General features: G+C 37.7%; 1 protein-coding gene and 2 long non-coding RNA genes across 4 annotated transcripts; 2 read left to right on the forward strand and 1 right to left on the reverse strand.

Moving 5' to 3' along the window:
• Window positions 1–3,673: 3,673 nt before the first annotated feature.
• LOC132522331 (uncharacterized) lies at window positions 3,674–10,716 on the reverse strand. Its single transcript, XR_009541169.1, has 3 exons — window positions 10,589–10,716; window positions 6,432–6,767; window positions 3,674–3,921 (listed from the first exon to the last, which is right to left on the reverse strand). It is a non-coding gene; the product is annotated as an uncharacterized LOC132522331 (long non-coding RNA).
• Window positions 10,153–55,630, forward strand: GALNT3 (polypeptide N-acetylgalactosaminyltransferase 3). 2 transcript variants are annotated; one of them, XM_060151467.1, is made up of 11 exons: window positions 10,153–10,475; window positions 33,983–34,606; window positions 38,813–38,985; window positions 42,488–42,637; window positions 44,638–44,872; window positions 45,491–45,608; window positions 47,040–47,240; window positions 49,251–49,382; window positions 49,587–49,688; window positions 53,689–53,841; window positions 54,716–55,630. In XM_060151467.1, the coding sequence occupies exons 2-11, from the start codon at window positions 34,092–34,094 to the stop codon at window positions 54,836–54,838; spliced, it is 1,902 nt and encodes a 633-aa protein (XP_060007450.1). In that variant the 5' UTR covers window positions 10,153–10,475; window positions 33,983–34,091; the 3' UTR covers window positions 54,839–55,630. The 2 variants fall into 2 exon arrangements, with proteins under 2 accessions (XP_060007450.1, XP_060007451.1); XM_060151468.1 differs by lacking the exon at window positions 42,488–42,637 and having other exon boundaries at window positions 10,155–10,475.
• LOC132521793 (uncharacterized) lies at window positions 24,419–25,305 on the forward strand. The gene is made up of 2 exons (XR_009540961.1): window positions 24,419–24,556; window positions 25,035–25,305. It is a non-coding gene; the product is annotated as an uncharacterized LOC132521793 (long non-coding RNA).
• Window positions 55,631–58,566: the final 2,936 nt, after the last annotated feature.

Below are 58,566 nucleotides of genomic sequence, written 5' to 3' on the forward strand. Positions count from 1 at the left end.
AATTATTTTCAGAAAAGAAGTAATACATATATAAAAAGAGTTATTTATATATATATAATTATATGCGTATGTATAGTTCAGTAAAGGAGCATGCCATCAAAACCATGGGGATGTATTATATAACCACTTTGAGAAACAACTGGGCACTATATGGTAAATTTTCTATAACCCAGATATTTTACTCCTGGGTGTTTATCCAAGAGCAGATCTTTCACATGTACCAGAAGGCAAGTGTAAGAATGTTTTTAGCAGCACTGTTTGTGATCTCTTTCTCTCTCACACATGTACCTAGAAATTTTTCCAGTGTTCATCAAGAGCAGAATGGATAAACCTGATACAGTGTGAAAATAAATTATTTACAGCTACATGCAAAAATACGTATGAATATTGTCTACACAGCAAAAAAGTCAAGTAGCAGAATATTACACATAAATTTCCGTAATATATAAAGTTCAAAAATGTACAAAATTAGCCATTATTTTGTTTAGGCATACAAACATATGTGGCAAAACTAAAGAAAAGCAGGACAATAATTAGCACAAAATTCAAAGTTGAGAAGGATTAGGACCTGATAGGGTCCCACGGGGAATATCAGAGTAATATTCTTTCCCTTTAAGTAGGTGGTGGGTAGAGAGCTGTTCATTTCATTGTGATTCTTTATATTTTGCACATATTTAATAAATGTTCTTTTGAAACTGCTCAATATTTGGTAAAAACAATAAAAAGCAAAAGGTGCTACACAATTACTGCCATTATTATACCTAAGCAAAATATCTTAAAAGTCATATAATTTTCAGTCCTTTATAATTCATCTACTTGTGTGTGGTCTGGGACATTATTTCCTGATTTCTATGAGACTATGGAAGTGTTTAAATGCTATTAAGAAAAAAAATGGCAAAACTAGTCAGTCTAGTTCATTATGTTCTGTGATGCTACAAAAGGTCAAATTCCATAAAACCAATTGACAGGCTGTCCCAAGACTTTTTGCTTTGGACAATCTTTAAAAATGAAAAGTTATTTTGAAAATGCACTGAGATTTTATAAAATACATTTTGCTTGAGGATTTTTATTTCATTCTACCTTTTCACTGAATAGTTTTATATTATACTCTTCTAGAATGATTCCTTAAACACAGTCCATCACTGCAATTCCATCTATCTAGTGTGTTTGTATGGGCTCCGATACAATTAAGTTACAAAACTCACAATTTCATTTTTTATATTAATGAACTTTATTGTACTTCTCACTTTATGTTTTTGCTTTGTCAAGAGATAGATTTGGACCAACGGGTCCAAAAGTCTTTATAAGTATTTCACTTTCAACTAAAGTATAGGTATCACTTAAAAGTAAGAGACGCTTATTTTTAATGTCAAAATATCAATTTGGAGGTATTTTATTTCTATTTTTCTAGTAATAATTAAATGGATAAAACTATACTATTAAATATGATGAAGCATTACTTTGGAGAATTTTGTTTATGTTTTAAAATATGTTACCAGTTTACGGTTTACAATCACACCAAAATGTTAACAATTCATTTTTGGGAAATCCTTGTTGTACTTAAAGTACTAAATGAACAACCCATATGCCTATTGTTAAATGGAGCACTGTACTGAGTTAGTTTTTTACCTTCTTTTATCCTCCTGAGTTATCTAGAGGATCCTGCAATCCTCAATGTTTTGATTGTAGAAATCAGTGTGTTTGCTTTTTGGTATGACATTGTTTCATAGCATCTTTTTATTTATTTTAAGCAGATATTCATTTTTATTTATTTATTTATTTATTTATTTTTGGCTGTGTTGGGTCTTCGTTTCTGTGCGAGGGCTTTTTCCAGTTGCGGCAAGTGGGGGCCACTCTTCATTGCGGAGCGCCGGCCTCTCACTATCGTGGCCTCTTGTTGTGGAGCACAGGCTTCAGACGCGCAGGCTCAGCAGTTGTGGCTCACGGGCCCAGTTGCTCCGCAGCATGTGGGATCTTCCCAGACCAGGGCTCGAACCCGTGTCCCCTGCATCGGCAGGCAGACTGTCAACCACTGCACCACCAGGGAAGCCCCAGAATCTTATATTTAAAGAAAGATTCATATGAAACAAAATTAACAATTTTGGTTTTATTATATTTGAAGATATTTTAAGATTTATATGTGAAAAAAAGTCTTACTGCTTAATTTTTCCACATGTTATCATTACATGAATGGAATAGAAACTGTGAAAATAGAAATTGTCAACAAATGCTTAAAGACAAGCTGAAGATGCCAAATTATTCACCCTTGGATTCAAGGCAAAATGATTTTACAACTTCTCTGACATAATGTATTTTATAGAACACAGGTATTTGGGTCTGACAGACCTGCTTTTACATTCCAGCTCTATCAGCTGTGCATCTTTGAGCTATTTACTGAGATCTCCTCACCTGAAAGATGACAGGGATTTTTATGGAGACTAAATTAGATAATGCAGGAATAATTCCTGGTACAAAGATATTACTCAGTAAATGTTCTCCCTGCCCCACATCACAGGTCAAAGTAGGAAGTAAAATCCTTATCATCCAAAGCACTTACCAGTGTTTTTTTGTGACATAAACCACAGACTTCTGGATTCCTGCCCTACTGTCTCCTCCCACTAACGTCATACATGTTTTCCTATCCATCATTCTTTTTCATTTGAGGGGTTTGGGATAAGGGAGAGAAATGGTGTCTCAGGGAATGGAAAAACTTACCGTGGAGGGAAGGGATGGAACTAAAAAGGAATGTGTATTATCATTACCATCTTCATTGAAGAAAGCTTACAGAAGACATGAGTTGTGAATAACATACTTTCTATATGAAATGGCAATGACAGAATGAGCTTTTGTAAGATAAGAGACCAAAGAAAATCCCATGGAGGCTGAACATTCAATATAGATTTCTTTTGCATCATTTTGTGCTTATTACTATGGAAGGCCTTGCAGTGGGTGCTAGCTCTGAAGACAGAATCAGATATACAACAAACTTAATGTAAAATTATTTCTCCATATCTATACCTAAGGGTAATTTCTTTCTCACATCTATTCTTACTTATATTGAAAAACATTTTGGGGCCTCCCTGAGTCTTCCTGGGGCCCAAGAGGGCTTTGGGGCTGTACCAGGCCCGTCTGCCTCAAGATGCCTTTTAGAAGTGTTTCTGTTCTTACTGAACATTAGGCAAGGAATAAACTTGGGGGTCTTTCTGTTCTCCGGGTTAGGGTCTATGAAGCCAGCTTCTTTTCTGCTCTCAGAGTCGCCTCACCAGTCTGGCTTTTAGCGTCAAGTTTGCATTTCTGCACATCTTATTCTGCACACCATTCTGTGAATGGTGCAATATGGCATTTCTGTTCAGCCAGGTTACAGGGCTTCTTCTCAGGCATTTTCCCAATGCCCTCACCCCCAGCCCACCTCGCCTATCTTCTCTTTCCTCATTCTGCACACATTTTACTAAGATTTGGGTTGGGAAGAGAAAACTAGCTCCAACTGAGCACATATTCTTCAAAATATAAGGTTTATGGCATATGTTTTGTGCATTCAAGGTTTAGACTTCAAAATTCCAATAAATCCAAACCTTTGCATTTCAAAAGTTTTCTCTGTATGAACTGGGAGAGTACAAAGGGAGCAGAAGTATAAAAGGTGCTTGTTCCTGTTGAGAGATCAAATTTAGATGAAACTGTTAAATAACTTAAAAAACTCCCCCAAACGTAGTGGCTTAAAACAACAACAAATTAATACTTCTCATGATTTACTGGGTTGGCCAGATGGTTCTTCTGCTGTTATCTGCCTGGGCTCAGTCACAAAGTTGCATTCAACGGGTGGTCGGCTGGGGTCTGAGCTCAGCTGAGCATCTGGGACAGCTGGGCCTCTCTCCATGGTCTTTCACCCTGGGCTTCTTCATGGCATAGCAACATTCCAAGAGGCTAAACACAAAAGGTAAAAAGTCTCTTAAGGCCTGGCCTTGGAAGTCACATAACATTACCTCCACCATATTCTATTGGTCAACACAGGTGGCAGAACACTCCATATGCAAAGGGTGAGGAAACAGGCTTTACCTGGTGGACACAAGGTTGTGTGTGCTGTGCCCTGCCTGCATAAAGGTATCCTGTCAAAGGACAAGTAGGGCTGAAATGCATTCTGGGCTCCATTCAGCCAGCTGGATGACTTGGAGAGAATTTATATCTACTGGGAGGATGGGGTCATCCCCTTGCCAAGCCATGAGCCCATGAACTCCCTCTGCCTATTAGTGACATTTTCTAATTCACACAAAACACTGTTTAGGCTAGTAGAGGCCCAGCTGAATATCATCTTAGTGTGAATCAAATATGCACTGGATCTTGATGAAGGCTAAGGTCTTTCCCACAGGATTTAGGTAGTTATTACAAAGCTGCATAGAGTTTGCAGTGGGGGGAGAAGGGAAGAGGGAAAGAAATTGGATGTCGTTCCTAGTTTACCTCCTTTGCTCCCTATTCAATCCCAGGAGTGAAGCCACATTACCAGGCCTTGGAAGGGATGTGTTCCCAAGACTGCTCTTAAGCCTTCAGAGGATGTCCCACATGAATGAGTCCTTTGTGCTCTACTCTTCTCCTTCTTTATCATTTCTAAGCCCTTTAACCCCTTTTTGCAATATCTCCTTCTCCCCTCCCCTTTTCTCTGTGGTCCATCAACTCTTCTAACAGAAATAAGCACATTTCCTTCCCTAGCAGTGATTTTGTGTGTGTGGCTGCAAATGTCAGCTGCTTGTCAGGGACGCCTATTCTTGAAGCTTTGCAGAGGGGAGGAGTGGGCTGTGGTCTGTCTGCTGACTCCCTTGGGAATAGAGAACAGGTGCATTCTTATTCTGTGATTAGATGTTGGGAAGGAGCAAATGACTTTTCTGTTAATCAATTAAAAACAAAGCCACTGAAAAATATAATTTCCTTCAAAGTTTTCCTTCTAGTATGCATGAAAAAATCAATATTTCTCTCTTTAACTTAACTACAATGATGTTATTTCTTTTGGTATAATACCTTAGACCTATTATGCTAAAAGAGCATCCCTGTCTTCTATGATTTAAGTTATTTAACAAATTTCATAACCTATTTGGCAATAAATGATACCACGCCCAGGTAGTGTCTCTCCACAATTCTCTCTTCATGATACTGGAGTAAGGCGAGGGTAGGGACCAAGGGAGGAGGGTAGTTTATTTTATGCCATTGCACTGGAATTTAAAAGTATCAAGGTGATTTGGGCTGATCTTGGAGTCTCTGTAGGAGACTAGGGTCTTCAGCTGGGCTAAAGAGGTTTTGGAGAAGTGAAGAGAGGGAAGAATATTGTATCAAAAGATATATGGATTTTCAGAGGTGGGAAGCTGAGTGTGGCATGATCAGAAGATGGTAAAAGATCTGACTTTTCTAAAATAAGGGGGCACTCTACTTCCATATTTCTGAAGTAATAAGGTTTTAATCATAATGAACATCCTTTACATAAAAGTTTGGTAACTAAGATTCTTACAAATAGAAAATGCTAAATTGTTTATTTTTTTACTGTTTATCTTTGTGATATGATTCTTCTAGTGATATCATCATTGTTTAGGATCTTGAATGATTGATACAAAGTGGCTTAATAAAAGTCAGAAGGAAATCATTACAAATGGTTCAACAGATGAAGAGCTTGATCATCACAGGATGGTTTGCAATAGCAAAATTTGGAGACAATCTTTATTATCCATAATAAATGACTGATTAAACACATCTATACAAAAAGAAACCATGCAGTAATTTAAAAATAATCTGTAAAAAAGTGAATTTATTGATGTGGAAATATATGTTAAGTAGAAAACTTTGGATACAAAACAAGACCCCCAAATGATATACTTTTTATTTTAAAAACATGTCTCTGTCTCCCTTCATATCTCACATTCCTCTCCCCCCAACTTTTTCCAATAAAAAAAGATATCTGGAAAGATATATAACAGAAAAGGGTCTGGTAGTTAGTACTGATTTATCCTTATGGGAGAAATTTTGTATGTTTCAAAATTCGCCTGCATTTTTTTTTAATTAATTAATTTATTTATTTTTGGCTGTGTTGGGTCTTCGTTTCTGTGCGAGGGCTTTCTCTAGTTGTGGCAAGCGGGGGCCAGTCTTCATCGCGGTGCGCGGGCCTCTGACTACCGCGGCCTCTCCTGTTGCGGAGCACAGGCTCCAGACGCGCAGGCTCAGTAGTTGTGGCTCACGGGCCTACTTGCTCCGTGGCATGTGGGATCTTCCCAGACCAGGGCTCGAACCCATGTCCCCAGCATTAGCAGGCAGACTCTCAACCACTGCGCCACCAGGGAAGCCCCCGCCTGCATTTTTTGATTTTTCTATAATGAACATGAATTGCTTTACAGTTTAACCAATCATTTTACAGACAATAGAGAGATAAGTTGAGGAAAAAAGTGAGTCAGGGATACCTGGAGTACTTCTCTGAGGTCAACATCATGCATGACTGTCCCCATCTTTTCCCACAGAATATCCTTTGGTGCCACTGTCAGAATTTAGAGCTGGCTAGATTGAATATAGCCTGACTCAGCATAGTATTTTTTTTTCTCTTATGCTAATGCTTAAAAGCTTGAAACTCTGCACTCTACTTAATCCATTTCATCAAATATTTATTGAGCACCTACTATGTGCCAAGCATTAAGGATACAAGATTAACAAGACATAATTCTGTTGCAGTTTAAGGCAATAGTGCCGTCATAGAAATTTGTACATCTTGGAAAGTCCCAGATGGTTGTGCTGATGATAGCCTACAGGGGAAAAAAATCATAAGTAAACTTCATACAAGACAATGTCCAAGAGAGTCCATACTAAAAATAATCTATCTATGTTTTCACTCATAATATTTTAAGCACAATGTAGAATTATGCTGAATCATTATTTAAAAAAAAATACCCACATATTTGTGGCTCTTCATCATGATACCAGCATCATTCTCCTTTTAAATCAATAGCCTTTCAATTCTTTTAGTAGAAATTATTTCAATCTGTTTAGTCTTTGAGCCAAAACTCTCAATTTGACTTTGAGATCCTGAACTGGAGACTCCAGTTCCCACATAAGGCAAAATTGTTTTTAAAAGTTAAATCAAGGCAGTATATTTCAAACTAAAGTTGCTAAACCCCGGGTGACCATAAATTAAACAATTAACAAATCCAAAACATTTAAAGTTGGACTTAGTGAATCTGAACAATTTCACTAGTTACATTATATATTATAATTTTTTGAATTAAAATTTCAATCTCAAGTAATTTACATACCTTCATATTTGTTTTCCATTACTATTCCTTTACCTAGAGGTTTTTTTTTTTCCCCTGACAATTATCATGGCATTTACATGAATCAGTGTGTAAAGGAATTGGCAATCACATTATACCATTATCTTATTTTGTGGAAGAGAAAATGTAAGCCCAGAAGTAACTCATAGGAGTGTAAGTTTCTTTGCATAGCGCCTTTTGAAACATAAGTATATGATAACTGGTAACTACTGTTATTAGAAGCTTGGCCCTCAGATTCCTAGTCCATTACTCTTACTTGCCCAGATTATTTCTCCATACTGTTTAAGTCATTAGACTTGTACTCTGCTCAAGACACCCTGCATATTGTTTTTTTCATGGTATTTAATGGATCTATTTATTCATTTAACAAATATTTATTGAGTACCTACTAAGTGTCAGATACTGGTCTTGGCATTAATTTACATGTTAACAGAAATGATTAAACAGTGAGTATTATTTTAAATCCATATAAACGAGCATTTGTGGTTAGTCCTGTGTGTGTGTGTGTGTGTGTGTGTGTGTGTGTGTGTGTTTTCCTGCGGGGGGCCGGGGGGAGAGAGAATGTCTGTCTTCCTTCCTGTATAAAATCTGTTTGGTTTTCTATCTTAACTGCCATTTTATGCCAAGCATGTAGTATTAAAATAAGCTTGTTTCTGAGAAGCATGTCTACACTGAGTCTCCTGGATTCTATTTTATGATGAAATACTAATTTCCCCTTTATAAAACAAATTCTCTATTCCATAATTTTGAATAGGATGATACTTTCAACTGATTGCATTTAGGACATTAAACATTTTAGCATGACAATATTTTTCTCTGGGCCTGCAGCATTTTAATTTTATTATTAAGTAAGTAACTTTCATTAATTTTAAGACTTTGCTTTCAGACATAATGCTAATAGGTATGCCAGACACAGAAATATTGTTTTCCTTATTTAAATTATCTGTCTTCATCATAAAACTGACTGTCAATTTTTAGTAATTTCTGATTTTTATATTTTTTCCTGTTCTTTTTTCACTCATGCAGCATTTTGGTCCTATTTGCTTGTTCTCTCTTTTTATAGGTCTCCCCTAGCTTCTCTTTTCAGTTATTATTTGGCTTTACTAGTCTTGCTGTCAATGCATTTCAGTCCTTGGATTCCAGATTGCTATTCTATATTCACCTGCTCTGTTCTGCTCTGTCAGTGAAAATTCTGGCTCTTTGCTTGGTGGGACATCAAAAATCTGATAGGCTTTGGCTCCTGCTTCATTTAGGGATGAGTAGTACAAAACAAGAGATACAGATACTCCTTGGTTATACATTTAAGATTTCTCTCAAATTTCCCAAAGACTAACACTCTAATCTCCATTTAAAAGCAAACAACAAAAAAAGTGGCAGAATATTTTTAAGGAGGGGGAGGGTGGTGTAGAATTTAGGTAGTGTTTAGCTACGGCTCTAAGGACAAATATTATCTAGTTGGTATGGTAATGCACATAAGTAGCTCCTGAACTTTTGGGGGGAAGAGGGGGAGAGCTTAAAAATTGCAGGTAAGTACTGATATTAAAGTGTCATAAACATATTGATGCTTGCAATATGATGCTTCCTTGATGCTTGCAAAGTAACCATAATATACAAAACAAACAACTAACTAAAGTTTTAAATCCAATTCATGAGTATAATATAAAATAGTACTGTGGATGCTAAAACCAATGTCAGACTAGCTGAGTCCTAAAGCTACACCTGTTGATACTGTACTAACCAGTATTTCCAAACCTTAACTTTAGGTCACACATAACACTAATATACCAATAAATGGGAACCATAAGAGTATGTGTCAAAATACAGGAGGAAGGCCACAGGCAAACTTTATGGACAATCTGCCAACATGTAATTAAGCATGCCACTAAAGCATCTGCAGCTCTTTTCGTATTTATATTCCTGTGAACATTGAAGATAGAGCCAAATAAATGAATAAGTTCATAGGAAAGTAGAAAGGTCATTTTAAGTCCTGGTTTCGAGTGTGTCAATGTTTGTTCAGAACAGCAGAAGGAAGACAAACAGAAAGGAATTAAATTTTTTTTTGTCTTAGAAACAAGGGCAAACCCCACCATCTCCCTAGAGTCTGCGTTCTCACCTTGCCAATAGATGTTGGGTTTAAGCACACCACCAGGAGAAGTAAGCCCTCTCTAGGAAACCACAGTGTCTTTTCAAACAAGGACAGCGGGTTTTTCTCTATTGTCGCTGCTTTCCCTCTCATCTGGGAATTGGTTTGCCTTTCGATAGCAACTCAGGAAGGGGTGGTGCGCCCCAAATTCGCGAGGCTCTGCCAAATACCAGAGGCTCTTCTTTGGAAGAGGGAGGCTCCTCCTTTGGACGTGAGGCGCCCCTACCAGAGCGCGCGCTTGCAGAAACGGAAACCACTAGCTGCGCTGAAGTGAGTCAAGTGATGAAATCAAGACTGCATGGGAAGGAGGCTCACCCAATAGCTCACGAACCTAAGTGGTGACAGACGCTGCTGAACCCTGCTCGTGGAAACCCTACGAGCCAACCACTGCTGCCGTCATGAGGTGGTCCTCGGAGGCACGGGGCCCCCGGATCTCCGGGCAGCGCACCCCTTCATTTTGGCAAAACGCAGAGGAAGGGAAGTGTATGTGAGGGAAATCTAGACTCTCTGGTTCCCTAAGGACGTAGACCGTGTTCTGGTTACAAGGTGACCCCTACCACCAGGTCAGAGCAGGACTCCCCAGGGCAGACGGGCTGAGACTCGCCTCGCGCCGAGAACCAGCCTCGCCTCCCGCGGAGAGAGGAGCCGCGCAGCGGCCGCGCCCGGCCTGGGACGGCGCCCTTGCCCCGCGCGCAGTCCTCGGTCCTCACCTGGAGCGCTCAGGTAGGGCTTGGGCGGGGCGGGAGGCTGGCGCGCACGCGCGGGACGGGGGCCTCGCCCCTGCCGACGTCGCAGGCTGGAGCTCACCTGGGAGACTCCGAGAGGAAGCCGAGCCTCGGTTCGGCCTCTCCCTGGCAACGCCGGAGGCCCCGCGGGAAGGCAGGAGGCGGCGGCGGAGGAGGAGCTGGACTAATCGGCAACTGTAGCTACAGCCACCGGAGCCGCCACCGCCGCCGCCGCCACCTGCACCTGGCGCCCGGCCCACGTCCAGCGCCCGCCCGGCCGCCGCTTCCCGCCGCCTTGCCCTGCCCACCCGCCAGGTAACTCGGCGGGCCGGCGCTCGGGTCGGGGCGGGGGACCCGTTGCCCCTGGGCAGCGTCGGAGGTGTGTGTGTGGGGGGCGGGGGAGGGGTCGGACAGACGCGGGGGCTCACTTGGCGGAGAGACGAGGAAGGTCCCGGTGGCCGGTTGGAGATGGTCTCGAGAGCGATGTTTCAGTTGGCCCTCGGGAGAGGCCGAAAGGGACTCCCGAGACCGGGGAGGAGGTGGCGCTCCGGGGGTTGCCCTGTCCTGCCTGTCACTCGCAGTGCCCCCTGTCGGTCTCTGTAAGGAGGCTTCAGAGGAGCCGGACCCGGGCCGAAGTCCTGGGGGCCCCGAGCTGGTCCCTGCGAGGGTGGCCTAGTGGGGGGTGGGAGGGGCAGGGCCGGGCGCGAGGCTGCGGGCTCCTCTCGGGCTCACAGGTTGCTGGTCTCCTGCCGCCCCGGTGCGGGGGCCGGAGGGGCGAACCCGCGACGAGAAGGGCACGGCTTGGCCCGGCAACTTTCCCAGCCGGACCCCAGACCGTCCTAGGCTGGAAACCGCGGCCGCCCGAGCCGTTCAAATGGTTTCCGAGTGGTTTGGAAGGCGCTCTGCGGTCGGGACGCGGACATCCTTCTCTCTCTCTCTCTCTCTTTTCTTTTTTTCTGGTCTCTGTACTTTTCCGGGTGCGCTCCCTAAGCCAGAGCTGCGCCCACTTTCCGGTTTGATCGAGAAGTTATTTTCTTCGTGGCAGGAGGAAATCTAACTGCCACTCACCAACCGCACACCATCGCGTTGAAGGACCTGTTGACTAAACGACCTGCCTATCGCGGCTTTGGTCTGCCTGTGGCATATGAGTCAAAGGTTCAAAAAAACTTTGTTTCAGGAACCTGCCACGTCTGAACCTGGGTGTGCCAGGCCCAAATTCCTTTCCCTGCCTAATTAGGCTTTTCTGAAGCCTAAGAATTGAGGGTGAAACTGGTGCTTACCTTAGACTTTATTTCCTTTTCTTTCAAAGCCCATCAAAGCACTTCCTTCTCTTTCAAATATTCACCCAAACACCTCACTTCAAATTTATCAAATAACTATTTCTGTTTTTAGAACTCCAAGGAGTTACCAATTTCTCTGGCTTTCAGAAAACCTTATTAAGTGAACATAACTTGCTGTAAAAGTTATACTACATAATGAAGACATTTAAATTCAAATTGTATTGTTAAAAATTCATTTATTTGAGAATTTCTGGTTGTGGGAAAATCTGTTGCTTCTTTTACTGTGTAAATTTTTCTTTGAGTTTTTGTCTAAAATACATGAGGTTAAAGTCATACCCTACAAATAGACTTCTTTAAATTTAACTTTTAATATCTGAAGTCTAGCATACATATTAGTTAAAACATTCTGAAGAGTTTGTACCAAGCATCTTTCTTTTTGCAATGCTTTAACTAACATTTTTACATAGAAATTTTAATAATAAATGGCAATCTCACTGCCTATATTTGTTTAGTTCTATCTTTGCTAATTTTAAAAAATATATTTTAAATTGCACACTTAACATAAAATGCTGTAGGAAACACATAGAGTTGTTTTTTTTAAAGGTGCAAAGTTAAAAAGTCAACCGCAGCACAATAGGACATAATTATTTATGATACCTTTAACCAGTGCTTTCTGTTTTTCTTAAAAGAGCCTCACCTGTCCTCTTAATCTTGTCTCCATATGGAGAGATATATGTGCTAAATACTATTTAAAAATTAGATGTAGGTATTGCTCTCTGAGTGTAGGGTATTAATTTAATCTTCACTGATTATTGGGCCAGATGTTATTAGATTATCTTTACCCTTAATTTTAGGGAGAAATGTAACATATTTGCATTAGCTAGAGTAACAGGGTGTCTCAGTTAAACTATCTGTAAAATAGGAAAAATAATACTCCCCTAGATTAAGATAATGAGGACTTAAATCAGGAATCTCTTCTAGCCCTAGCATTCTTAGGATCCCCTTCTCACTTTGGATGTCTGGTCAACCCATCCAGTTTGTGATAAACTGGAGCTGAGAGAGATATTCTAACTTCAGTTCACCCAGCAAGTTAGTGGTAGACATGGCATTATTATTTGAGTGGCTTGACTCATGACTCATGTTATCTGTACTTTTCACCACCTACATTCTCATTTATCATAAGATTTTTACCTTGTTGTGTCTCATATAGTTTGTAAGGCCTTTGTAATTACAGAATAGTCAATTGTTCTTTGTCCAGCTCTGATTTACCCTAACTTCTACTTGTCCAGATGATGCCTGACTCCAGGGAGATTGAGGCCATAATTCTTCACCTGTCATTGTGGATCACATGTGTATTGAAGATGCCATGTGGACTGAGATTTTTAATCCTTTCTTGGTATTTCAGAGCCACAGTTAATTTTTTGAGTCAACTCGGACAACATAATTTAGTCTTCTGATCTTTTATTATATTGGCTTAAAATATATTTTATGAGGCAGCAACCCAGGGTCATCCTTCCATTTGCAACACTCTAGATTTTTGGTTGGCAAGCACTCTTCCTTAACATCAGTGTTTTTTAAACTGTTTTTTGTTTTGGACTGCAATCCTTAGAAATGCATTCTATTCCTCAACACAATACACTGAAGTATGTGTGCATATAAATGAAACAAGGTTTACAAAACAATACTTAATCCTACAGCATGGATGTTCTCTATTATTTACTTTTAAAAAACGTTGGTCTTAAAACACTACATTGATTTTCATCGATTTTCTGACCACAATGGGCTGGAACCTACAATAAAAATAGCGGTATCCTATTGAATTTACATTTTTTTTAAGGCTGATTTTTCTACCAGTTTACTGTGTCTTACACACACACACATACACACACACACACACACACACACACACACACATGCATTCACAGAATAGAAAATCAAACTGTACTTTTAAAAATATATAAAATTATACTATAATCCTTATTAAACATTTATTGGAGGGCTTGAGACTCTAGGATCTGGTGCTAGACTAAAACTCTCAAACATTAAGAACTGTGTGAAATCTTATTGTACATTATTGTATCTTAAATGGCTTCTCAGCATACTGTAGTATTTTGGGGATAGAAAAAACTGAAAAGGTTTTTCTGAAGGGATTTTGATGGTAACTATTGAAGTTACCAAGTATAATCTTGATAATACCAAATATTATCAAGTGAAAGTTTGAGAGAGAAAAAGAATTCTGTCCAGCTCTATTATAAGTTCTAAATTTTATGGGTGAGTTATAATGCTGGGTGGAGTCTGAAAAAAATCATTAAACAGGCAAGTTTATTACTTGGTTTGTAGTCTGTTAATATATATTTTTCTTTCACAATGAGACAAATATGAGACATATTGTGGGAATCATACCACTCACTCCCCAAAAAAGATTGAGAAATTAAGAAATTAGATCCCTAGGACCTGTAGGGATGTAGGCTTGGAAGCTCTGATTGGATGATTACGCCTTCCATAGAAGCTTTTAATTTTAACATGCCTTCAGATTCCTGGTAAAAGGAATTTTTCTCCAAAAGAAAATATTGATGTATTTAATATTTTGGAAATGATCAATGCCCAAATCATCTTCAGACATATTCAATTTTCTGGTCCATAAAGTGTAAAAATACATTTGGTATGCCAGATCTTTTATGATTATAAAATTGAGAAGGAAGTATTTTCAATCACCTATCTAATTATGCATCTAGTTAGTATCAGAATAATTAGTTTTATATGATTTGGGTAATCTTAACACAATTAATATACTGCCAATAGCAACAATGAATTCAAATCAATGCCAGCAAAGGCAAAAGACCAAAGTGCATTAACTTATGGCAAAGCAGAGACAAGTAGGGCTCTGAATTCTAGGTCATTAGTGACTACTGGCAATTAGATGAAGTCTCCTTCAGTCATTCTCTAGGTTGGGCTCATATTTTTTGGCACTAAATAGAGATTATTTTCCCAGCTACACTTTTTTCCCTATAATTGTTTCAAACTGCCCAAACTAGTTTGCTCATCTCATCTATCCTGTTGCCTGCTGGACATCTTTAAGATGTCATAATTACCTGAGATTTTACATTTGTAAACCAGAAACTCTATCGCATCAAAACAGCAACAACCACAACAAAAAACAATGTTTTACTTCCTGTATTTTATTTATGAGTATTAGTACATTTACCGTTTCTTATCCACAATTCCAAAACCAAAAAATCTCTGATAGCAAAAATTTTTTTGGTTAACTCAGTTTTCAGCAAAACTTGAATGCATTTGCTGTAAAACCTGCGAGAACTGTCAGGAAGCTATTTATCATCTACTCTGCTTGGAGGATGTGTCTTACTGCAGAAATAGTTCTGTGTTTGATTACATGGTACCGTCCCAGGCCCTGCTGGGGGGTACACTGTTATATTGGGCATGTAAACGATATCTCCTTTCTAACATCCAAAATATTCTGAATTTTGAAACACATTAGGCTCCTGGGATGTTGGAGAATGGGTAATGGATCTGTACTACCATCCAGGTATCATGCCAGAAATCCAGAGGTCATTTTTTACTCTTTTCTTAACTTCTACAACTATCAGATCACCGGATCTGCTCAAGGTTTTCCACCTATTTTCACAAATTCCTCTCCTACTTCTACTGCCCTAGTTCAGGGTTTCATCAACTTTTGACTTTGGTACCACGGTCACCTGCTACCTGATATCTCAGTGGATAGTATTAAGCTTGAATCCATCCTCAGCAGAACCCCTGAGGTGATGGATCTCTTTAAAAATGTAAACCTGAACTTCTCTCTCCTCTACTTCAAGTCATGTAGTGACTTTTCATAGCTCACAGAATAGAGAACCTATGGCCCTTAAAATGGTCCCACAGTATATGACCCTTGTTGAACTACGGATTTATACTCCGTAAACCAAAATTTTTTATTCCGGCAACAGATTTCATTGTTTTTTTCTATTGTTGTTACTCTCCACCACTGAGAGCTCCTTTCCTCTTATCTTTATTTCTATAACTTTTTCCGGTTCTTAAGAGTCAACTGAGGTCTCACCTCATTGAGGACACTGAACAACCCAACCAACATTCCTCCACATACACCTGAGCTGGGTGAGGTATCCTTTTATCATGTGACTTACATATGTGATATAATACAGTCTGCTTTTTCACCTGTGTACACACACACAACTTGTAGATTATTTGCGGAGCATGTAAAATTTCTCTTTCCTCTAAGACTATTGTAGAGTAAAAATATTAGAGTAAAAGTGGCACAGGAAGGGGAGAGGCATTGGGCAGCAGTATATTTGCCTTTTTTATGGACAGCAACTGCAGAAACTGGGAAGTAGGAAACTTGTTTCACTGTACTTAATTAATTAGGCTATTTAATTTAGGTTGCTGTTATTTCCATCTCATTCCTTTGTGATGTTATTTCTGCGCCTCTGTTCCAAGATCTGGATTTTACCATTTAGAAGTGAAAAGTTAACTTTGTGATTGAAATGTCTTACAGCTTTTATTTGCAAATATTCTACAATTGAGTACATTAGTATTGGTGAGAAGTTTAGGAGGTCAGCTTTTACCTGAAGAATATAATTTAATTAGACTAGACCAAAAAAAAAGGCAAAAGGTTCCTTCTTAGGAGTCTCCCTTCTCCAAGTTCTGTCAATTTTACCTCTTAATTAATATTTCTCAAATCCATTTACTTTTTTCTATTCCTAGCACTACCATCATCTTTTGCCTGGACTTTCGCAAGGTCCTCCCTGTTGCCTATATGAATCTTTCTAATTGATTCTTCACACTGCACCCAGAGGGATCTTCTCAAAATATTTGGTCTTGTTACCCCCTGCTTAACAGGATAAGTCAAACTCCTTAACGTGGCCTAAAGGCCTGGCATGATTTAGTTCCTGCCCAGAGCACACCTCTCGCATCATCACTCTCTGTTCTAGTTGTATTAGCCATTTTTTTAATTGCCAAGTTCCTCCTGCCTCTAGGTCTCTGTAAGCGTCATTCTCCCTGCCTGGAGCTCTCTTTCCTCCCGTTTTGGCCAATCTAACTAAAATTTATCTTCAGATTCCAATTTAAGCTCTTACTATGACTGGAATTTTTCATGGGTCTTCTCCCCCTTCCAACTATGGATTAAAGTGAAGATTGTAACCTAAAGAAATAAAGTCCTACTTAGTACCTGGGAGTATTAACTTAAAAAAAAAAAGTTTCCTCACAAAAGGAGCAGAATTTAATATGTGGCTCATATGTTTAAAAAATAGATTTTAGTTATTAACACCTTTATATTTTTATCAAGTAACAGTAGTTAATATTTATTGTCTTAATAAGTATTAGTCCCTAGTTACTGTTTTACTACTGAGCAGTTATGTGCCAGGCATATTTTAAGCAACTTACATGAATTAATCATTTAATTTTCAAAGCTGCTCTATGAGGTGCATATTATTTTTCCTCTACTTTAGAGATAGGAAAATTGAAAAAGTAATTTGCCTCTATCTACAAGGCTAGTGAAATGTCAGAGCCAAGATTCAAATCTAAGCAGTCTCATTCCAAATCCTGTACTTCCCCCTGACTTATATGTAAATAAAATTAAGTAAGACTATTAAACATTTTACAACAGCAACAGAAATCCACTCAACCCTCATCTCCCCCAGTCCTGCTGTGTAAAGGCAACCACTTTCACCTCTTTTAGATGTTTCTCTCCATATTTACCTTTTGAAATAATATGTTTATACTGCTATTTCTTAATGTATCAATATTTGACATTACCTACTGACTGACCATTATGGTAGATAAATATTAAGCTTTTTCACACACATACCCTTTGCCCTCCCTTTCTTGACTTCCCAATAGATGTCACAGTATAATTCTCACATTTCGTTTGCATTTTAGTATGTATTTATTATTGTGTAAATCTTGTTCACTGCTGAGCCAAGCACGTGTATTATGAACATGGTTCCTTACTTGTAGAATTTTTTAAAATCGTGGAGTTAATAATAAACTCACTTAAGAAAAGAGAATGTGCCTAGTTTTTCCATGTATGAATTTCTATTTCTATATAATCCAACCCTTTCTCAGTAAGATTTTTCCACATAATCAGACCTATCAGATTTACGGGTCCCTTCCTGGAACTCTCTGTCCTCTTGTTTCTATTTGGACTATTGCTTTCTAGTCCTGTTCCACAGCAATTGTTTGGGATTTTTCTTTGCTGACATTTCTGACGGAGTTCGTATTTCTTAGATACATTGACTTCTGGAGTTTATTTACTCCCTAATATGTATGGAACCCCCCACCCCCACCCCCCCACCCCCAGCCCCAGTAGCCCTTTTCCTTTCCTTGCTGCCCTCTGATTCACTGTTTTCCTCTCTGGAGGCAACCAATGCTTTTTTTTTTTTTTTTTTAAACAAAAACAATATATATTTTCTCTGTTTTTGAAATGCAAATAAATCTTGCTTTTTTTTTCATTTAATTATTGTGGAGTTAACACCATATCAGCATATAAAGTTGCTTCTTTGTTTTTAACTTGGCATACTGTTCCATCATAGGACTCTATCATAATTTATTTATCTAGTTCCCTTTTGGTAGAGTTGTAGGCTGTTTCAACCTTTTGATATTAACAAAAAATGCTTTAATGTGCAAGCTTACACGTTGTCATTTCACTTGAGTACCAGCATATCAGTGGGATAAATTTCTAGAAGTTATTCTCATACCTGATTGATACCTTGACGGAGACTGGAGTAGTGTGAGACCTTGCATGTTTGATAATTCTGCATCAAATGGGATAAGAGTAAAGGGTAAAAGCACACCTGGTAGTAAGTGGGCCCTTCTGGAGGACAATTAATAGTGCAGAGAGGGTTTCTAATGCAAATTGTTGTCTTTGAGCTTTTGACCATGACCTTTGTTTTTTCAGAAATGACTCATCTTTTTGAACTTTGTCATCACCTCCTTTAGTGTTCATGTTCATGGCTTCTTGCTCCATTATTTTAGCTCCAGGTCTACCTCTGCAGATAATCCAGAGTAGAGAGCATGTCATTAGCTGGTCCTTTTCAACAAGTCAAGAACCCATATTTAACACACTTTATAATTTAACAGCATCCTCAGCCTCCACACTGATTTATTTGTTGAGTTCAGCTAACTCTACCTTCCAAATCATATCCCAAGCCTCCACACCCCTTCTACTCCTCTCTCACCTAGATTGCTCTTAATAGCTTCCTAATCGCCTCTAGCCTCCTCTCTGGTCTCCCCACCCCCCTCCCCTGAGGAAAAAAATTCCATATTCAGCACAGCTTCAAGAACAGTCATTCTAAATTTCAGTTCTGATTAGGTCATCACCCTGCTTAAAATCCATTAAGGCCTCTCCCCTTTGCCTAAAGAATTAAGTACAAATCCCACAGAATTAGGTACCTCTCCCTTCCCTATGTGGAGCTTGGCATTCAGCATGTGTCTCATAGGCCTCAGTGTGTGGTAATTGTCTAGGTATGGTCCTGATGAAAATTATCCTACTTGAGGCCAGCTGTTGAAAGAAAAATTAAAGTTTAGCCTGACATTGGTTTATTTCCAACTGAAACATATATTAAAAGGGTCTTTTCATACTTTAACCATGAGGAGTGGGTAATGCAGAAATTTCAGATGGTAACTGGGTCAGTGGCAGGATATTGTGTGCTTCAAATTAGGCACATGTCTACCCTAATCTTAAAGGCAGACATTGCTTTTGTGCATAAATAAAAAAATAATGTTATGGATTTGTGGAGAATATATTTTGTTCTTTTATATCTGGGGATGTGGCAGCTAATGGAGAAGGGATAAGTAAGGGAAATATATAAATGTTGAGATGGGAGTCTTTTTGAATTTCTAGACTGGGGGATTGGCAACTACAGCCCTTGGGCCAAATTCAGTCTACTACCTGTTTTTGTAAACAAAATTTTATTAGAACCAGCTATGCCTTTTCATTTATGTATTGTCTATAGCTGCTTTTGCACCACAAAAATAGAGTTGAGCAGTTGCAATAGAGACCATATGGCCCACAGAGCAAAAAATATTTACTATTTGGCTCTTTACAGAAAGTTTGCTGACACTTTCTAGAGGGGAATGCAAGTTGAGAGGTGGAGAATGAGCATTTACTCAATGAGCTGTGCATAAACCTATAGAAAGGTGAATGCAAAGTGATAGCAATTTGAGCAAGCAATCTTACTCCCCTGCTCCCGTATCCCTTAATGCTATGAGGCCTCAAAAGGAGAATGAGTGGACAGACATTGTCTACTACTTGTGAGTTTTGGGACTCCTTCAAAAAAGGAATGTTTGACTAGATTTATTGTATGCAACTTGTACACCCATCTTCTACCTATATTCCATGACAAGGCCCAGTACACACTTCCGTCATTAAAGTATTGAGAAAAAACAATGAGGGAACCCCTGCACTGGTGAAAAAATTCTGTAGCTGCTCTCCTTGGTAGCCCATTGAAAATTGGCTCCCTGATTTCAGCGAAGGTGGTGGGATCCCATAGTAGCAGAAACCAAGTGGCAGCACTTAACCAGCACAGATGAAGTAGGTTACCTGTACAATAATGGAAAGCAGGGACATAGGTGTAATCAGAAGGCGTTGGCCCACAGATGGTTCTGTGGGTAAAGTCTAAGGTAAATTCATCAGCAGACTTCTCGTGGCAGGTAATGAATGAAATGAAATAGATGGCAGTCTCCAGTGTCACTTCGTGTATATAACAGGAAAAAGTCTAGATCTGGTAGCAAAAAAGTTGACTTTAGTTGCCACAGTTGAGAGTCATGACCTTTCATCCAGTTTCCAAACCCAAGTCAGTTCACAGATCCAGAGTCATTTGATTGAAGTGGAGGCCTGTTCCCCTTGAGCAAGAGCACTGCATCACTGCCTCAAGCATACACCATAAACCCTCCTTTAAGCCTTCCCCAAAGGGACCTGTAGCCATTTGTTAGATTGCACTTTGGGGAAAAGGAAATAATCAGAACTTTCATACTTTATTCCTGAGGCCCCAAAGTATCCTTGTGGTCCACTAGTCAAAATGGGGATTTAGAGTGGCCAAGGAATAGATGGAGTCTTAGCTCAAGCCTGACTCACAGTGTGCCCAGGTGGTCAGAAGATCCACTCTGTGCTTATTTCCCCAGTTTCTTAAAGTATAATTGGAATAGACATACAAGATAATTGGCAGAATCCCTATATTTGCTCTCTAAACTATGGATCTAGGACCACTGTGGAAGGAGAGCTAAGAGGAAGACCTTAGAACTTCTCCCTTCTAAGACAGTAGATCAGAAGTAATGCCGTATCCTGGAGGGAATTGATGAGATTAATGCCACCATCAAAGATTTGAAATAAGACTTGTGATGTTTGTCATGTCTCCATTTACCTCACTTATTTGGTCTGTATAGAAGTTGGATGGATCTTAGAGAATGACTGGACTATCATAAACCTAATCATTGGCCGATTCCAAATACTATACAGCTAACCTTTGAACAATGTGGGGATTAGGGGCACCAACCCTCCGAGCAGTTGAAAATCTGAATATAATTTATAGTCGGCCTTCCAACTATGTAGTTTCTCTGTATTGGCAGCTCTGCATTTGCAAATTCAGCCAAACTCAGATCACATAATACTGTAGTATTTACTATTGAAAAAATACACGTGTAAGTGGGCTCACGTAGTTCAAAGCTGTGTTGTCCAAGGATCAACTGTAGTTGCTGACCCAGATACAACGTCTTTACTTGATCAAATCAACACAGCCCCGGGCTTTTGGTGTGCGGCTATTGACTTTATGAATTTACCAGGACTACCAAAAGCAATTTGCCTTTTTTTAAAATTAATTATTATTGGAGTACAGTTGCTTTACAATGTTGTGTTAGTTTCTGCTGTACAACAAAAAGTGAATCAGTTACACGTATACATATATCCCCTCTTTAAAAGCAATTTGCTTTTATTTAGCAGGGCCAACCATATTTTGTCACAGTTTTGCCTCAGGGTCAGGTTAGTTCTTCTGTTCTAGAAATCTTAATCATCCCAACATTCCACAAAACATCACACTGCCCTACTATTGATGATATCATGTTGATTGTATCCAATGAGCAGAAAGTAGCAAGTACTTTAGATAGCTTAGTAAAGCATATGAGAACCAAAGGGTAATAATCCAGCCCACAAAAATTCAAGAGCACTTCAGTAACATTTCTGGATATTCAGTGGTCCCTATGCTCAAAAGGCCCTTTTGGATTTTGGAAGTGATGTATACTACATTTGAACGTGCCCCTTCAACCTATCTACAGAGTAACCCATAGGACTGCTGGTTTTGAATGATGATCAGAGCAAGAGAAGGCTGTGCAGCAAGTCCAGGACACAGTGCATGCTGTGCTACCTATTTGGCTTTAAGATATAGCAGATTCAATGATTCTCTAAGTGTCTGTAGCAAATAGGGATTCTGCACAGAGCCTCTGGCTAGAACCAATAGCAGAATCACAATGCAGATCTCTGAGATATTGAAGAAAATCTCTGACTTCTTCAGCTAACTATTCACCCTTTGACAAACTGCTTTTGGCTTGCTACCAGGTAGATCCTGAACACATGACCATGGGGTGTCAGTTTATCATGTGGACCGGGCTTCTCATCTTTAACTGGGTGTTGTCTGACCTACCTGGCCACAAGGTTGGCCATGCCCAGCAGCAGTCTACCAACAAGTGGACATGGTATTGTTGGGGAGGGGGAAATATCCCCCTCTACTCCTCTTGAATTCTGTGGCTGGACTAATAATAAAACTGACACAAGAGAGATTAACAGGAATAAAAGAAACACATTTTAATTTGTGTGCATGAAGCTCTCATAGCAAATGGGACCTAAGAAGTGGCCAGAGCAGGCAGCTTTTATACTTTTTAGACGAACAATAAATTTGTGAGGAATTGACAGGACAAAGAAACTTAGGCTTTGGGTGCTTAGTGAAGAATCTAAACAGAGTTTGGGCTTGGAGTAGTAAATTAAAGAAGTAACAAAGTGCTTTTTTTTTTTTAAATACAAGCTTCTTGGCCCCAAATTCCCTGTCTCTGGCGATAAAGTTGTCCTTCTACCTCCAGATGCAGGGAGTGTGCCGTTCACATGAGAGATTTATTTCCTGCTTTCTGGGAGACAGGAAGGTCAAAGTGTCCTTCTTGCATTGGATGTATGCCATTGAGGCATATTTTGGGGGAGGCCTGCCCTGGGCCCCAGTAGTATGTAAGAGGCAGAGCTTGGGCAGCTCTGGAAAGTACAAGTAAGTTGTACAAGCAAATGACTCAGACTCCTTTGATAGCAACTCCTGCTGTATTGCCTCTTTTCCTCCAACCCATGCCTTTGGCCTCTTGAGGATTTCCTTAGTCTAGTTGATAGAAGAAGAAAACCTCAAGCCTGGTTTACAGAGGAGTCTACAGGTTATTCTGGTACCATTCAAGAGTGGACGGCTGCAACACTACAGTCCTACTCATGAGTAATCGTGAAGGACAGTGGAGAAGGAAAATTCTCCCAGTCAGCAGAATTTTGAATAGTAGATAGGATTTGTATACAATATCTGGAATGAGAGAGGGCCAGAAGTAAAGATATATAATGGGCCATGGGCAGTTCCTAATGGTTTGACTGTGTGGTCAGGGACTTGGGAGGAACAGGGTTGGAAGATTGGTGACAAGGAATTTTGAGGAAGAGGTATGAGGATGGACCTTTCAAAAAGAGTAGACCCTGAAGAAATTCATGTCCCATCTTAATGCCTACCATAAGACATCTACTGCTCTTAATAATCAAGTGGGCAAAATTACACACTCTGTGGATGTCAGTCAGCCTTTCTCCCAGCCACTCCAATGCTTATTCAGTGAGCCCATGAATAGTGGCCATGGTGGCAGAAGTGGAGGCTATGTGTGCATGGGTTAAGCAACATGGACTTCTTCTTTCTAAAGTTGACCTTGCTAGCACTACTGCTGAGTTCCTCCTAGTCAATGAGAAGCCAACATGGAGTGCCAACAGGCACCAGCCAGCCACTGGGTGGCAGGTTGATTAGATATGACATTTTCCATCGAGGGAGCAGATTTTTCCTCATTAAAATAGACAAATATTCTGGATATGGATTTGCCTTTTCTGCCCACATCAACAGCATGGAATGCCTGAGGACAGGGTAAATTCAGAATGGGTAGTGGAAGGAGGAAGACATAGATATCAGTTATGGCCTTGTGGCCAATTAGATAAATGAGGATTGTAGTAGCTTTGCACATTTTTCCTTTGCTTTTTATATGTATGTGTTTATTTGTATATGCTACTAATTTTATTCTTTCCTTCCCATTTTATTTTATTTTTTTATTTTTTTGGCTGCACTGGGTCTTCGTTGCTGCACGCAGGCTTTCTCTAGTTGTGGCGAGCAGGGGCTACTCTTCATTGCAGTGCGTGGGCTTCTCATTGCAGTGGCTTCTCTTGTTGTGAGCACATGCTCTAGGCACGCAGGCTTCAGTAGTTGCAGTTCGTGGGCTCTAGAGCATGGACTCAGAAGTTGTGGTGCACGGACTTGGTGCCACGGACTTAGTTGTCCCGCAGCATGTGGGATCTTCCCGAACCAGGGCTTGAACCCATGTCCCCTGCATTGGCAGGTGGATTCTTAACCACTGGACCACCAAGGAAGTCCCCCCATTTTCTTTTTAAAAAAATATTACATAGAAGTTGTTAGAGGTTACAGTTTAGTCTTTAGGTGACAGAATATTAGGTGGGACTGTGACAGAATCTGAGAAGTAATTCACATAGTCACAACAATGGATGCAATGGCTGTTGGCCCTCTGTGTCTCCTCATTTTGAGGTCTCCCCTTCACTGGTGAGAAGGATGCTTGCGTCTTGTTAGGCGGAATATAAATTCATTCATAGGTGTACATGTGGCAGGAGATAGTAAATAACAATTACTTTGTTATTGTCCAGGAGTTCAGATGTGTGGCAGAGAGGCTGAGTCATCAAAAGGGCAGACTGTGCTGCTTATCAATTATTTTCTCTCAGCTCCAAAGTCATTCTGTTTGCCTGCTTGTAATGATGGAGCTGGGCCCTGTAAATATTTCTCCTGAGCCTTTTCAGTAGAGGACACTGGAGGGACACTGGAGGTAGAAGGAGCTTCTCTTCCTGGTTTCAGGGTGGCTCACTAGCCAGGTTCTTGCTGGGCATACTTTTCCTCTACTGCCCCACATGGTTTTCTCCAGTGCTAGGTAACTGCACGGCACGGCTTCCTCTGGAGCTGGCACCTTCTTGCCCCCTGCACTTTCTCCAGAGATTGATTTGTGTACTGGCTGGAGCCACAGACATCATGGACCTATTCCCAGCCGAGATCACCATTCCCCATACTCTTTCTTTAGCCCTACGCATGTACACACTGGGAGCCCCACAGCACTGGGTGTCTAGGGAGCCCGCTGCCCAGCTTTTATCTCAGGTACCAGCCTGGAGCTACACTGGCCCAAGATGCACATGAAAGTGCACTAGACTCCTACAGAGGACAGCTTTCCAACTCCATCAGCAGCCAGCAGTTTTCCTCAGCACCTAGCAAGTTCCAGGGTTTGACATCTCTCTCTGAGTGGCTTCTTCCAGGATCCAGAGGGAGTATCACCAGTAAGGCATCTCTGTGACTCTTCCACCATCAGGGAGCCAGTGCTCTGCCATCTCCATTAAGATCTCTGGATCTCAGCCCTCAAGAAGGGATGGTTCTTCCTTGGGCCTTCATCTCAGCCTTAGGGGTGGTGGTTGCCCCTTATATCTACCACTCCTGTGTTCTTCAGCATTCTTGTTAACTCTTACTAGCCAATTCCCTGTTACTCCAGTCCTCTCTTAATGATAGATAAAACTTTCCTTGTTCAAATCACTATGTAGTTTCTGTCTCCTTACTAATCCAAAGCCATCAACTATGTTTCAAGGTAAATAGTTAGACGGACAGATCTTTCAAAATGCAGTGCTTCTGCCTGGGGGAAAAATCAGTTAAGTGGACAATCTGTGGAACCCCTGGAATCACTCCAGTAGAGGAAAAATTCCTCTACCCTCTAGTATGCCATAAATAATATAGTATATCTTTTATATGTTATGTGAAATTCATTCATAGGTGCAGATGTGGCAGGAGATAGTATGTGAGCCTCCCTCCCCACTTACCCTGTTACCCCCATGGGTAAGTGTAGCTCTGTAATTACTTGTTTCTTCCAAACTGAAAAGATAGATTGGCTGGTCCACAAATCAAGATCCCGTCTACAACGTTTCACCTAAGATAAAGTTAATGGAGATATTTATCTGACCAGGTGTGGCTGAGAAGCTGGATGTCAGACTATGCCCTTTTCCTTATTAACCTGTGCCTTACAGTTGCTGGAAGTCAAATCTGTCACTAGGCTTTTTGTCTCATAACCTGAGGATACCTAGGTTCAGAAGTCGTCCTACTTTATGACAAAAGTCATCCTACTTTATGACAATTTCATGCATTTAGTTGGCTGCTGGTGGCATTTTCCAGCCACGCAGAGCAGCTTTACTTGATCTTTAGCTGGGATCTTTGAGGTATGTCCGCTGCGTGCGGCTTTCTCAATGTGGTTTGCTTTGCATCAGTGTTTGTCACTTGTCATACATCCGGAAGTTACTTCCTCTCAGAATTGTTGGCGAGAATGTGAACGTGGACTAAAACATAATCAAAACTAACAAACCACAGTAGCAAATCACCATGAAATTTGATCCCATCAATAAATACAAACAGAAATGACTTCCTACCACTCCACAATTCCCTAACATTTTCACCAGCAGATGAGGGGCACTTAAAATTTCTGCCCAAGTACTTAAGGGTTTATTATCAAGGCAAGTTTTGTTTTGTTTTGTTTTTAAATTCAGTTAGAAAATCCAGATGATAATACAGGGGAAAGATCCAATGAGTATTAATTCACAGTAGTGTACTTTTGTTAATCTACAATCTACACTGTGATTTGAGGGTGTAATTTTGTAATTTCTTGCTTTGTGTAGTTATTCTTAAGTCTTTACAGCATGCTTTAACTCAAGTTGTAAGTAAGTTTCACATAACAATTAGGCTTTGTGCCAATTAAATTCAACTGGAACCAGACCTTAAATCCCTGGAGTTGTAAATGTTTATTGTCACAAACACAGAAACAAGAAATGGAAAGAACCACTGTCCGCTTATTGTATTAAATGTTACTCTCATGTGCAGTTATGAAGTTCTACATTTCACTGCTTTAGAAGATTTTTTTAGGTGGAATTTTAAAATTAAACTAACAACTAATCTTGCAGTGTGTGCTTTTTCATGTGGAAGGACAATCATGACTATAATGATGGATGATGGATCTTATCTTGATGTTTTCCCACCTGAATATTCATTTAAACAATATCCCCAGATGATTTACTGCCACATCATAGTTTAAGAAGCCATGGTCCAGATACCTGGAAGCACAGTTTTGTAGTTATATTATCTTAACTTATGAGATTTTGGGTTTTTTCTGTTCAGATGGAAGCATATTTTTACTCCTGAGAACAATTCATTGATTTTAACCCAGTCTCACAGACTGTTAGAATGGTGCATATTGTTTTAACCTTTCAAAGTATCATTTTGTGGATATCTTTATTTATTATTAATGCCTTTTTGTAATGTCTACATATATACTAAGGTATAGATTAATATTTTTTAAGACCAGAAGTTCTCTGAATTTTATTCTAACTTTAGACATTTATAGGGATTTGGAATTTAGAAAATCTCCGAATTTTAATTTTTTTTTTCTAGTTTTAAAAAACTATTTCATGGTATTCCCTTCTCTTCTTCTGCGAATGTGATCTTTTATAATTAGCAATTGACCATTTTGGATAGGCATGTTTAAAGATTTTAGAAAGAATACAAGAAGAACAAACCCTTTGTCTGCTAATCATTTCTAATGTGCAAATACAACATTTCTAATGTGCAAATATCCTGAGCTTGCTGTTGTGCTGAGTCTTTTAATTCTCAAACTTAATAATCCAATTAGAAGTTGGTTTTGGAGAGATTAGTTTTGTTTCACTGGCTGTTTTTCTTCTTTTTTTTTTTTTAACATCTTTATTGGAGTATATTTGCTTTACAATGATGTGTGTGTTTCTGCTTTATAACAAAGTGAATCAGCTATACATATACATATGTCCCCATATCTCTTTCCCCTTGCGTCTCCCTTCCTCCCACCCTCCCTATCCCACCCCTCTAGGTGGTCACAAAGCACGGAGCTGATCTCCCTGTGCTATGCGGCTGCTTCCCACTAGCTATCTCTTTTACATTTGGTAGTGTATATATGTCCATGCCACTCTCTCACTTTGTCCCGGCTTACCCTTCCCCCTCCCCGTGTCCTCAAGTCCATTCTCTAGTAGGTCTGCGTCTTTATTCCCGTCCTGCCCCTAGGTTCTTCATGACCATTTTTTTTAGATTCATATATATGTGTTAGCATACAGTATTTGTTTTTCTCTTTCTGCTGTTTTTATATGGTCTTCAAGTTTGGCAAGTAGTGTGGTCTAGGAACATGGTATTATTCCCAGGAATAGAAATAAAGAATCCTAGTTAATTAATTAGGATTATCTCATTAATTAATTAATTTGGATTATGTCTTTTATTGTTCAGAGTCTCAGTTTTTCCATGTTTATGATGGGAATAAAATATTTTAAAAATGATTTTACAACATCATAATTTGGAATATAACCTCAATGCCTCATTTATATCAGCAGTTAATCCCTTAGACTTTTCAGGAATCCTTGGGTCATTCTTGCTTTGGATTTTTTATCTTATCCCTCCGTGTCAAAATAATTTCCTTAGTTTACATCAAGAGTTTATTTTGAAAACCTGTCTTTGGAGTATTAGAAATTAATAATGTGGTTGCCTTTGGTTAGATGCAGTCCTTTTCTTTTTTTTAAATTTAATTTTATTTATTTTTTATACAGCAGGTTCTTATTAGTCATCCATTTTATACACATCAGTGTATACATGTCAATCCCAATCTCCCAATTCATCACACCCCCACCCCCCACTGCTTTCCCCCCTTGGTGTCCATACGTTTGTTCTCTACATCTGTGACTCAATTTCTGCCCTGCAAACCGGTTCATCTGTAGCACCTTTCTATGTTCCACATACATGCGTTAATATACGATATTTGTTTTTCTCTTTCTGACTTACTTCACTCTGTATGACAGTCTCTAGATCCAGATGTAGTTCTTTTCTCATCAGGTGCTAATTTTGCCCAAAGTCCTGTTACCTGAACCAGTGATGCTTAACCTTTGCCACCCTTTAGAATTATATGGAGAGTTGAAAATAACAACAAAAGCAGGGCCTAAGCCTCATCCCTAGAACAACAAAAATAATTGTATACTTTAAATATGTACAACTTGTGCATCATGTACACTTCAGTAAAGCTACGAAAAAAGTTTTAAAAAGTCTCTTTTTAATAATACATAGTGATCCAAACAGCTGGAGTTCCTTCCTCTCAATAAAAGCCACAATTGTCAAAAATAAACGAATAAATAAATAATAAAAATAAATCAAATTCTGTAGAGATGGGGCCTAAGGCACTGCAGTTTTAAAGAGCTTTCTGTTCATGTGTATCCAGAATTGAAGACCACTGATGGAGATGCTTAATGTTGAGTGTAATTTATCATTAATGGAAGGCTGATATTGTACATTAGCAGCAAAGAAAAGTCATACACAGTCCCTGGGGGATCTATGTTGGAATCTTCAACTGATCAGCAATCAATAAAATAAAATTATTCCCTTAGAAATAATCTGAAAAAAGCAAAGCATCATGTTCCTACTTTAGTAGACTCTACCGCTAAGCAGTCTCAGTTTCTTAACCCGCCATTGTCAAAATCTACAGTCTCATCCTCCTCGATCTTTATTTCCAAAAACATGCTCTGAAAATAGTTTTTTTTTCTTTTTTTTAACTCATTTGTCCAGAAAACCTCACTTGAGGTGATGTGAGGCTGTCTGTAGTTTTTTTCTCCTAGGTTTTCCCCTTACTTCCTTACATTTATAGCATCGATTCTTGACTCCTTTATAAAGACCTTACTTCAGACAACTTCAGTGAAAATCTCAGGATTTTACATCAGACCTGAGTTGGAATACAGTTGGGGAAATGCTGGTCTTCCACTTAAACTGAATGACCTTGGCCAAGCCACTCAATCTACTTGGCTCTCAATGTTTGTCAGTAAAATGGGAATAGCATAAACTTTGCAAGATTGTTGGAAAGACTAAAAGAGAACTTATGTAGTAAGTGTTAAAGTATCAGGGACCTAATCAACATTTAACAAAAGTTAACTATTTCTGATAGTAAATGAAAGCTTGGTCTTCTTTCATCCCTTTTCTAGTCAACAAACATTTATTGGGTACCCATTACGTCACCAACATTGTGAAGTGCCAAAAAAAACAACCATGAGTAAGGGAGATACTATTCATGTCCTTTATGAGCTTGTCTTGACTCTCTCATTAGAGATATCCTATATTAAAACCTAACTGAGTGACTCGCTTAAATAGATAAACATGCACACAGTATAGGATTATTACCCTATTGATGAACTCCTCTAGTTTATAATGCATCCTTAGAAAAGAACTCTCTTCCACTGGCCTCATTAATTCAATCCTTCTTTCCAATTCCCCATCCTACCCACAGATATGATTTCTGGCATAAAATGTTTTGGAAAACCCATCACTACTGTAGAAGGATCTTACTCTGGGGCTTCCCTGGTGGTGCAGTGGATAAGAATCTGCCTGCCAATGCAGGGAACATGGGTTCGATCCCTGGTCCAGGAAGATCCCACAAGCCACGGAGCAACTAAGCCCGTGAGCCACAACTACTGAGCCTGTGCTCTAGAGCCCACGAACCACAACTACTGAAGCCCGCATGCCCTAAAGCATGTGCTCTGCAACAAAGAGAAGCCACTGCAATGAGAAGCCCACACACCGCAACGAAGAGTAGCTCCAGCTTGCTGCAACTAGAGAAAGCCCTCGCGCAGCAATGAAGACCCAATGCAGCCAACAAATAAATTAATTAATTAATTATTTTTTAAAAAAGAGAAAGATCTTGTTCTGTCATCTCCTTCTACTCTATACTTTCCCGGGACTCTTTCCTGTTCTATGTTGTGTTAAAACATTCTAAGGAGACCACCTCATTCCTTCTCAAATTCCTAATCTAGCTTATCCTGGCTACTGAAGAAATTTAGTATCACTAAATAGCACTGGAGAAGGGGATATTTGATGGTTGTCTCAGAGAGAGAAAGGGGGATGAACATAAGTTAATTTATATCTATCTGTTGTCAAGCATGAATATATATATATATTTTTGTGTGTGTGTGTGTGTGGTACGCGGGCCTCTCACTGTTGTGGCCTCTCCCATTGCGGAGCACAGGCTCTGGACACGCAGGCTTAGTGGCCATGGCTCACAGGCCCAGCCGCTCCGCGACATGTGGGATCTTCCTGGACCGGGGCACAAGCCCATGTCCCCTGCATCGGCAGGTGGACTCTCAACCACTGCGCCACCAGGGAAGCCCCAAGCATGAATATTTTATGCAGAAATCATATTTGTGGGTAGGCCATTAGAAGAGAGAAAGGTGATCAGGTTGTATTTCATAAGTTGGGGAACCATTATCCTATGAAAACTCAACATTTTGGCCATCCTTATCTCCCTGGAACCTCTTAGATCATTGTTGCCCCATTAGTCTGAAAGTGTCCTGAATCCTAAGCCCTAGGATCTTGGGGGGCATGACTACAACTAGCCTATTGGATTCTCTGCCAAAGTTCATTTCTGGTTTGCACTAAAGCCCATTGGACCAGGTCTCGTGAAGTTTACTTTTAAAGATCAACCACTGTCAAACAATTAACATCTCTCAAGGGTAAGATGTAGATTGTATCCACTTGACATGGATACATTATCTGACAATCTATTCTCCCTTGATTCTCCTTTGTTTTGTTTTCTCATTCCTTTTGCTCTTTCTTTCCAGTTTCTCTTTTTTCCTCCCCTAACCCTTAATTGTAGCTATTTCTCTGGCCTTCTTTACTTTATATACTGTAGGTGAACTCTTTTGTACCCCAAGACTGTCAAAGTTCATCTTTAGCACAGAGCTTTTGCCTAATTTTCAGTCCTATGTATCTTTTTGCTCATGGGAACTCACCTTGGAAACCCTACCAGCACCTCAAATTTGTCATGACCAAAATTGAACATCCCATCCCAAATCTTTCTACCTATATTCCCTGCCTTTGTCAATGTCATCACTCTCCCCATCCACCTCCCATTCTTCTCTTTCTCTCACCAAGTCCTATTCGATCTCATTTCTTGGACTCTCTTGAGTCAGCCCTCTCCATCCTTCCTGCTTCCCTCAACTCTTTGGTATACATTACCTTTACTGGCGCCGAGGAACCTGTGATTTTTCTAAAACATAAATATGATTACAATCCTTCCTTAAAATCATTCAGTACTTTCCATTCTATTCATTCAGGACAAAATTGGTAGATTCCAAATTCACTGTGTGAGCTGGTCTTTAACTGACCTTCCAGCCTCACCTCCTGCCCTTTCCTGCCTGTGCCCTCCACTTCTGCTGTACCCAAGGATTGACCACATCTTTTCTTGCCGTATGCCTTTGCATCTACCATTCCCTCTCTCTCCTCTCTCTTGTCCACCAGCCTAAAAATTGCTTATCTGTCAAGATTCTGCTCAATGGTGTCATTGCTGGGAAATTTTCCCTCACATTTCTTCATATCCTCCATGTGCTTTCCTAGTCTCCATCATATCACGCTGCTTTGTGGTTGCCCGTTGAAGTGCCATCGTTCATGCTGACCTCTGCTCCTTGAAGCTTACCTTTAAGGTACCTTAATAGCCATAGCCTAGCACAACATTTGACACGTAGGAAAAGATATAACCGCAATTGTGTGGTCTGAAACTCCTTACATTATATCTTAAAATGATGTTAAAATCTTAAGAGATCATTTTAATCCTTACATGAGGCTCTTGAAGCAACCAAAGCTCAGAAATATTGGAATCTCATTTTTATGGGCAAAACATCATAAATGAGGTCTCTGTTGGAACCAAAGTATCCAGTCTGTACTAAAAACATATAGAGCAGTCCAATTAGAAATAGTATGTAGAACTAAGTTTTCAAGTTCTGCCTATTTTGTTTATTCAGCTTCAAATTTTTTGCTAAAGACCAGAGAATCCATCTCAGAACTTGGTTTTCTTATTTTAAATTTAGTAATATCACTAAATTTTAAATTTAGTGATAACTTTGGAAAAGAAGTTAAAGTGTTAATTTTTACTCCTATAGACATTTTTCTTAAAATGTGTTTAGAGTTAGGGAGCAAAGGCATTTTCCTTGCCCTTTTGTCTCTGCTAATTACTTGACTGACTATAATGGTGCATGGTATGTAATCATGTACTGAACCCTTCACAGTACATTTTTTTAGACATCATGAAGAAAGTCCGTCTTCACTGTGATTCAGGCAGTAGTCAATGTCCTCTTTTATTTTTCGTTTCTTTTGCTCCTGATGTCCCATACTAGGGTTTGGTAAACATGCTGCTCTGTTCTTAGGATCAACTGCAAGCAGCATTTTGTTGCACCAGATACTGCTTTTATAACTTAATGATCTCTATTGCCTCTTTAGAGACACTTCCAAGTGATGCTCACTGCCATTTTTTTTCTATTTCTTCTTATTTTTTTGTGTGTGTTTGTGTGAGTTATTGAAAATAGCTGTTATATTCAACAAGTGCTATCAAGTGAGCAGATTTTGGAGAATGCCAGTTTACTGCTTTATCATCTTAATTGATTTAGCTGAAGTTCATAGGTTGATGGTGAACTTCTTAAAAGCCACAGTTTTAGATGTATGCCTGACAGTACCTGTTAGTGTACCTTTGCTTTCTTATGGATTACCCCTTTCTTTACAATCAGCTTAATGAAGTTCTTTAGCCCCTTGGTTATTGAGCTAAGATTTTTTTAAAAAATAAATTTATTTATTTATTTGTTTTAATTTTTTTTTTTGGCTGTGTTGGGTTTTTGTTCTGTGCGCGGGCTTCTCATTGTTGTGGCTTCTCTTGTTGCAGAGCACGGGCTCTAGAGCGCAGGCTCAGTAGTCGTGGCACACGGGCTTAGTTGCTCCGTGGCATGTGGGAATCTTCCCGGGCCAGGGATCGGACCCATGTCCCCTGCATTGGCAGGTAGATTCCCACCCACTGCACCACCAGGGAAGCCCCAGAGCTAAGATTTTTTTTAAAAAACTCAAAATATATTTATAAAACTCATTTATGCATATTATATGGCAGATATTAGGCAGAGTTAACAATGTATTTTTTACTGGAGAGAAGTCTCTAATATTTTATAACCCCGATAGATTATAGTTAATGATAGCAACTGTGTTCTTCCAGAAGTGTAATTTTCTTGAGGGCAAGATATCTTTGTATTGTTATTAACCATAAGAGTACATTGTTTATAGCTTATGTTCAGTTGTTGGCTGAGTGAATGAAGTGAACCATGCCTATAGGAATGAATAGCTACTAACCTGTCATTTCTGTTTATAGGTATTGCAATTTAAGGAAACCTTCTTGCCAGCAAATCTATGATAAAAAATATATGTAACAGAGGAAACTGTAACTGTTATTTGTCAAGTGACAAGCTTTTAATGTCAGAATGGCTCACCTAAAACGACTAGTAAAACTACATCTTAAAAGACATTACCATAAAAAGTTCTGGAAACTTGGTGCAGTAGTTTTTTTCTTTATAATATTTTTGATTTTAATGCAAAGAGAAGTAAGTGTTCAATATTCCAAAGAGGAATCAAGGATGGAAAGAAACATGAAAAACAAAAACAAGATGTTTGATTTAATGCTAGAAGCTGTAAACAATATTAAAGATGCAATGCCAAAAATGCAAATAGGAGCACCTGTCAGGCAAAACATTGATGCTGGTGAGAGACCCTGTTTGCAAGGATATTATACAGCAGCAGAACTGAAACCCATTCTTGACCGCCCGCCTCAGGATTCTAATGCACCTGGTGCTTCTGGCAAAGCATTCAAGACAACCAATTTAAGTATTGAAGAGCAGAAGGAAAAAGAACGTGGAGAAGCAAAACACTGTTTTAATGCTTTTGCAAGTGACAGGATTTCTTTACACCGAGATCTTGGACCAGACACTCGACCTCCTGAGTATGTTGAAGAATATTCACTGTTTAGTGTTTATCAGGAGGGTTTTCAGGGGAGGGGCATTAGTTAAGGAAGTTGCTTGTTCTTTAGTCACTTTGAGGCAAAGAATCGACAAATACCATTTATTTAACCTGTCTTAATTATTTTTTGCTTATTGTTATTGAGGCTAGATTTCTATATCTATGTTTAGTGAGGCATTGCAGATGTGAAAAATTATCATCTTAGAAATTAGAAAACTGAATTCTAGATCTGACCTCTATAGAACCACAAGGAAATCCTTTATTCTTAAATGCTTTAGTTTTCTCATCCATTTAGGAGGAAATATGAGGTGGATTTTATGGGAAATGTGGGAGGTGGAGGAGTTGTTTCTGTTCTTCTGTGTATTGCTATAGAATAGAAATATTAAAAACTGTGCCAAGATTTTGGAGCTATGATAGTTTATGAGCTAAGTCATGGACTTTGTGGCTACTTTTAGTGCTATAACTACATTTCAGAATATCCTGTGTTTTGTAACCTTTCTTTTAAGAGACAGTATTGTTTTTTTGTCTGTTTGTTTTTGCGGTACATGGGCCTCTCACTGTTGTGGCCTCTCCCGTTGCGGAGCACAGGCTCCAGATGCACAGGCTCAGCGACCAAGGCTCACGGGCCCAGCCGCTCTGCGGCATGTAGGGATCCTCCCGGACCGGGGCACGAACCCGCGTCCCTTGCATCGTCAGGCAGACTCTCAACCACTGTGCCACCAGGGAAGCCCGACAGTATTGTTTTAATTACTAGTTCAACTGTTATTCTTTCTCTGGAGTTTTGTTGAATAAGCTCTTGTATTTATAGAGTTTTCTCCCTTTCTCTTCTGAGAGGCCAACATTGCTTTTCATTGTCACTTTGCTTACATGTTAATCTCAAATATACAGTATTTTGATTAAAATCCCCCCCAGCCCCCGATTCTACTGTGCTGTCTCTTTGTTCTTAGTTAACCGTCTTGTTATCTTTGAGGTAGTATTCAAATGCTGTATTTGAACTGAAATAGCTAAAATGAATTTCAGCACTTTGAAACAATCTGTAGATTTGTTAAAAGTGCAAGATAGACAAACTGTAAGCAAACAGTGCTTACATATTTTGCTTTCTAGTTATGAGAATTAAATTTATAAGTGAACCTGAAGAAAAGTACTTTAGTAGACTTAGGTCTATTGCTTCCTTCATATTTTTCTAGGTTTATGATCATGAATACCTGCTCCAACTATGAGTTCCTCAATATTGAAGCTGTGTAGATTAGATTTCTGTTGCTCTATTCTAATCTGTGTGATTCAAGGTTAAACTGCTCATCATTTTAAATGAATGTGTGAAGAAACAAATGAATGTAAAATATTCTAGTTGTTCTGACAGGGCATAGTATAGTTCCTTTTTTATGCTAATAGGTTAAAATGCAATATGGCCCTTTACTGATTTTGGGAGAGGTCTTGATTGAAAAGCAATTCCCATCACAAATCAAGAAGCATGATTTTTATTCTCTGACATGACAAAGGGAGCTCAGGATAAGCCTATTCTCCAATATACCTTTGAGAAACTGCAGTAATATTCAATAATGTTAATCAATATGTAAGTGCAAAATAGCTATGCACACAAAGAACCTTTTTTTTTGGACAGGAATGTGTACCTAGAACTGTGAAGATTTAATACTTTCATACTTTAAATTTAACTTATATCATCAAGGAACACATTTTCTGAAGAACTGCTAATCTTTTACATGCTCATTAGAAATATAGATCCAGTTTCTCCCGAAGCCAGATGGTCTTGTGACTGATAATTTAAGCACATTTCTGGATGCCAAATTTTTCAAATGGTTTGACTGGGAATCTGTAATCACTTTGGCAAGTTATTTGAATTTCACTACTTTAAATGACATGTGAAACAACTTTTAAACATAAGTTGAGCATGCTAATTGTTTCAAAATAAATGGGGCTTATGAAATCATACTGTGAAATTTTATTATCACTTGCATTGATGATATAACATGACACTTTTACTTGATATTAGTACTTATCAGTTAAGCAAATAAATCCTTGCTTAAACTGAGGGAAAGCCTTGTGAGATTAAGGAGATAACACTTTATTAGTGTGAATTTTTTTTTTTTGCGGTACGCGGGCCTCTCACTGTTGTGGCCTCTCCCATTGCGGAGCACAGGCTCCAGACGCGCAGGCTCAGCGGCCATGGCTCACAGGCCCAGCCGCTCCACAGTATGTGGGATCCTTCCGGACCGGGGCACGAACCCGTGTCCCCTGCATCGGCAGGCGGACTCTCAACCACTGCACCACCAGGGAAGCCCTAGTGTGAATTTTTGTAACGTGTCATACTTTAAATCTTCAAAACCTTTTCATAATTCTATATTAATACTATATTAATTAGTCACGTGGCAAATAAATATAGGAAAAAATTTTTTTTAAATCCCCAAACTCCCTCCCCAAAATGCTTATAAGACAAAATTATAAATTTTTTTCCTAAAAAAGAAATACTATAGTATGGAGCTTTTCATAATTTTTACTTATACTTTTATGTTGGCTTATAAGACTTTACGTATTAAAAATACAAGCTTATATTTAGTCATTTGTTTCCGTGTAATTTTAATTCGAAGATAGATAAATAGGTAGTTTGTGTTTGGACTTTATTTTTAATTGATAGTTTATCCAAAATTCACTTTAGAATAAATCATTTGCTTTCATCTACCAGTGAGGATGAATGTGATTATTTTCTTCTGGCTATGCATGTATGTTACACTTTAAAATCATGATGGTCCTAGAAAGCAAAATCAGTTTCACCTTCCTCCTCTTTTCCTACTCAGTGGTGTTGACACCCTCTCAATATTTTATCTCTAATTTAATTCCTTTTTTATCACTACAAATATTTCGACCTAAAGACATCCTCTCAGGAAAGGATTTGAAACACATTCATACTGAGGTATGGCTGTAAACGTAGTAATTAATGAGAGTTTGTAGAATCTCTCTTCTAGGGTGGCTTTCCCAGGCCACCATTCTGGGGGCTCTGGTTTCCCCATTGGCCCTGGCAGGGCAACCAAAGTGTGCTGGGCTCCTATCTCCATGAGTGAATGATTTAATTCCTTATCTTTGGGTTTGAACAGCACTGTTTGATTGTTCACACACTACTTATAGTGGCTTTTGACTGTGTAGGAGGATTTCATAGTCTGTTGTCTAAAATTGTGCAACCATCTATGGTTATCAAAGATCCAGTTATTTTACTTATTTATCTTTACCATAGATTACACATGTTTTATGTCCCAGCTTCACTCTGTTTGATTTTACAGTGTTTTGAAGCCCTCTCCTATATGTTACTTCATTTGATCCTCACCTCAACTCAGCAGGTGAGGGACTGTGGTCATCTCCATTCTCAAAGCCTGGACATTGTACAGATCCACACACACCCCAGTGGCTTCATATGAAGATTATTTTCATTGAGGATGACATTGCTATCGAAATGAATTCAAGATAAATTTATAACTAAAGTTTTTAGTGAATGAGTAATACCGCTAATCAGTCAAAAACTATTTAGGGTCTCTCTCCTTACTGGAGCAAAATCTTTAACACAACATGGCATGTGACATATGGTAGGTACTTAAGTTTTTGCTGAAGAAAATAGGATTTTTAGTAAGCAATTTTTCCCCTTTTGGTTCAGTTACCGGTTAAGGAAATTGATTAAACTTAGAAAACATTACATTCCTAGGAAAGTATCTAATTTAAGATAATCTCTACAAAGATGAATATTCATTTAATAATTAAAAATTGCAAATGTTAAGAAAAATGCATGATTTCTACAAGGAAAGAAAAAAACTTGTTTTGTATTTGAGCAGTTACAAGTATTTGCTATTTTTACAGGTTGTCTCACTTCTAGGTTATTTTCTTATTTAAAATGTTATTTGTATTTAAAATTATATTATGGAGAAAGCTTACAATAGCATGTTTTAATTCGTGACATGTGATCAATATCAGTGGACATGATCTCTGGGTGAGTGGTCTATTTGTAAGAAATTTTGTTTTGATCTATTTGCCTTTATATAGCATTAAGATCATCTTACATATAAATAAAGTGTCCACTATCATTTCTATTGTTTTAAATGTTTAAATAATGATAATTTAGTAATGGTATAGCTGTGAAATAAAGTAATAAAATTCATAATTGTTCTTCTACTTTGACTTTTTCTAGATGTATTGAACAAAAATTTAAGCGCTGTCCTCCCCTGCCTACCACCAGTGTCATAATAGTTTTTCACAATGAAGCATGGTCCACGCTGCTTAGAACTGTCCACAGCGTGCTCTATTCTTCACCTGCCATATTGCTGAAGGAGATCATTTTGGTGGATGATGCTAGTGTAGATGGTAAGAAAGCACATGCAAATTACATTGTTTCCTAAGTAAATCCATGTGGCATTGTCCAAAGTCTATTTGGGTATATGGTGCTCTCTGTATGCCACCTCAGATCTTGAATATAGTGTCTTGGATGCTATATATGATGGATGAAGGGAGAATCCAAGGAAGTCCATATTCAAATATTTTGGAGTTCAGAAATGTGTGAAACGTGTGAAACACCATTATTTATAACTTTGTAGTCCTCAATATGAGACTTCTATTGTAAGACATAGTGGTTAAGAGCACACACTTGAGCCTTGAGTTAGGCTGCCTTGATTTGAATCCCAGTTCTGGTCCTAACCAGCTATGTAACGTGGGAAAGTTACTTAACCCCCCTATACCTCAGTTTCGTTATCTGTAAAATGGGGGAAATGCCATATTTCATCAAATTTATTGTATAATACATCATTAGTTTACATACCAGTAGAATAAAAGACCCTTACAGCCAATTAAACGAACATGCCATCGCTTATAAGAAGTATATAATTGTATAGCTTAGAAATGAGGGAATACATTAGTACATAACTCCTAGGGTTGTTTTAAAGATTAGAAGTATTCATATAAATAATATATTAATTAATAATATCAAAGAGTAGTTAAAAATTACTGAAGAGTTACCACATCCTGTTTTATTTTGGTGCTTTTAAATATTCCAATACCATTTACAAAGCTAGCCAAAATCTTTAATGAATTTTCACTTAATTTTATGTCAATAATCAGTTGCTAAGTTACACATTTTAAATTGGACTCACAAGGATAATCAGACAAATACTATAATTTGCTGAGTTTTCAAACATTACAAGTATTTTAAGTACCAAACAAATACAGATTATTTCAACGATTGCAAAATTTATTCCTGAATGAGCCCAAGTTTGGAACTAGATTCCTTAAAGTCAAATTCTAGCTCCAGCACTAATGAGCAGTTTCCTTATATCTGTAAACTGAGGATAACACTCTTCCGTCAAATCCAAAGCACCATCTACTGTAAGGTAAATCATTACTTTACAGACCATGGGAAAAAAAAACCCACTACCTATTAGATGACATGTCATCAATTAATTATAAGATGTATCCAGACATTAGACGTGGTTGTAAGTGAATAAAGCATAACATTTTTAACCTAATGTTTCAACCATTTTAATCTTTTCTTTCCTAATCACTGTCTACATAAACATATAATGTTTATCTAATTATATCCATGTCAGAAATCTAGTTTTGAAATCTGACATTTTCATGTAACATTATTAGCCTGTTTCTGTTACCTTCAAAACTTTAGTTTTTAATGACAAAAATGGACTAGATACATTTTACTTAACCATTCACTTTTATTTACCCCTTAGCCTTACTATATGTAATACTACAATAAATATCCTTGTGCTTATGTTATTTTCCCTTTTTTTGAATTATATCCTTAGATAAGTTAGGAGAGGTAGGACTGCTTGGTCAAAGGGTCTGAGTATTTTTTATAATTCTTTATAGCAATCAACAATAGATTTGGAAAAGTTTTCTTGGCGAGGGCTATCTTTGAATAGTAGTGTAATTTGTCTTATTGAATCAGTCAAAGAACTATCTAATGAGTCCCCCACTGTGGAAAACGTGTCCCTCGTTACCATAGAAGAGCTTGTGAAGTAGAAACCATAGTCCCTGACTTCAATTTGCTTAAGGAAAAGCAGCATAAATATGTAGGTAATCAGTTAACTGATAGCTAAATCCCAATGATAGCCAACAAAATGTAATTAAGATTTTCAGAGCATAGACCATGTGCTAGTTAGTTCTTGTCTTAAATGTTTTATTTGTACAATAATCTCTCATTGTATCCTCCTAACAATTCCCTGTGAGGGTTAGTCCTATTAGCCCCATTTTTTCTATTATCTCACTTTATAGGTAAAGAAACCGAGGTACAGTAAGGTAAAATAATTTGCCCAGGGTCACATAGCTAAAAGTAATGGTGCTATAAATCAAACCCAGGAAATCTGATTTCACGGCTTTGTGTTTTTAACTTCATAAAATTAGGGTGTGGATGGGGGCTAAATTTAAAGGGCAGGTAAGAATTTATAGGAAGTTCAGAAGTTGTGGATGAATAAAAATTTCTTAACATATGAACAGTGGGAGGGTTTATTGAAGGAATCTGTAGTGACTCCGTTTTAAAAATCAACTCCCATTAAGACCTTTAAAATGTTTCTATTCTTAAGTTGCTGCTCTATAAGTCTATGATTAAAGCAGAAATAGCTATGATTATATTTTTAAGACAAATTACAATCCTACTTGTCTTTCGGAGTATTAATTCTGAGGTACTTAGAAGGTGTTAAAAAAGTTAATCTGTTATTCTGAGACGATAATGTTTAGATAGGCTTATTTTTCCACAAAAGTTATTCCTGGACTCTTACCTCCTTCATGAATGTTTAAGCTTTAAATAAGCAACTCTCTTATCTGCACCACCGGAGAATTTTTTAAAATATGTAATTACAGATAAAGTCAAAGTCACCTGCAATTGCTTCTGAAATCTGGCAGAAACAAACATCTACCCCGGATGTTTGCTGGTGTTCTCAATATTCCCAAATCTTTTTGAGTCTGTGCTATGGGTCCAAGAAGGCCACTTGAAGAACTGCATTATATATTCAACAAAGAGTCAAGAATTCAATGGTGAACAAGCAGGCTTAAGACATTGTTTAAAAATATGGACAACACTTGATTGACTTGATTGATGTGTTTTTCTTTTACCTGCTATTTTAACTCTTGCCTAGTATGTATGTCATCCAAATTGGAATATGGAGTATCTTAAATTATACACACCCATGACTAAAATTTTGCCTGTTTCTAACCTCATTCCTGATTTACATACTCTTTTCTTCCTTCGTATTTTTACTGGAAAAAATTCTGTGTCAGGAGACTCTAGAGCTTTCAAAAATTTTTTGCTGACTCTTTGTAGAAATATTCCCAAACTGCTGTAGCCCTGGATTTTCCTACTCATCTTTCTCTCAAGATTTTGGTCTTAAATTATTTTGACCACTGCCTAAATATCAGATAATTTTTTTGATACTTGAAACTTTTCTATACATTTGCAGATTTAAATGCCTATTTAAATAAGAATCAAATATCTTTTTGGCCAAATTCAGTTGTTTTCACTCCTTTGTCCCTTTTCTCTGGCCTCTAAATGAGTCTTCTTAACTCCTGGGGCCTATTCCTTTGGAAGTCTCCCCCTCCAAACACATTGTGTTTACTGATATGACATGGGCAGGATAACTATGTGTGGTAATGTCACGCATTATAATCGTTCAAAAGTTAAGATCTGTATATATAATTTTTGTTTTCCAATAAGAGTTGAAGATATAATTTTTGTCTTAAGGATGGATGTGTACAACCGTTAAGATTATGCATGTGGAGGACTCATTGCTCTGTGGTTTCTTTATTAGCTTTCATATATATGAAAATATACTTAGAAAGGAGTTAATCTTGATTTTTTTTCTTACAGAGTACTTGCATGGTAAACTAGAGGAATATATAAAACAATTTTCTATCGTAAAAATAGTCAGACAAAAGGAGAGAAAAGGTCTGATCACTGCAAGGTTGCTAGGAGCAACAGTAGCAACAGCTGAAACACTCACATTTTTAGATGCTCACTGTAAGTATACAAGTATAGACATAGTTGTAACATTTTCCCTCCCCCTCCCTCTAACTTAAAAGGTAAGGAAGCATTTTCTTTAAATGCCTAATTGCATTTTCTTTAACATCATTTTCAGCTAGTGATTATAGCAGTGACAGCCCAAGCAGATTACAGCTCTGGGTAGGAAATTCCTTTCACTTATTCAAAGATCTTACGTCCTTTTGTTTGAGGCTCCTTAACTTTATGGCCTCCAGTGAACAGCTTCCCCAGCAACTTATCCATGCCTAGGATTTTTTCATATGCTCATTTTGTCAAAAAAAATGTGGTTTTCCTTATTATTCTTGATTACTACACTTTAAAGTGAGTGAAAGTTTTGTTTAAGTGTAGTCAACCCTATCATTAAACTTTGTCCTAACACTTTTACTTTTTATATTTCAGTTTTTTTTTCCCCCAAAGATTCACACACTCCTTTCTGTGCCAAGTTAGGGGTGCCCCTTTACAGCTTCTGGTATCTTTCCCATGAATGTTGTTAGTTTTTGTTGCTGCTGGGGTTTTTCTCTTTGTATTTTGATTTTTTTTCAGTGTCAGTGATTTTAAATAAAGTACTTAGACAGTATTTTTAGAGTCAATGTTTAATGTACATGTTAGGTATTATTAAAATGTCACTTATTCCCTCGAGCTCTAAGTTTAGTGAGTTTTACTCTTTGTGTGAGTGTTTAGCTTTGGATTGGCCAGCCTTTAGGTTATGTTTGACCAAGCAAATGGTTTTGAGCTTACGCTAATTTTTACAGAAGGGCTTTTGGATTTGCTTGAGTCTCTTTAGAGCTTTCACATTCAGTATTCTCTTTTTTTATTCTTTTTTTTAAATGGTAGAATGGGAACTGCCTTGTCCTGTGACTATTTTTTTTTAAAATAAATTTATTTATTTATTTTTGGCTGTGTTGGGTCTTCGTTTCTGTGCGAGGGCTTTCTCTAGTTGCAGCGAGGCGGTGGGGGGGGCACTCTTCATCGCGGTGCGCGGGCCTCTCACTGTCTCGGCCTCTCTTGTTGCGGAGCACAGGCTCCAGACGCGCAGGCTCAGTAGCCGTGGTTCACGGGCCCAGCCGCTCCGCGGCATGTGGGATCCTCCCGGACCAGGGCTTGAACCCGTGTCCCCTGCATTCACAGGCAGACTCTCAACCACTGCGCCACCAGGGAAGCCCTCAGTATTCTCTTAATACCCAGCATTTAAGAAAGGTCTAAAGGTAATCCAGGAGAGGTGTTTTCAAAAGGAAATGGCTGCTTCTCCAGCATTCCCTCTCCTGGTCCAAAATTACAATACTGTCAGACTGGGCATTCTTCCCCTCCAGGCAAATGAGTCTGATGGTCCTCCTGGACCATGACTGCCAAACTCCACTGAATGATGGGAAGCCCTGAGTAGCATTGTACATGCCACATCTCCTGAACTCTATGTGTGATGTGAGACAGCCTGGCCTGGGGCCAGAACCCAGACCTTTCATGCCACTCCTCCACTCTCTTTCATTAGCGCTGGGCAGGTTTGAATGGTACTTCGTCTCCAACTGCTAAAATCAGAATATTCTGATTCCTTTACTTATTTTCTCCTAAGAACCTGTCAGAGAAATAAAGATTTCAGTTACTCTACCTTACTCAGGGAGACAAGTTTAAGTAAATCAGAACACTTCTGGAGCTAGGTGGTATGGATCAGCAAAACATTATCCTTGATTCATGGCCCATTTTAAACAGAAATACACAGTCTGAAACTTAAATATATCAGTATCATTTTGCTTCCATTGTAAGGTTAAAAAAATCAGTCATTTCCTAACTATGCTTAATCTTGTCTTATATTTTTCATCCTACCCTTATCTCACAAGAAACCTTTAAGAAATCTCCCCTATATAAATGTTCAAAACACTAATGACTTGGTTATTCTCATTTCTCTGTAAACCCTCTTCCAAAACACAAAAGGAAAAAAACTCTGAGTGTTTTCATTGAATTAATTAAAATTGTATTCCTTCTAGGTGAGTGTTTCTATGGCTGGTTAGAACCTTTGTTGGCCAGAATAGCTGAGAACTACACTGCTGTCGTGAGCCCAGATATTGCATCCATAGATCTGAACACGTTTGAATTCAACAAACCTTCTCCTTATGGAAGTAACCACAACCGTGGGAATTTTGACTGGAGTCTTTCATTTGGCTGGGAGTCACTTCCCGATCATGAGCAGCAAAGAAGGAAGGATGAAACTTATCCAATTAAGTAAGATGATTGCTCTCAAAGTCTTATATACAGTTCAAGTATTTGAATATGTATGCATTCTTTGCTTTTTACAGTAATTTCTACAAAGGTAATTCACATTAACAAAATAAAGAATACACATATTCTGTATAGAAGGAATAGGAAAGTCATTTATATATTTATGTACTTGTTTATACATGATGTTACTGAGTAGGAGGTAGAATTAAGTGAGCTCTTATGTCTTCCTTATAATCATTACTTAAGAATCTTTTTTGTTTTTGGCCGAGCCATGAGGCCAGAATCTTGGTTTCCTTACCAGGGATCGAACCCGGGCCCCCAGCCGTGGAAGCACGGAGTCCTAACTACTGACCACCAGGGAATTCCCTTGAGAATCTTTTAAGTTCGGTTAGAAGACACAATAATTTTGTTCTGTTAGGGAAAGATACTTAAAGTTCTTCCTCCCCATCCCCCAAAACTTGACTTTGAAGATAGCATTTTTAGTTTTTATTAATCTATATAAAGCCTTGAAATTGTCATCTCTCTTTAATTTATTTGTACATTTGATTCAGTTGCTCTTAAAATATGTTTTTTTTCTTATTTGGTTTTTATAACAAAGTTTAACAATGGATTATTTTTCAGAACACCCACTTTTGCAGGAGGCCTTTTTTCCATATCAAAAGACTATTTTGAATATATTGGAACTTACGATGAAGAAATGGAAATTTGGGGAGGTGAAAATATAGAAATGTCTTTCAGAGTAAGTTTATAAATATAGCGCTTATACTAAACAATGAAATATATATTTCTAGTTGGCTGATACAGATTATCACGGATGAATGTAGTCTTTACTTTTTGTGCTTTCTAAAATTTAATTGTTAGAAATTTTAGAATAAATATATTTCCTCTTAAAGTGTAACTTAATATATTTATTTATTGCTGCCAGTGTAACAAGAAGAATCAGTTAAACGCCTGTGTCCAGGCAGTAACACCAATTAATGCACTTGTAGCTACTGAATTCCAGCCAAGATAAATATAATTAAATCTACTGCTTCAGGAAATTGGTTGATTATCAAGCGAGTCAGAATGGAAAAACATTTATGTATAATTTTAAAGGACATTGAACTTAACTCTTCAGATTAAACAAGTTTTTTTTTCCCTATACATATTAAACGTTAATATGAGAAATAAAAGAAAGGTGTTAGATGGTCTCCACATGTACGTATTTGATTTCATGAGTTCATTTTCTACAATGATTTTGTCATTCATTTCTTATCACTTAGGCTGGAATGTAGTGGAAAAAGAACTGAACTAGGAGTTGGAAGATTTAAGTTTTGGCTCTGGCTTCATCACATAATGGCAGTGATGATCTTGGCCAAGTTTGAGCTGCTTAAGGGCAGGGGTCTTGTTTTATTCATTTAAGTATTCCTAACCCCCAGCACATGTTGGATCTTAAGCAGTCTGTTGAACAAAACATATCACCAAGCTTTCTCACTTGTTTAAAAAAAAAGAGAGAGAGAGAGAATACAACCACTGCTCTAATATTAGCACATATTATTAAACATGACTTTTAGATTTTTCATTTATGGCAGAACAAACTGTCAAGATATTTAAGTGAGTAGGTATTGATTTAGTGATTTGCCATTTTAGAGTTAATGCAAATAAGTTCTTTGACCCTCTATCTCTAAATAGTATGAAGTTTTTATAATGATCAAGTTTAATAGATTGTGCTTTGGTAATAATGACTGTCTGGAATTTGTTTCTTGATCACAAAATTGAATATACAAGAGATAAATAGAGTCTGGGCTCACTTTCTCCAAGTCTGCTGTGGAAGTCAAATGCAGAAGAGCCATTGGTCTTCTGTGTGGATACTAGATAGCTTGAATAATTTTTGCAAGAAAAAAAGAAGAAGAAATTGTGGACTTTTACTTTTATGAGAGATCTGAAATCACTATTTTGTTAAAGTAATTTCTGAAAATGTGGGGGGTTTTTGTCTCTTGGGTCTGTGCCATTTAATAATAGTTCTTTATCTTTGAGAACTTAAATTGAACTGGCAGTGAACAGAGACTATTTGTAAAGCTGCAATAAATCTCTTATTTTGTTTTTATTAGTATCTTAAAGGTGAACTTAAAAGCAACACTTTGATTTTCCTAAAATACTGTAAATTTAAACAAATATCATTAATTATCAGGTGTGGCAATGTGGTGGGCAGTTGGAGATTATGCCTTGCTCTGTTGTTGGACATGTTTTTCGCAGCAAAAGCCCTCATACCTTTCCAAAAGGCACTCAGGTGATTGCTCGCAACCAAGTTCGCCTTGCAGAAGTCTGGATGGATGAATATAAGGAAATATTTTATAGGAGAAACACAGATGCAGCAAAAATTGTTAAACAAGTAAGTTAGGACTAAATAATTAAATTACGGTAAAAATCCACAACAAGTTCACATGTCCTTTTACCTGTTTGAGTCAACTCAAGCCTAAAACATTTTTTTAAAAAGTTATTTTTAAAGCTGGGCTTTTGAACTCAAAACTATATAACTCATTGATGTCAGTTTTCTTTTCTTTCTTTCTTTTTTTTTTTTTGAAAAAGTCAAGTAAACTGCATTTAAAAAGTTGAGGCATTCTACCTGATGTTACCCTTTTAATATGGAAGATATTTAGTTTTTGTAACTGCTTTGGTTCAGTATTTTACTCAAAGAAAATAAGATTAAGTGGAACTGCTTTTAACTGGTTTTAGGTGATGTGATTAGCACCTAAATCAAGGTGCTTAGTGACATTTTGAACTGGAGGGCTAGACAGTGTCAGAATGGGGCAGGAAAATGAACCAGAAGTATCAAGCTTTCTTATTTCCAGTTCTGGTTCCACTGCTCCCTGGAGGGGTGACTTTGGCAAAGCCCCTTGAGACTGTGAAATGGTTATGGTGCTTCATAGGGTGGTTGACAGATTGGCCTGACATGGAGCATGTGCTCCACCACGTTTCTTCTCTCTCCCTCCCTGTCTTGAGATAAAATACTTGCCTGTCTCCCAGAGCAGCTGTGAAATAAGGAAATAAGTGCTAACAAATGCATGGCGCTGTGGTTGTTATTGACCTGTCCTAGATCAAAGCTCTGCAGAATCATCATGCCTAATGCATTAGAACTGAGTCCCAACAGTTTCAACATTGGATGTGGTAAATAAACTGGAGAGTTTAAGGACATGCTTCGGCAAATGGCACCCAACTCTTTGTAAGAAACAGTGCCGATTTGCAAGCCGGTATATATTGGGATTAAAGGGCATCAACATTTCGAATGTCATAAAGAAGGATCTGGTTACCTCATTTCGCTTTTTCTTTGGTCTCTGGTATCTCCCTGTAACATGTCAGTACCACGCAAAGTCAGAGCACTACTGGGTCAGATTGCTAACTTTTTACCCAGGGCCACCAAAACAAATCGGGCAGATTGTGTACTGCACAAAAGTACTTGGCTAACCAGGCGAGTGGATGCTAAATACAGTTTATGCTCTCTTGTCACCAACAGAGGGGCAAGTGAGCCAGCAAACCCTTGTTTTTAACATAGGGCAAGTAGATCCATACGGTAAAATGCATAAGCTACCCAGAAGTCCTTCAGAGTTTCATACTTTTTGCTAAAACACCTGGGTTCAAAACATTGAAGGTGGCAGAGAAAATATTTTCCTTAGTTGAACTGATAAGCTTGAGTATTTACTTTTTCATATATTTAGGCACCCACTGTAAATTTTCTTTAAAATTTTGCCTGTACCAAATACCTTTTCAATTTTAGTGCTTTTTTTTTTTAAGATTTCTTAGTCCTTTTAAATAAGGTAAAGGAAAATAAAATACAATTGATTAAAAACTTGACTTTTTCTACTAAAACATTGTTATTGTTAGGATATTATTAGAAGATAGTGTTAGGAGTAAGCAATACCCTTAAAACTAGAAAAAAATATTCCCAACTGTGTTGCTTTTTGTGGTCTTGACTGGAGAAGAGATATGTTACATGATGCACAGTTGGCACTGTTTCTCTGTACCTGCTTTCTCACACCACACTTTACAGACCACTTTTGCGTATAAAACTAGGATCAGTTTTGGATGCCCCCACTACCATTTTTTGCCTTCAGCATTTCGCTAGGGATCTTTGTCCCATGACAGAGGTTTGTGGCACAAAGGAAGAATAAAATAGCACTAGGTCGGCACTGCAGTGGTCCTTGATTCTCTTTGAAGCCAGAAGTGAGCAGCCAGGCATACTTGTTGCCTGAATGAATGGTGACTGTAGTTAAATCGCATCTTATATTTTGGCCCAGAATTTTTTTTTTTAAGACCTAAATGTAAATACAAATAGTAGCATTCGAAGTACTTTATCAGTTCTGTTTTAATTAAACATCCGCCTTCACTTCTCATCTTTCTCCAGAAGTCATTTGGTGATCTTTCAAAAAGATTTGAAATAAAGCACCGCCTTCAGTGTAAAAATTTTACATGGTATCTGAACAATATTTATCCAGAAGCGTATGTGCCAGACCTTAATCCTGTTATAGCTGGATATGTGAGTATTTTCCTGTTCCTTTTTAGTTGGTATATTCCCTTCCACCAATATTTATGTGATTCAGAAAAATTGCTGAAATATTTTCTGTTTTATTGCTTTTGAGATTTTACATTATTACTAACACCACTTCCTGAAATTAATTGCGAAAAAATATAAACCACATAGATTTTTTAAAAAATTTATAACTTGAAAATTTCCCTTTAGATTAAGAGTTTTGGTCAGCCTCTATGTCTGGATGTTGGAGAAAATAATCAAGGAGGCAAACCATTAATTTTGTATACGTGTCATGGACTTGGGGGAAACCAGGTGAGCACTGCACTAAAAATCCTCCCTTCTCTTTAGTACCTACAAACAGAAGTAAGTTGTTGCACGTTTTTCAGAATCCCTAAATCAATTTTATGTTCCGGTAAACTGGTATGTGAAACGTTTTTAGATTAAGTTTGGCAATTCATATAGAAGTTGTAGAGTACTTTATTTTGATTTTCACTCTGCCTCTGAGAGCAGTTTGAGGTTGCTTACCCATTTAGTAGAAAGGTAAATGAGAAAATAATAGAATAATACCATTTGAAATGAAAAACAGGATCTTCTATGTGAATCTTTGATGTTGCATGACTATTAGCATGGTGATTTTGCTAAATTATACGTAAAGGCTATATTTAACTGGATTTGACAGCAAATAACATCATGTTCATACTGTATTTTTGTGGTTCATGATATTAAAAGTTTGATGGAGGTACACACACACACACAGATATATACATATACATATACATATATGTACATATATGTCGATGTGTATATATATTCATATCTTAAAATTTTCCTTATACACTATATATTAGAAGAAAACATAATTATATAAATAGTTACATTCTTTTAGAAATAACACTGGACTATCCTAGTAAAAATTAAGGTTTTGAGCAATGAGAAATATTTCCTCATTTGTAAAAATCTTATCACTAAATATAAATACTTATAAATTTATTTCAGCCTTCTTCTAGCATTACATCTATTTTATCATAAAAGTTGAAGATATATTTTATACATTGTTCTGTCTGTTTTTCTCCTATCATTGCCATAAAGATGTTTTTATAGTTCTGTCTCTAAAATAATTTTTAAATTATAAATAGCATATAGCCATCTTTTAGAAATTTGGGGATGCTGAAATAATTCACATATTCTTTCAACAAGTGTTTGTTTGGCGCCTATAGTGTAACTCACACTCTTATAGTAGTGAAAAAGACAAAGTCTCTATCTTGTGGAGCTTATATTCTAGAAGGAAAGGAAAAAATAAATATGTAATTTTAGGTATAAAGAAAAATAAAGCAGAGTAGGGGGATAATGTGTGTGCGGGGGGGTTGTTAATTTTGGAGGTTCAGGAAGACGTTTTTGAGAAGGTGACCTTAGAGTGGAGGCCTGAGGAGTTGGGAGAGGAACCATGTTCCAGGAGGAGAGCATCTTGGCAGAGGACGCAAGGCCAGAGGCCCAGCGGCAGGTAAAAAGAGCAAGCATAAAGCCAGTGTGGCTGGAGCAGAGTGGTCCAGGAAGAGAGGGGTGGAAAATGAGGTCAGAGACATGAATTAGGGGCCAGGTCATATAAGGCTTTGCTGGCCTCGTTAAGGAACTTGAATTTAATTCCAAGTGTGACAGAAGCCACCTGAGGATTTTGAGCTAAAGAATTATATTTTCTAGTTTATATTTTAAGAAGATAACTCTGGCTTCTATCACCCTGACATAGCCATTGATTTTATTTTGATTTATTTTCTTTAAATGTTATTTTCAATCAAGCATTGCATTTAAACTAGTTTGGGAATTGTAGTTCCTTGAGTGCTAGATGTTTTTGAGATATCATCTAACTCGATCATTTCCTCATGTTCCCTTCTACTGTTTTGACCAGATAATGATATATTTTTTTATAGCATAAAACTCCATTGTAACAGTATTGCACTGTGCCAAATGAAAATAAGTATTTTGATAATGTGACTAAATTGACTAATATACTGGTGCAGTGCCGTTTAATTCATTATGGCTTTGTAACACAGTGCTTTGCCTCTTCCCCTTTCTCTTCCAGTGTAGTTGTCCTGGTTCTAAGGTAAAATTCTCTCCAGTGTTCTCAACTAGATAATAACATACTCTTTGGTTGTCTAAGTATCTTCAACTATTCTCCATTCCTTATAACTTCCGTTTTAGTGGTTTTTAAAAAATAATATGAGTAATGTAAAGTTCTGGTCAGCCTTTCTTATCATCTTTGAAAAGTTTATCTTTCTTAAAGAAGTACAGCCAGAGTGCTGTTCTCGTGATCTAAACCCATTTTTTTTCAATGTCTCCATCTGAAGAGCTATCAGTTATAAAAATGATATTATATTTATGGAATGAGATAAATTAAGCATGAGGCTAAGACCAGGGGAACTCAAGATTAATTCGGCTAATGTTTGTGGAGTGCCTACTCTAATACACATAAAGGGTTTAGAACAGTCCCTGCCTAGCACATAATAAGGGCTCAATAAATATTAGTGCTAAGACTAATAATTTCACTATTGAAAATCAATTATGTTCACTCATTTTTTCTTTGGAATGTCAACATTATGAAATATTTGATGTATAATGGATGTTATTACTAGATACACTGCCTGACTTTGGTCTATGGTGAAGTCAGCTAGCTACACACACAATTCCAATAGAGTGCTATGAAGGTTATCTCTGATGCACTATGGGAAGCCTGAGAAAAGTGTAATTTTGTGCATAAGACAAATTCAGGGAAAACTAAAGAAGGAAGGTAATATTTGAATTGGCTTTTGAAGGATCAAAAGGAGTTAGCTAGGCAGGAAAGGATCCAGAAAGATATTCTAGGGAGTAAAGCAAAGTGGAGTTATGGATACATATGTTCTGCATTGGTAGAATTGTGTGAAAGGAGCATAGTGTATAATTGGGACAATGGTTGATGTTAGACTGAAAGTGGAAGATTTCACGTACCGATTAAAAAGTGTGGGGGCTTCCCTGGTAGCGCAGTGGTTGAGAATCTGCCTGCTAATGCAGGGGACACGGGTTCGAGCCCTGGGCTGAGAGGATCCCACATGCCGTGGAGCAACTAGGCCTGTGAGCCACAACTACTGAGCCTGCGCGCCTGGAGCCTGTGCTCTGCTACAAGAGAGGCCGCAACAGTGAGAGGGCTCGCACACCGCGATGAAGAGTGGCCCCCGCTTGCCACAACTAGAGAAAGCCCTCGCACAGAAACGAAGACCCAGCACAACCAAAAATAAATAAATTAATTAATTAAAGTACCCTTAATTAAAAAAAAAAGGAAGTGTGGACTTTTTCTTAGCAACAGTAGTGATTGTGAATCACTAAGCAGGGAATGTAAGGGATCAAATCAATGTTACAAAAGAATAACTGGCAGCAGAGTGGACCAAATTATAGGAGCAGAAATTGGAGGTACCTGGAGGTATTGCAGTAGAGATTTTGAGTGCCTGAACAAAAGAAGTGAGGATGTGGAAGTAAGGATCGGTGGGATGGTAACATCTGAGAGGAAAATTCAGTAAGACTAAGGGGCCACTTAATTGGACATGTGGGGAGAGAGAAACATCAATAATAGTAACAATAGCTAAAAATGTATTGAATGCTTACCATGTACCAGTTATTGGTCTAAATGTTTTACATGTATTAAACCATTTATCTTCATAACCCTATGAGGTAGGAGTTATTAAATTACCCATTTTACAGGCAAGGAAACTGAGGCAGGAAAAGTGTCATCGTGTGCCCCCCGCCCCCCACCTTCGTGCGGCTTGCAGGATCTTAATTCCCCAACCAGGGACTGAACATGGGCCATGGCAGTGAAAGCAGAGAGTCCTAACCACTGGACCACCAGGGAATTCCCAAGAGTACCCTGTTCAAATGTTTCTAGTTTAAATGAAAATGCCATTAATTGAGATGAATAAGAGAGAAGAAACACTTGTGGAGAGAAAGAGGTAGTTAATGGGCTTGCTAAACGTTTCCAGACTCTTTTCTGTGGCAAACCTATTCTAGCCTCCATCCTTCCTGATAGCTTCCAATTTCTGACATGGGAAGGAAGACAATGCCTTCTTAATTAAGTAACTATCTGTTGGTGATAGGCTGGAGAAAGGCTATAATATCTTCTGTCCCAAAAACTCAGGTTACGATTCTGATACTTACTTCATTGTATTATTTTGGTGAAGTACACCTGACTCCATTATTCAGTGAGTTGCTGATTTTTTTTTTTTTTGGCTGACAATTTTGCAACTGAGGATATAGAGTGCTCTCGTCAGTAACAGCATTCTTCCTTTCACAGTACTTTGAATACTCTGTTCAACATGAAATTCGGCATAACATCCAGAAGGAATTATGTCTTCATGCTGCTCAAGGTGTCGTTCAGCTGAAGGCATGTGCTTACAAAGGTCACAAGACATTTGTCACTGGAGAACAGATATGGGAGATCCAGAAGGTACCTCAGTACAATTAATTCACCCCTTTATGTAATTATTTTGATTAGCTCTAATTGCTTATCTGGGAAAATACATGAAACATACTGTATTGATATTATCTGTCAGAATTTCTGTCTTTGTTAACTTTGTCATTACGTATGTCTACCCATGTGGTAAGAAAGAAGATATCTATGAATTAAATACTCTTAGGAGCAAAATAGTTATAAAATATCTTACGGCATGATTTATGCAGTTCAACATGTCTGTGGATTATTAGTAATATTTGTTTGTATATGTTTTAGAATTTCTTATGATGCTTCTTGTGACAGTCATACTTTTGTTTTCCTGGCAGAGAAGAGAAAAATAATTATTTTTTCTTACCTAAAGTGATTAATTCTTTCCTTCCCTATTTTAGTACTTTTTCATGAATCTAGAATTGAGAGAATATGTGAAAGGCTTTTTTTTCTGTTTTTAAACATATGTTTTAAAACTTAGCTGGAAACTAACAGTTCCTACCTGAATATTGTTTTGTGTAATTCTAGAACACTATAAAACTGACTTTTATGACTGGATTTTTTAGAGTTTTATCACTTATATCAATGAAATATTTGTTATTTGAGAACTTGATTGAGACCTTTTTCTGCATACCTCTCTTCATTTATATAACACCTTCTGTGAATTGAACAGTGGTGGCATAAATGATGTTGCCTACACCAAAAACCAACAAGATTTTATCAGACATAGTAGATATTAGAAAGATTAAAAGTTAAGAATGGTGTATATTTGTTACATAAGTCTCTCTTTGGCTTCCATGAGACCATAAATTGTTTTTATATTTCTCCGTTAACTTTGAGTTTTGAAACTTAATGTCTGTTGTATTTCTTTTTATTCTAGGACCAACTTCTATATAATTCATTCTTTAAAATGTGCCTTTCAGCAAGTGGAGAGCATCCAAGCTTAGTGTCATGCAATCCATCAGATCCACTCCAAAAATGGATTTTTAGCCAAAATGGTTAAGTGTTCCTTAAAATTAAGGAGTTGAAAAAGGAGATATTCTTTCTTATAAAACTGTGACTAGGCATACACTGTAGTTTTTGAAAATTATGCAAAAGCAGCTAACTGTAACTTATTCCAAGTGCATTTTTCTTATTTATATCTTAAAATGTCTATGTAGCACCGCTACAGAAATCCCTTAAGTTTCCATTTCAAAGCACAATAGCTAGTAATACCAAAGACTATTTTGAAAAGTCCAGATGCAGAGGAAAAGATGTTTACAGTATGATGAAAATAATTTTCCAAGTAAAGTGATGTTCGTGTGCTTTGTACGCTTGAGAATATGCATAGCTACATTCACACACTCACAATTAAAAATTTTTCTTCTAGTTTTTTTGGGGGGGAGGGAGAAAGATTTGATACTGTATTTTTTTAACTACATAGAAATGGATCAATGAAGGTCAAAAATTGGCCTTTGTGTAAAACCAGGAAATTTTTTATAGAGCTAGAATTTATTATATAAAAATGCAGGTAAACTTCTTTTGCATTTTGTTAACTTATCTGTCAAATATTTCCTTAAACATGAAATTAAATGAATAAGGAGAAGACTATTTTTAACACTTCAATTTCTTGGCAAATTTAAAAATATTTCTTAGTCTAAAGTTTACTTGACTTGAAGCAAAAGACTTAAAAAAATAACTATACTGTGTGTTTTCCCAAAGAAATTAAAAAAAAACCTCTAAGTCGCTATCTGTTAAAAAGGTGTCTTTTTCCTTTCTGCTAGTCTTTTTTCCTATCAAAATTCACTAATCTTGAATGTTTATGAAATTGAATTTCAAATGCAGAATACTTGACTCATTTAAAGCAAAAATTTTTTTGTTACTGATTCAATTATAGATTGTCTTTGTAATGAATTTTTTCACCAAAAAACCTTATTACTATCTATGGAAAACACAATAAAACAAATTCTTATCACTATTGTAACTATTTGTTTTTTTATTTTTTGGATAAAATATATAATTGATAATAGCTAGGGAAAGCATGAATTTTGTATTCTGAATTTCTAAGCACCCACTGCAGGGTCATCAGATATTTCTGAAGGGAAAAAACATTTAATAGTAATGGCATAAAAAGTGGGGAATGGAGAAGATTACGTGTTAGGTATTTAGAAAATTTTGTACCAATTTCTGATAACTTTCCTTGAGCATATGATAGAGTAATTTTTTAAAAATGTGATGCTTACTGAGAAGATTTAACAATTTTTGGTCATTTTATATATAGATCTATTCTTATTGAAGAAGTAATGTATGATTGGCTTTATGTTTTAAACCTGGTTTCAGTTGTACATAAGAAAATATTTTACAATTATTGACTCCATCTTCTCATTGTTTGTACTTTGAACTTACATTAAAAAAAAACTCTGCACTCTTTAATTTATTACAATGCCAACTTTTATTTTAATTCAACTGATATTTATTGTGTGTCTAACTTTGTGCCAGAAGTTATGGTAGGCATAGTAAGACTTATATTGCCTTTGAGCTTAGGTCTTATGGAGCAGAAAGACAAATAATTTTGAAATAGCACAGTGAGTGACATTATGATGTTATATTTTATGATGCAAATGACAGTTCACTATTCATATTGAATATTTCTTTAGTAAGTAAAGGTATTTCTTTATTACTTTTTCTAATACTAATTCTGAAATATACACTAGAGCCCACATACATGTATAATTTCTGTTTCTCAATTTATTAACTCTAGAGTGAACATCCAGGAGCAAATATTGCTCTTAGAGTTCATTGTATCTCACAAAACAAAACAAATCCCCAAAGGTATTTTATAAATTATGAGCTTAAGTCAAGCATATTAAAAAAAACCAAAAAACAAATCTGAGCTCCCTCTGTGTATTAGTCATGTATCGTCATGTTAAGATCCAACCAAAATCTATATAGGTTAGGTTGATTTTATTATGTCTTCATTATATGCATTCAAAGGGAGAATCCTTTTTACCTGATTTGGGAGCCTCAGGCTGTTGCTCAAGGGTCATATAATTCATTTCATTAAGAATTTGCCCTTCAGGGAGAGGGTAGTATCTTTTAAAATCTGAATTTTGAAACGGTGCTAGCAGGAAGTTATGTATGGAATCTGGTTGCCATCTACCTGAGAGATTTGAATGCACTCAAGTGTGAAATTGTGGAACTCTTGTTCAGTTTGAAGCTACCTGGGAAATGATCTAGTGGCTGCAGGAGACCTGGTATGTTGCCTTCATTCCAGAGGACCAAACCTACTCAGGTAAACCTTATGGGTGTAAAGCCGTGACGTGACCACACAATTAACCACAGCAGAAAATAAGCAGTAAACTAAAATTGCCTACTACTACAATTGATGGTAATGAACTTTTAAGTCCCTGTATTGACAGAGAATTGGCCTTACTGTTGATAGACAACTTAATTAAATACTATGTGAACCATCAAAATATAAGTTCAAAAAGATAGGAGCTACTATTTCTGAGAAAATAAAGTTGGATGCTTTGAAGAAGCTAGAAAAAAGTCAAATTATTTTTAAAAACGTTCCTAAGTTATGTGTGGATAAGAATTAGAAAAGAGAAAACAAAAATCAAATTGCTTCACAACTGACCTTAAAGAAAGCAAAACAAAGTATCTTCAGATGATACATTTTTAGTGTGGTTATGCAGAAAACTTGTTGTATAATTCTTGTAAACCAATTCATATTTATTTAATGCTTCTTGTATACCATTCTGTTATTTCATGAATGCAATTTTTCTTTTATTTTGCCAAGAATATTAATGGAATTTGAAAATTTTTGTGTTTTCATCTACTGTATTGACTGTTTCCTCTGAGCTACATTTTTCCCATATTGTTTTACTTTCTGCATTTCATAATGGATACTTTCCTTAAATGTCTGGTGATTCTTTATTGTCTGTTTATCTTTAACAGAGAATCACTGAATACTTATTGGAAAACTTTGTAGTATGGGGAGGGCTTGTTGACTGTGGTCTTTCGTAGTAGATGACGTTACTGGGACTCTTGTACTAAGAAACAAAATGGCTGGTTAGATCCCCAGAGAAGAATCTTCCAATCACCTTCCTGGAGGGTATAGACCCAAATGTCCTTGGGAGAAGAAGACTGGGGGTATGTTTTCAATATAAGACTCCTGTCCTCAACTGTGCTTTGTGTTACCTGTTCTAGATACCCTCTCTGTTTCACCCTCTCCAGTGAGTGAATCTCTCAGCTGCTGCTTGAGTACATGAGAGGAACTAGGGGTCTACATGTCTGGCAAATAGACTTTTAGCTAGTTCTCCTTTTTCGACTCTATTTTCTCCCTCACTTCCAGAGGCACCTAGTACCAACAGTTCTTTATTATTTCAGTGGACTTGCAGTGTAAAATGGATTACTGCTCTGTTTTCTCCACTGCTAGCTTTGAATTAACCTTCCTTCATTCTGTTGACACTCGCTACTAATTGGTTTGCTTTCCAAACTCTGAAATTTTGTAACTGAAACTCTTCTCTTTCTTTCTATGAACTTATGAACTTTCTCTATATCTTTACTGTCATTTTCATAGGACTTTGGATGTTACCAGAAGAGAATGAGGGTCAAATCTGGTATTCTTAATGAAAAACTTCCATTCATTCTTCAATGACCTCCAATCTACCTCTGTCACTGACAACTTCCAAGTTGCCAAATCCAATATCCCTTTTCCTGTCCTCATATAACTAAGCACCGCAACATGTG

This window comes from Lagenorhynchus albirostris, chromosome 6 (genome assembly GCF_949774975.1).
Source record: "Lagenorhynchus albirostris chromosome 6, mLagAlb1.1, whole genome shotgun sequence".
Lineage (NCBI taxonomy): Eukaryota > Metazoa > Chordata > Mammalia > Artiodactyla > Delphinidae > Lagenorhynchus > Lagenorhynchus albirostris.

What these genes read in the sequence shown, in the direction of transcription:
- GALNT3 (XM_060151467.1), top strand. Translation starts at nt 34,092, where the DNA reads ATGGCTCACCTAAAACGACTAGTAAAACTACATCTTAAAAGACATTAC. An exon ending in GATGAAACTTATCCAATTAA is followed by an intron (nt 44,873 to 45,490) that starts GTAAGATGATTG and finishes ATTATTTTTCAG; the next exon opens with AACACCCACTTTTGCAGGAG. An exon ending in AGATATGGGAGATCCAGAAG is followed by an intron (nt 53,842 to 54,715) that starts GTACCTCAGTAC and finishes TTTTTATTCTAG; the next exon opens with GACCAACTTCTATATAATTC.